The following is a 53,832-nucleotide window of genomic DNA, read 5'->3' on the forward strand; positions in this document are numbered from 1 at the left end:
ACATAATGCAGTTCAGTATTTCCTAAAGTTTGGTCCTTATGGTTGGCTAAAGAAGTCATAGGACAGCTTGAGGGTATCAGGAAAGCAGACTGAAATAAGCTATGAGGACAAGCATGTGGAGAGGAGGGTCTGAAGCCAGAGGTAACACACTCAGCTCCTCATCTGTCATTGCTCACTCACTTTGGCAGCATGCAGTCATAGAAGTAGATGGAAGTGGAGGTGGTGTTCAGGTAGGCAGAAGGAGTCTGCAGGAATTCAGGTGAGAAGTCAGGGGACTGGCTGAGGAAAGAGGGATGGAGGAGATGAGAGGAAAGATGTTGGAGAGATCAACTCAGCAGCCCCTGACTCGTCTGGCTGGGGCAGGGTATGGTAACACTGCCATGCTTTGCCATGCTTTTGTCAGCAATAGAAACCAGCTACATACAAATGCACTAAATGGAAAGAATGACTCATGTAACAGCATAGCCAGTAGGGATGCAGGTAGATTCAGGGACTCCAGGAACTCAGGCTGTGTCCACTCTTCAGCTCTGCTCTCTGAAATGTGAAAATGCATCTTATCTGGCTTTCCTTATGGTGTAAAATGTAGCCATTTAAAGTCAGAGTATGGGAGAGAGAGGAGAGGAGGGGAGGAGAAGAAAGGAGAGGGGAAAAAGAGAAGAGAGGAATATCTCTCTTGTCACAATTTTCTAGATGAGGGGGGCAGCTAACCCTCTTTGGCTCAAACTGTTCTTGGTGTTTTGAGCTAATCCCTGTGTCCAGAGCAAACCTCAGGGATCCTGACCAGTTATTGAGGATGAGATAGTATGACTGATCAAAACAAATCAAGACCTATCCCGAATCCTAGATTAGAATCAATTTCTCATTTAATTAGTCTGGGGAGGGTGTGAGAGACTGGACAATTTGTGTCCATTAGCATAATTTCCAGCTTTTTTTCTGAATCTGCAAGGCCCATTCATTTATCTTGCTAAGAAACACACACACACACACACACACACACACACACACACACACACACACGTATTTGGAAGCTCCAGGGCTAGGCTAACGTAGCAGTCCAATAGCCTTATCAAGCATCAAGGTATTTTTCCCCTTACATCTTCACTAGAGGTATATCAACAAGACTTATAGGCTACCTATCCTTTGATTTGTAAAGTTGTAGCTGGAAAGTTCTACAAGATACGACAGAAGAAAGGGCAGCCTCTTCTAATGTTATGGCTCCTAGAAGCAAGAGAACCTAAGCTGAGTGTAGTAATTCACACCTGTAATCCCTACTACTTAGAAGGCAGAGGCAGGAGAATTCCAAGGCCAGCCCAAGAAATAGCAATGAAAGAGCTGGGGTTATGGCTTAAATGGAAGCCCAGGAAACTGAAAGCTTGAGGTCTGATGTCTAAACCCAGTACTCAAAGGGAGGGATGAACAAGAGATCTCTTCCCAGAAGCCTCTGCCCCAATTCTGAGGCTTTCCTGAGGTAGAATACTCAAGGGAGAAATGGTGAACTCACTCTTGAGTGGACTTGATGATGATGACATGTTCCTGGGCCAGCCAAGAAGAAAGGCCTAGAGGCAGCAGTATCAGGGCTGACCCTACCTTTCTTCTCAAAACCCCTCTTGTTGTGCCCTGACTTCCAGACTGCACACTGCCACTTCTTCATTCCAACTCAGATTGAAGAGCTGGGAGCTCTTCTATGGTCCATGCTCAAGGGTACTACCCCAGGTCTCTGCTGTTTCACTCTACCCCTTTTCTTTAGACCTCATCTTCCCTTTTAGCTTCTGTCCACATCAGTGGCTCAGACAACTTTTTCTTTCAAGTTCCAGGCCTCTTATCTACTTAGCTTCCAAGGAACATAATTTTCTTGATATGGCCAAGAAGGTAATGGCAAAGAAAAGACCCTTCCAGAATATAAAGCTAAGAGCCTTGAAAAATAATGCTGCTTATTTCCAAGCAACTGATGTGGGAGAAAATCAAGAAATGTTTCCTTGCCCAGCAAGATTTTGGAATTCTAAGAATCTTGGATGGTCATGTGCCTCCCACTCTGTCCATTTTTGAATGTATTAAGTCCAGGGTTAACGCTGTCTTTGTTCAGTCATTGCATATTAGGTATAGGTGGGAGGTAGACAATTTGTTTTTAATTTCACAAGACTGTAGATTAATAAAAGCTGTAGGGAGAGACAATGTGGGAGCTATTATGAGATACTAAACTTTGACTCTAATGATATGATTGGTTGAGACTTTGGGATGTCATACTCTGGGGAGTGTTTTTTCTATCAAAGGGGTGGGGGTAAACATTTGCGACTAAGGAATTAGACTTTGAGAGAAGTTATTATTGCTCCCAATTATTTGCTTTTTCTCTGAGGAGGGATGTGTCCTACATGCTTGTGTGTCCCGTAAAGGCTGCACCTGCAGTATCTTCACATTCTACTGCAATCAGAAGTCACAAGACCTGCCAAGCACTGGTGGCTCACGTCTATAATCCTAGCTACTCAGCAGGCTAAGATCTGAGGATCACAGTTCAAAGCCAGCCCGGGCAGGAAAATCCACAAGACTTCTATCTCCAATAAACCACGCAGGAAAACTGGAAGTGGCTCAAGTGGTAGAGCTCTAGCCTTGAACTGTAGAGCTGAGGAACAGCGCCCAGGCCCAGAGTTCAAACCCCATGATCGACCAAAAAAAAAGGTCATAGGACCTTGCTGGTAGAATGCAAATAGAAACAACAGATACCATTTATTGGGCAAAGGCTTGCAAGCTATCATGTGGTTTGCCATTTCTTTTTCCTTCTGCAGCAAGACCAAGATTGGGCATGCTACTTCAACCTGAGTAAGCAAAAGGAAAGAGACACAGGAAAAAGTTATAGCTGGCCCAGAATCACCATCATGGCACTTGAAAAAGAAAGAAATGACCATTCCAATAAGAGATTGTAATTTTGTTTGTTATATTGTGGTGGCGTTTGCTATACCAGTATACGTTAGTAAAAGCTAAACCAGAGGGGCTGGAAAGGTAGCTCAGCGATAGAGTGCATGCCTTGCAAGCATGAGGTCCTGGGTTCGATTCTCAGCACTACATAAACAGAAAAAGCCGGAAGTGGCGCTGTGGCTCCAGTGGTAGAGCGCTAGCCTTGAGCTGAAGAGCTAAGGGACAACGCCCAGACCCAGAGTTCAGGCCACATGACCGGCAAAAAAAAAAAAAAAAGCTAAGCCAGGTTTTGGTGGCTCATACCTAAAATGCTAGCTACTCAGGAGGCTGAGATCTGAGGATTGTAGTTTAAACTAGTCTGGGCAGAAAAGTCCATGAGACTTTTTTTTTTTTTTTTGGTCCAGTCGTGGGGCCTGAACTCTGGGCCTGGGCGCTGTCCCTCAGCTCTTCAGCTCAAGGCTACTGCTCTACCACTTGAGCCACAGCTCCACTTCCAGCTTTTTTCTTTTTGCTTATGTGGTGCTGAGGAATCGAACTCAGGGCCTCAGGCATGCAAGGCAAGCACTCTACCACTGAGCCACCCTCCCAGCCCCCTCCATGAGACACTTATCTCCAATTAACAACAACAACAACAAAACCAACCAACCAAAGAAAAAACAACTAACCTTAGTACTAAGTGCCAGACTTGAGTAGAAAAAGTGAGTGAAAGACCAACGCCCTGACTACTGGCACAAAAATTAAATAAGTAATTAATTAGTAAAAGTTGTTGACTAATACAGCTGGCTTCCATTTAGGCCCCCCAGGAAGATAGTGGGAAATGGGGGGGGAGTGAAGAAAGGAAAAATTCTATCTCACTTTCCCTTTCTGCCTCAGAAGAATCCCCACCCCTCACATCTACCCTAGGCCCCTATGCTTCCAGCCCAAGTTCCTTCCTTTGAGTACCACTGTCCATTCAACCATCGTAAACAATCTTTTAGGCTTGGCCTCATATGCATCCATACTGCTATACAACCACAACCGCCACCTATCTCCAGAAAGTTTTCATCTTCCCAAACTGAAATTCCATATCCATCAAACACCACCTTCCCCCTACTATCTCCATTGTTTTCCTTCCTTCTAGGTCCTGACAACCACCATTCTATGTGCCTATAACTTTAACTGTCTCAATTCTTTATGTAAATTAAATTCCTAATGTTTGTCATTGGAGTCTGGCTTGTTCCCTGTCTTCAAGGTTCAACCTGTCCAAATTTTATCCTTCTTTTGGGCTATCAATCTGTACCAACCAAGATGCTCTTGATTACAAACAACCAAAACTTGATTTAACCCAATTTTTTTTGTTGGTGGTGGTGGTTATGGGGCTTGAATTCTGGGCCCAGGCACTGTCCCTCAGCTCTTCAACTCAAGGTGAGTGGCTCTACCTCTTGAGCCATAGCACCACTTCCGGTTTTCTGAGTGGTCTATTGGAGAGAAGAGCCTGACGGGCATTCCTGCCCAGGCAGGCTTTGAACCACGGTCCTCAGATCTCAGCTTCTTGAGTAGCTAGAATTACAGGCATGAGCCACTGGCACCCGGCGATTTAACCCAATTTTACAGTGAAAATTGTAGGGGATTTATTATGCAATATAATAAGGCATCCAGAAACAAAATAGTCTTAAAGTTGGCTAAGTTTGTAGCTTAAAGAGACCTTAGAAATCAGGTCAGTTTCCCTTCTTTCTATGTTGTTGATCTCTGTAGGTCAGCTTGATTCATTTAGAAGTATGCTCCTTAAGCTAAGGAAAAGCTTTTCCAAAATTAACTTTCATGGACTTCTCTTCATCCACCTGGACCACATTGAATGTTTACATGCCTGGAAAAAAAAAAAAAGCAAAAAGCAAAAAACCCAACACTGGTCACCATGATTGTCTTAGTTCATTTAAAATTTCTTTCTTGAAAGTGAAGGACAGGCTGGCTGGCCTGGAGCAAAAGTACATGGAGAACATTCCATAGTGAAATCAGGATTCTGAGGGACGAGGCAATGTGGCCATAGGATAGGCAACTTTCAATGTTTTGGGGTTTTTTTTGGTCAGTCGTGGGGCTTGAATTCTGGGCCTGGATGCTGTCCCTGAGCTTTTCAGCTCAAGGAAAGTGCTCTACCACTTGAGCCACAGCCACTGATTTTCTGGTGGTTAATTGGAAATAAGAGTCTCATGGACTCTCCTGCCCTGGCTGTCTTTGAACTGTGATCCTCAGATCTCAGCCTCCTGAATAGCTAGGATTACAGGCATGAGCCACGGGTGTCTGGCCAACTTTCAGTGTTTTCTATAATATCATTCTCCATCTCAATCAGGCTAGCTCAGTAAATAACACTCAATCTAATCAGTGGTAGCCCAAACCTGGAAATCATATTCAAATTTCCATCTCATGAAGTGGCTCTGTGGCTCAAGCAGTAGAGTGCTCGCCTTAAGCTGAAGAGCACAGGGACAGCACCCAAGCCCAGAGTTCAAGCCCCACGACTGACCAAAAAAAAACAAACAAAACCAAAACCAAAACCAAAACAAATCAAATTTCCATCTCACTCCTCTCCTCTCTGTCCAATCAGTGATCAGCTCTACCAATTCCATCTCGAACCTAGTTCTTGTTGGTTCTTTTGCACCCACCCCCCCCACACCTCCAAGTCCAGGCCACATCCACCATTTTGTTTTTTGGTGGTACTAGGGTTTGATCTCAGAGCTCTGTGTTTGTTAGGCAGGCACTCTAGCACTTGTACCAGGCCTGTAGCCCAGAACCATCATTTTCATCATTAGTCTCTCCACCTCTGGTCTTGCTAAACCTCAATGCAGGCTCTAAGTTGCTCACAGAGCTTCTTTCTAAAGCCATTTGGGTTAAGTAATTTTCGTGTTAAAAATGCTTCTTAGCCAGGTGCTGGTGGCTCATGCCTATAATCCTAGCTACTCAGAAGGCTGAAATCTGAGGATCATGTTTCAAAAACCAACCCAGGTAAGAAAATCTGTGAGACCCTTATCTCCAATTACCCACCAGGAAACCAGAACTGACGCTGTGGCTCAAAGTGGAAGAACATTTGTCTTAAGCAAAAGAGCTCAAGGACAGCATCCAGGCCCCAAGTTCAAGGCCCACAACTGACAAAAAAAACAACAAAACTCTTCTTAGGTTTCTCTTTGTTCTTCAGGAAAAGTTCTGATCCCAGGCCATGTCTTCCCAGGGCCCCTTCATTGGATCTGAACTGCATATCTCGTTTCATCTCTTACTAATTTTTTCTTGACTTTTTTTTCCCATGGAGCTTGAACTCTGGACCTGGGCGTTGTCCCTGAACTGTTCAGCTCAAGGAGAGCGCTCTACCAGTTGAGCTACCTCACCACTTCCAGTTTTCTGGTGGATAACTGGAGATAAGAGTCTCATGGGGCTGGGTAGGTGGCTCAGTGGTAGAGCGCTTGCCTTGTATGCCTGAGGCCCTGGGTTCAATTCCTCAGCACCACATAAGCAAAAAGAAAAAAGCCGGAAGTGGTGCTGTGGCTCAAGTGGTAGAGCAAAAGAAGCTCAGGGACAGTGCCCTGAGTTCAAGCCCCCCAGAATTGGCAAAAAAAAAAAAAAAAAAAAAAAGGAAGAAAGAAAGAGAGAGAGAAAGGAAGAAAGAAAAAGAAATATACAAGCTATGTCAAGTGTCAGTGGCTCATACCTATAATCCTAGCTGCTAAAGAGGCTGAGATCTGAGGATCTCAGTTCAAAGCCAGCCCAGGCAGAAAAGTCTCCGAGAGACTCTTATCTCTAATTAAACACTCAAAACCAGAGTATAGCTGTGGCTCAAAATGATAGAGCATTAGCCTTGAGCTCAGAAACAGTGCCCAGGCCCCATCAGCCTTGAGCTCAGAAACAGTGCCCAGGCCCCAAGTTCAAGCCTCATGACTGACAAAAAGAGAAAAAGAAAAAGAAAAAAGAAACATACAAGCTACTCTAGAGAGAAACAGTGAGCAAGAACTCTCACTTAAGGTGAAGATGATTAAGATGAAGTAAATAAGTTGAAGAGAAGTTAAGGGGGAAAGCAAGAACGAATGGTATGAGAAGTAGAGCAGCATCAGAAGAGAAAGCAGTCACAAGCTCAAAAGAAGACAACAGGAAACTGGAAGTGTTCCAGAGGAACACCCGCAGGAAACGAGAGAATTTAAACTAAAAAGAGCCATTGGATTTTATTATAGAGCAAGAAAGGTAATATTGGAGAATGTTAGATATCTATCCCCCTCCCTCTTTTGCATTAATTCTTCCATCCATTGGTCCAGTAAAGTTTCATTTAACAGTTGGGTGCCAGTGGCTCATGCCTGTAATCCTAGCTACTCAGGAGGCTGAGATCTAAGGATTGTGGTTCAAAGCCAGCCAGGGCAGGAAAGTCCGTGAGACTCTTATCTCCAATAAACCACTCAGAAAACTGGAAGTGGCGCAGTGGCTCAAGTGGTAGAGTGCTACCCTTGAACTGAAGAGCTGAGGGACAGCGTTCAGGCCAGAGTTCAAGCCCCATGACAGACAAAAAAAAAAAAAAATCATTTAACACCTACTCTAGGTCAGGGTCTATGCTAAGCCCTAGAGAGACTACAATAAGGTCCTCTTGGCCTGTGAGGCTCATGACCCTTGCTTGCTAGGGAAAGTTACCATGTACCAGGGCAGGGTGTTTTATTGGAGCTAGTACTGATTGGCTCTCTGAGCACATTTAATGAAACTAGAACTAACGTCCAAGTCTAGAGGTCAACAAGACTTTATTATATTGCTCCAGGCTGGCAGGAAAGCAAAAGGGAAAGTGCACGTAGCCTATTATTATTGCATCATTTCTGTCTGTTCATCAGTCAGAGATGAGATTCTGGGTTTTTCCAAAAAATTGGTTTCATCTGCTCAATGACAGAAAATGACATAGCAATAGTTCAATCAAAGGTACATTCCCTAAAAATATTCCCCAGACTTGGTACTACTTATAATTTACTCAGAAGAGACTTCCTTTCATATCTACATTGTATATTACTAACTAAACTATTGCCCCACTATATTATTTTCTGTCCTTGTGTTCTGGAACAGCATGGTGTGTTCAAAAGGTCAGAGTCACAGCCCTCTGGAAATTAATAGATGTCAGTGGGGTTGGGACTTGGCAAAGGCAGAGACATTAACCAATTAGAAATTTATTTTACCAGGTTTTGATTTAATACCCACTTTATAAATTCCATTTTATTTAACACATATTCTTTTGAAAAAAAGCTCAGTGAGGTAGTGGTGATAATGCAGTACAGGGAGTTCTGAAGTTCAAGACGAGCTGAGAGATCCTTGTCTCATAAAACAAAAAAATTTAAGGCACTTTATGTTTAATGTCCTTGAAAAACAGTATTATTTAAAGAAACTCTGCCCCTCAAATTTCAAAATAAAACTAGCCATTCTTGGGGAGAGGGGTGGGGAGAATTAAATAACTATTTTAAAACACTTCCTACATTATGTATGGGATTTTGAGTGTGCTTTTGTAGGAGTGAAGGCGTAAATGATGCAAACTACCAGCCTAAACAGCTTCAGTCAGGCTTTGGTTCTGGAGGTCTGGCCTGACATGAACAAAAGCAGGAAAACAAGCTCCTAGGAGCCTTGTCTGAGAGAATGTTCTCCAGGGACTCTGAGCTCAGATCTGGATCTCCCCCAGGGTTTCCAGCACAAGTCCTAGAGGACCTGGAGTGGATTAGGCAAGAAGCAAGGCAGAGTAAAATCGTCCACCCAAAATTTGCTTACCCTAAGGTGTAAATAAAAGTACAGTCCCAGATAGTTAAAAGCAAGCACCGTCAGCTAAAAGCCGGTAGAACAATCACTACTATCACCTCCATTTCTCAGATAAGAAACTGAGTCCGAGAGATCAGGAACAATTTACCCCCATGTCAAAAGCTAGAAAGCAGAGACGTTGGAAGCCGTCAGGAGTGTCAGTAACACGCCCTAACTTCACTGTTCAGAATGAACGCTCACCTTTGAGACCAAGCAGGGCCTGTCTAGGAACCTGGCAACTTATCAAGAAGGAACTGCTTTAGGAGAAGGCTGTGTGAGTCGAAGGTGAGTTGATTGTGCGCGAGGTAGAGAGGTCAACGATCTCCTGACAGCGGACCGAAGCTGAGAGTGGGAGTACCTGCCCCTCCCGGGTCAGAGCCCCAAAGTTGGGGATGGCGACTAAGAACAGAGCACGAGCCCAGCGGCAGCCACGTGGCCCAGTATCAGCGCCACTGGGTGGTCAGAGGGGCGGGGCCAGAGATTAGGGCGGCGGAGCCTGGCATTGGGCGGCGCGTTGGACGGAGTGCGCCTGCGCGGATGGGCGGGGCAGGGGCGCGGTGGAAGGCCAGCCCAATGCGTTAAAGGCGGCCCGCAGAGCTCGGGGTCCAGCTCGCGCTGCGCAGGCGCGGACTCTCTCCTTGTCAGTCGGGCGCCTCGTGCCGGCGGAGGCTCAGTAGTAGCAGCGGCGGCGGCGACCCGTCTTCAGCACCATGAGCAGCTTCAGCAGCGAGGAGCGCGCCGCGCCCTTCACCCTGGAGTACCGCGTCTTCCTCAGTGAGTGCCTGCGGCCTGTGGAACCCGGCCGTCTCCCGGTCCGGCCGCCCATTCATTCCCGGCCTGGCCGCCCGCGGGCCGCGCTCCCGGGGAAGTGTGTGCGGGACCGGCTACCCGTCCTCCCTTCACCTCCCCGCGGCGGCTGGACGGCGGCAGGCGCCCTCTACCCTCCGTCCGTCCCGTCCGCCCTTCAGGACTTGAACTCGAACCCGAGGCGGGCTGGGTCTGGGAGCGCAGGGAAGGGAACTGAGTGAGTCACCCTGGGAAGGTGCTGGAGGTAAACCGGCCCCCTAAGCGGATTGCTCCGGGCGGGGCGGGGCGGGGCTGCCAGGCCGGCGATCGGTGGCACCGCTCGGGTTCCGACGGTGGGCGCCGAAAGAAGTCAAACTTCCCCTCCCCCCTCGGCCTCCAGGTGGGGGGAAACTGAGGGTCGAACCTGCGGGATCCACGCCAGCGAGGAGCGCTCGAGCCCCTCGCGCCGGGAGTTTGTTCGTAGCGGGGATGCTGGGAAACTCTCCTTAGGAAACGGGGTGCTGAGTCCCCCCCCCCACCCGCACAGGTGACGTCAAGGGAGGCATTTGCACCGAGAGGGTTGCAGAGAGGGGCGTCCAGGGGTGCAGCCCCCAGTCCCGCCCCGCAGCCAGGGCGACGCGCCCCCTCCCTCGATACTGCTTTTTTCTTTGTAGGTACAGGAAACGCTACCTGGAGCTTACCTTTTTCCCTCTCCCCTGCCCCCACCAGCTATTAAGAAGAGACGACTGGCACCTACAAAAATGTACCTCCCAGGGCCCTCCTGTTTAAACTTCTGTCCAGTTTTATTCGGAAGAGAATGGGAAGGGTAGGATGAGGGGAAGTTGATGCAAGGGCTAGCAATACTGAAATAATGAAGAAAGCCTGTAGTCTTGGTAATGTGGGGAAAAGGAAAGTGAATGTGAAATTTACACATCTAGGGGTGGATTAAACTGCTCAGGGAAAATCCAAGAAGTGTGGATGTGTGTGTGTGTGTGTGTGTGTGTGTGTGTGTGTGTGTGTGTGTGTGTGTGTGTGTGTGTGTGTGTGTGTGTGTGTGTGTGTGTGTGTGTGTGTGTGTGCTGGTCCTGGAACTTGAACTCATGCGGATTAAACTGCTCAGGGAAAATCCAAGAAGTGTGAGAGAGAGAGAGAGAGAGAGAGAGAGAGAGAGAGAGAGAGAGAGAGAGAGAGAGAGAGAGAGAGAGTGTGTGTGTGTGTGTGTGTGTGTGTGTGTCCTGGAAATTGAACTCATGGACTAGGAGCTGTCCTTAACTTTTTCACTCACAGCTAGCTCTCTACCACCTGAGCCACAGCCCCACTTCCTCCTTTCTCCTAGTTATTTCATAAAAAGTTCTGTAAATCGTTAACTGAAGTAAGCCCAATTAAAAACAATTTGATCACATTTTGTATAGCAAGCACTGCTCCACTCAGGGGATACAAGGCATAATATAGGCCAATACCTGTCAGAAGCTTAGAGTGTATGGGCTGAAAATCAGTCTTCAAGAAGGGTCAGGAAAGGTGAAATTTACAACTAGTTTTTAGCTGGGCATGGTGGTTCATGCCTGTAATCCTAGCACTTGGGAAGTAAGAGCCATGAAAATCAGGAGTCCCAGGCCAACCTCAGCTACAGAGTGAGACCCTAAGGGCTGGGAAGGTGGCTCAGTGGTAGAGTGCTTGCCTCACATGCATGTGGCCCTGGGTTCGATTCCTCAGCACCACATAAACAGAAAAAGCCAGAAGTGGTGCTGTGGCTCAAGTAGTAGAGCAGTAGCCTTGAGCTGAAGAGCTGAGGATCAGCGCCCAGGCTGAGTTCAGGGCCCATGACCAAAAAAAAAAACAAAAACAGTAAGACCCTACCTCTGGATGGATGGATATAGGAATAAAATCTTGATATTAAAAAATGTGTGCTTTATGGTTTTTTGGGGGTGGTTGTTGTTGCTTTTCATTTATGGGGCTTGAAATCAGGGCTTGGGTGTTGTCCCTGAACTCTTTTGCTAAAGGCTAGTGCTTTACCACGTTGAGCCACAGCTTCAGTTCTGGTTTTCTAGTGGTCAATTGGAGATAAAAGAGTCTCACAGACTTTCCTGCCCTGGCTGGCTTTGAGCCATGATCCTCAGATCTCAGCCTCTGGAATAGCTAGATTTACAGGCATGAATCACTAGCACCCAGCACTTATATATAATGAATCACAATAATAATTATTTTCTATTTATCTTACAGAAAATGAAAAAGGGCAGTATATATCTCCATTTCATGATATTCCAATTTATGCAGATAAGGTAAGGAATCTTGTTCTCCTGAGCATACTCTCTTTACTAAGGTTAGCTGCTTGTGTATGTGACTTTTCTTACATGCTTCTTACTGAGTATTTAAAATGCTTCATTGTGCTGTGAGTTAAAGGTTTGTTGCTTCAATAAGAAGTCAGTTTAAAACCAGAACATTTGGTTAAAGAAACAGTTGTAAATTAGAGAAGGAATAAAGGAATAAAACCAAAGGTTTTTAACCTGCCTTGTTTAGAAAAAAAATGGTTTGTCTTTTCTGTATATATACTTGGAACTAATATTCATTAGTGGTTTTAAAATAAGCCAGGTATCCAGCACAGAATTTTGACTGTGGGATGTTTATTAAACAGTAGAACTAAATTAGATATTCAATGAATACAAGAAAAGTCAGTATTTTAGTGAGCTTGAGAGAGATTTGCAAATAGTGTTAGTACACAGACCTCTAAAAAGAAATGTGTGTTTCTATATTCACTAGTGGGTTGCGGAAATTCAACTTTAGCACAGATTGACAGATTTATTAAAAATCAGTCAAAATCTTTACTATGTATATGTATATATTGCTCTGACTCAGAATTTTTTTTTTGGGGGGGGGGTCTGGTCGTGGGGCCTAAACTCTGGGCCTGGGCGCTGTCCCTCAGCTCTTCAGCTCAAGGCTAGCACTCTACCACTTGAGCCATAGTGCCACTTCCAGCTTTTTTCTTTTTGCTTATGTGGTGCTGGGGAATCGAACCCAGGGCCTCATGCATGCAAGGTGAGCGCTCTACCACTGAGCCACCTTCCCAGTCCCTGACTCAGAATTTTTTATTTGCTAGGAAAAAAGTGTGCAACTATATATTTTAAGAAATGTTTTATGATCCCTGGGTAGTGGAAGAATAACCACTGACTAGTTTTTCCTTGTCCTTTTTTTTAAACTTCTTTAAAATAATTTTTTCAGTGTTGGAAATCAGATACCCAGTGTTTTATGAATACTAGGCAAACACTATTATCCAGCCCATATTTTTACAACTTAAAGTAATTATTTTAAGAAGCACAACATATTAAGCTTCTTTCCCACGGGGAGAAGTTTGAACTGTATTTAGGAACTTGACACAGGACAGATATCTGATTTTTTTTAAATCTTCTCTTTTTTTTTTTACCCCCTTATTAAGGAAGCATGGTTTACATTGAACACAATGCTTTTTGAGTTGTACAAGCTGTTTAGGGTATTGACTCAGTGTTGGATGTAATACATCCCAGGACATGTGTAGAAGAGTATAAAGGTGAAATTTGGCTCTTTTGTGGGCTCTTACTGTTTTCTGGACTTAACTCTCAGAAACAAGTTTATATGCTGTACTTTTACCAGGAAGTTTGCCACAGGTATATGGACACCTGGGCCTTGGTAGGAAATCCAGTTGATATGTTACTTCTGAGGAGCCTGCCAGAGCTGGGCTCCAATTAGAGACTGTGGAGCAAATGGCTTGAGGCAGTTATGTTCCACACTTAAGGAGAGATCTCTAATTGGCATGTATTACCCTTCAAGAATGTCAAAACTGTAGATTCAGGAACTCCAGTTTGTTCCTGGGAGCTGATAGGAACTATAGATTTTTCTATACCTCTTGCATTCCCATTATTTGATTGGCTTGAATTATCTGCTTACATCTCAGAGCCAGTTGCTGATGGTTCATGCCTATAATCCTAGATACTTAGGAGGCTAAGATCTGAGGATTATGGTTTGAAGCCAGTCCTGACAGGAAAGTTTGTGAGACTCTTCTTTCCAGTTAACCACCAAAAAGCTGGAGTGGAGCTATGGCTCAAATGGTACAGCAGTATTAGCCTTGAGCAAAAAAGCTCAGGAACAGCACACAAGTCTTGAATTCAAGTCCCAGGATCAGCACCAAACAAAACAAAAGAAATAAAATAAAAATAAATGAAATGACATCTCAGACCACTTTGAGTAATGAAGAGATATGAAAGTATGATTAGACACAGACTATGTTGATGGCACCCTCACATACAGACGGTGTTTTGAAAAGTAAAACATCATCTTGACACATAGCTGATTTTTGGAACTCATGGCTGATTTTGGTGATTTGAAGAGCAGTTTAGCTGAGGAACAGAATGAATTGATAACCGGTCTTATTGCTGCCTCAAAGTATTCCACAATAGGAAACATGTTGACATTTTGGTTTGATGTAAACCTTTTCATTCAAGTTACCCTGCACTATTGAAGTCTTGTACCAAGCTGGTTGTATCTATGATATGGTTGCTCAGTTTCTGCCCTGGTACTGTCCTGTGCAGGCTCTGAAGCATGAGCTCTTCAAACTGGTTTTCACCAGTGACCCAAACAAACCCTAAGCCCTTCAAGCCCTTCTGATTCCTGCCAGAGAAGCCGGAAGGAACAGTTTGTGTTTTGTTCTTAAGGAAGTTATTTACTTAAAACACAAATAAGGGTGTGGATGACAAGTTATTTTGGATTGTAGCCTTAAAAAAAAAACCAAACCAGATTAATCACTTTTTTTTACAGACAAAGGATTTTTAAAAAATAAGACATCCAATGTGATTAAGTTTACATGAATGTTCTTATATATATACAGTTCTAAACTTTATCCCCAATATAGGCAGTCATTTGAGGAGTGGTAATAAGGGAATGTTATTAATGTCCAAAGGCTATTGTTTTCTACTCCAAGTCAGGATCTTTCAATGTGGGCAACAGGCAGTTTGCTTATACCATTAGGTAATAAAGTCAACCAGTTCTGGAAACTCTTGTAATTCAGATATCCTGCTTTTTTTTTTTTATTTAATTGTATTTAATTACATTAAAAAAAAATTTTTTTTTGGGTCCAGTCGTGGGGCCTGAACTCTGGGCCTGGGTGCTGTCCCTCAGCTCTTCAGCTCAAGGCTACCGCTTTACCACTTGAGCCACAGCGCCACTTCCGGCTTTTTTCTTTTTGCTTATGTGGTGCTGAGGAATCGAACCCAGGGCCTCCTGCATGCAAGGAAAGTGCTCTACCACTGAGCCACCTTCCCAGCCCATATTAAAAATTTTAATTTCTTGTTTTGTTGGTTGGTTGTGGGGCTTGAACTCAAGACCTGGGCATTATCCCTGAGCTCTTTTGCTCAATGCTATTGCTCTACCACTTTTAGCCACAACTCCACTTCCAGTTTTCTGGTTGTTAATTGGAGATCAGAGTCTCACAGGCTTTTCTGCATAGGCTGGCTTTGAACCTTGATCCTCAGATCTCAGCCTCATGAGTAGCTAGGATTACAGGAGTGATCTACCAGTACCCACCCATTGATTTCTTGGTTGTTGTTTTTTGTTTTTTTTTTTTTTGTCCTTAGTCTATTTTGGAATCAGAGATGAAAGTATTTGTCACTCAGTATCATAAGATGAAGAACCCAGGACTCAGTATAAACAGTATGAAACATTGGGCAGATAAAGATCTTGGGTTTTGTTGGTAATTGTTTTTGTTTTGTTTTGCCTTTTTTGTTTGTTTTTGAGATGGAAACTCAATATATAGCCCAGGTTGGTCTTGAACTTGAAATCCTTCTGACTCAGTCTCAGCCTCCCTAGTACTGGGGTTACTGTAAAGTGCCACTACACTCAGTTTGATAATGGTACTCTTGGATGTATCAGATTTCATTATTTCATTTATCAAGTGACAATGGCTTTTAACCTTTACTTTGGTTTTAAGAGCCGTTACATGGTATAGACTACTAATAAACAGGGCTGGAAAGGTGGCTCAGTGGTAGTGTTTGCCTCACATACATAAGGCCCTGGGTTCGATTCCTCAGCACCACATAAGCAGAAAAAGCCAGAAGTGGCTCTGTGGCTCAAGTGGTAGAGTGCTAGCCTTGAGCTGAAGAGCTGAGGGACAGTGCCCAGGCCCAGGGTTCAAGCCCCATGACCAAAAATAAATAAATAAATAAGAAGAAAAACTAAATGCTATAGACTACTAACAGAGTTGAATTTGTGTGTGTGTGTGTGTGTGTGTGTGTGTGTGTGTGTGTGTTACTGGGGTTTGAACTCAGGGCCTTGCACTCTTGCTTAGCTGTTTTGACTCTTGGATTCTTTGATAGACAAGTAACAAAGTCTGTTTGAGTAGCTAACAGAAAGAAATATAATGACCAAACTTTGTCCTTTATTCACTTACAATTGCAGCTTAGAAAGAGAAAACATGACTTACACCAACCAAGGAAGCATTTGTTCAATATCATAGGGAGAGAGTTGCCTTCTAGTGGCTCACACTTGCAATCCTAGCTACTCAGGAGGCTGTGACCTGAGACTCAAAGTTTAGGGCTAGCTTGGGCGGACAAATTTACAAGACTTGTGTAGCCAGTAAAAATCTAGAAATGGAGTTGTAACTCAAGTGGAAGAGTACCACAGCAAAAGCTGAGCAAGAGCACAAGGCCTAAAGTTGAAGCTCTAGTACCATCACTTCTGAAAGGCAAGAAAATAATTCCATATTTATATATGCTCCTATATTCTCCCAACTAGAGCCTGGAAAACAACAAAAGCTACATAGTTAGAACTAGTATTTGACATGCGAGTTAAGAAGAGAAAGAGAAACACCAAACTTCTAAAATTGAAGTACCAAGACTTGATATCTGAGTACTTTAATGCCAGGCCCTAGTTACACCTATAGTACCAGCTATTCAGAAGACTGAGATCTGAGGATCACAGTGCAAAAAGCCAGACTAGGCAGAAAAGTCTTTGAGATTCCAATTAACCAGCGGAAAGCTATAAGTAAATCTGTGGCTCAAGTGGCAGAGCACTAGCCTTGAGTGAAAAGCTAAGGGGCAGTGTCCAGGCCCTGATTTAAGCCCCAGTACCTAAAAGCAGAAAAGAAAAGAAAAGATTTAGGTTTTGGTTGAGTGTAGTATATATACCCCATGTCCTGGTTCATGGAAGGCTGAGACAGGAGGATCTCATTCCAACCTGAATTTATTTTATTTTATTTTTTTTTTGGGGGGGGGGTCCAGTCATGGGGCCTGAACTCTGGGCCTGGGTGCTGTCCCTCAGCTCTTCAGATCAAGGCTAGCGCTCTACCACTTGAGCCACAGCACCACTTCCGGCTTTTTTTTTCTGCCTATGTGGTGCTGAGGGATCAAACCCAGGGCCTCATGCATGCAATACAAGCCCTCTACCACTGAGCTACCTTCCCAGCCCCCAACCTGAATTTATTATGAGATTCTATCTTCAAAGAAAAAGAGAAAGTGGGGGGGGAAAAAAGCACCATTATGGGTTTAGAACATTTCCTTGTTAACTTTGTGGACTTTTCTAATACAGATTTTATACTCCAGATGATTTCTTTTGAGGGGGGGTCCAGTTCTGGTCCTGGGCTCTGTCCCTCAGCTCTTCAGCTCAAGGCTAGCACTCTACCACTTGAGCCACAGTGCTACTTCCAACTTTTTTTTTTTCTGCTTATGTAGTACTGAGGAATCGAACCCAGGGCCTCATGCATGCAAGGCAAGCGCTTTACCACTGAGCCACTTTCCCAGCCCTCCAGTTGATTTTTTTAAAAGGAGTTATACTTGTTTGGTATTTCTTCTTTTCACTACCGCTGGTTTTCTCTAAATTTAACTGCAAAACAGTAACTTAAAAACAGGATAATCCTAGGTACTTAGAAGGCTGAATTCGAGGATCACAGTTCAAAGCCAGCCTGGGCAGAAAAGTCTGTGAGACTTTTATCTCCAATAAACTACTCAGCAAAAACCAGAAATGGCGCTGTGGCTCAAGTTGTAGAATGCTAGCTTTGAACACAAAGAGGCTCAGGAACAGCTCCCAGGCATCTAGGCATTGAGTTCAATCCCCAGGACTGCCAAAAAAGAAAGCCAGACTAGTGAGATCAGAGAATAATTTTTTTTTTCTTTATTTCTTTCCAAGCCTGGAAAGAGGACCTCTCTTTCTCTTTCCCTTACTCTCCCTTTTGTGAGATGTTTCTGTTATACTGAAGACACATTTTACTACTTCCATTCTGAAATGGGAAATAATAGTCTGTTACTTGTGTATGTACTTAGTTATGTAGTAATAATAGCCAACATAGGGCTGGGAAGGTGGCTCAGTGGTAGAGTGCTTGTCTTGCATGCATGAGGCCCTGGATTCGATTCCTCAGCACCACATAAGCAAAAAGAAAAAAGCCGGAAGTGGCACTGTGGCTCAAGTGGTAGAGTGCTAGCCTTGAGCTGAAGAGCTGAGGGACAGCGCCCAGGCCCAGAGTTCAGACCCCAAGACTGGACCCCCCCCCAAAAAAAAAATAATAGCCTACACATCACATTAGTAAACAGCTGGTCAGATTTGCACAAGACTTGCACAAGAACACTAACCACCTTGGTGAGGAGACCTATCCTCAGTTGTACTAGTTACGACAGCCTCATTTAGTTGATGAAAGTTTAAGCCTAAGTATATGGTGTTTTACAATTTATAATTGTTAAGTTTCCAAATTCCTTAAAGCCTAAACATCCTTAACCTTTTTGATAACTTGAGGAAATAGTTACAGATGTGAAGTGAGGTGAACTTCTATGCTTCTGGCCCTCTGGAATGTCAGAGCTCATTTGTGGTTTGGCTTTACCTGCTCTGTCTGCAGGTTTATTAAGCTTCCCCCTCTAAGTCAGGTGCCAGTGGCTCATGCCTGTAATCCTAGCTAACTCAAGAGGCTGAGATCTGAAAATCATGGTTCAAAGCCAGGCCAGGTAGGAAAGTCCCTGTGACTTTTACCTCCAGTAAACTACTCAGAAAAGGCTGGATGTGGTGCTGTGGCTCAAGTGGTAGAGCTCTAGCCTTGAGCTGAAGAAGCTCAGGGACAGCTCCCAGATCCTGATTTCAAGCCCCAGGACTGGCCAAAAACAACAACAACAAAACCCCTCCTGTCTAGGGACATGAATCTTTCTTTCTTTCTTTCTTTTTTTTTTTTTTTTATCAGAGCAGCCATACAGAATCCAAAGCATGGTGAAAGATGAAAAGAACAGTCTTGGGTAGCTAAATGGGGATTACCAATGGAATGACCAAACAGTGGTATTAAGATGGCACTAAATCTAGGATTGAGAACTGGGAATGGAGCTCAGTGGTTGAGTAATAGCTTAGCATTCATGAGATCCAGGATAGTAGGAAAAATAAAACCCAAGAGTGAACTTAACATTTGAAACCAGGTTGATTAAAGGAGACCTGAAAAAGCCTGGCATGGTGGCTAGAACAACAACACTCAAGAGGTCAAGACAGGAAGATCAGCCTGAGCTACATAGTTAATTCAAAGCATACTGAGCTATGTTATGACCTGATCCCCAAAGAACCAAACCCAAAGAAAAACTCCTTGGTTTCCTATTGATCTACTCTACAGTTAATTTTTCAAGTTCAAACAGCTCCTAATCTTTCATGTTATAACAGCTCCACCTTGTGAATCTTGAGAGTATTGCTGAAAACTTCACTCCTATACAGATCTTTCATTTTTATATCTAAGAAGTACTAGCTAAATGTAATTCTTGAAAACTTACAGTGGGTAAAATAAACTTTAATAAGATTGGTCCTAAAGTTTCTCACTTATGAAAAATTACTGTTAAATTTTTCTAAAAACATTTAGTTATTTTATAGGAATATACAGTTATTTAGTCCTAGAGTTAAGTAATAGCTTTATTTTTATGCTACCTTCTTCTTGTTTCTCCAGGATGTGTTCCACATGGTTGTTGAAGTTCCACGTTGGTCCAATGCAAAAATGGAGGTAATGTTTCATCTATCTCAAGGAAATTTAGCACATTAGTTTTGATCTATTTTTCAATCATACTCCCACTGTCTGCCAGTCTCCCTGCATACCTTGGACTTCACTTCCCCATACCTTGGTACTAATGTTCCCTAAGCCTTTTCTCTTTTTTTTTTTTTTTTTTGGTCAGTTATGGGGCTTGAACTTGGTACTGTTCGCTGAGCTCTTTTGGTCAGGGCTAGTACTCTACCAATTTGAACCACAGTACTACTTCCCTTTTGTTTTTTTGTTTTTTTTTCTTTGAGTGGTTAATCAGAGATAAGAGTCTCACAGACTTGCCTGCCCCGGCTAGGTTCGAACCATGAGCCTCAGATCTCAGCCTCCTAAGTAGCTAGGATTACAGGTGTGAACCACCGGTACCCTGCTTCTTTTCTCATCTTAAGACGAGAAATTTTATTGAATTGAGGGCTGTAGTGATCTCATTGAAACTTTTGTCTCATTGTTCAGCTTTTTTCCTGATGATACCTGACATAGTTGCCTTTTTGTTAATCACTATTTCACATTTTATATCATTTGAACTTTGTTTTATACATTTTCATATTTGCATACAGTAGACTTGGGTATTTGGATAATTTTAAATGCTTTATAGAAAAACTGAAATTAGATGTTTGTTTTGTTTAATAGAAATTTTGATGTGGGCTGGGAAGTAGCTCAGTGGTAGAGTGCTTGCCTTGCATGCCTAAGGCCCTGGGTTCAATTCCTCAGCACCACATAAGCAAAAAGAAAAAAGCCGGAAGTGGCGCTGTGGCTCAAGTGGTTGAGCGCTAGCCTTGAGCTGAAGAGCAGGACAGTGCCCCAGGCCCAGAGTTCAGGCCCCACGACCAGACCAAAAAAAAAAAAAAGAGAGAGAAACCTTGATGTTTTTATTTCTCCAGTACTAGAATTTATTCCAGCTAATTGTAGTTGTCACTTTCTGCAGTACATAAATGTTAATAAATGCTCTTCTGCCCTTCCTGAGTAGTTGGTATACCTCCTCAAGTAAGCTTTTAGCCATACCAAAGTATATTCCATTTCATATGCAGCTGTGTAACCATTTGAAATAACATTTCAGATTGCTACCAAGGACCCTTTAAATCCAATTAAGCAAGATGTAAAAAAAGGAAAACTTCGTTACGTTGCAAATCTGTTCCCATATAAAGGATATATCTGGAATTATGGTGCCATCCCTCAGGTATGTCTTTATACACTTGTTGAAAATGTACTATCGCCTGCTAAAAATGAACTCAGCTGATGATCAAAAGATTTAAATACCTGCAGATAATGTTTGCTGTAGATTTGTGTGTGTGTGCTCATGTGTGCTTGTTCGTACACATGTGTGCACACACTGCTCCTCGAGCTTGAATTCAACCTGGGCACTGTCCCTGAGCTTTTGTGCTTAAGGCTAGTGCTCTACCACTTGAACTACAGCCTCACTTGTGGCTTTTTAGTAGTTAATTGGAGGTAAGAGTCTTACAGACTTTCCTACCTAGGCTGGCTTTGAACCCCATTCTTCAGATCTCAGCTTCCTGAGTAGCTAGGATTACAGTTATGAACCACTGGCTCCCAGCTTGCTATAGATTTTTAAAACATAGGAAGGGGTAATTAGCTCTGGTTAATGAATTTTTTAATAACTAGAAAGGCTAGATTAAAACTGTTTAAGCTCAGATTTGGAGGTTTCTTTTCTGAAATGTTTCTCTTTCTGTGGACTCATTGTAAGATATACATATATATACATATATATAGAGAGAGAGGGAGAGAGAGAGATTATTTACAGATCCAGTGCCAAATTTTATTTTATTTTATTTTTTATTGTGAAAATACTGTACAGAGGAGTTACAATTACATGGGCAAGATAATGAGTACATTTCTTTTGTTTTTTTGTTGTTTTTTGGGTCCCGTCATGGGGCCTGAACTCTGGGCCTGGGCGCTGTCCCTCAGCTCTTCAGCTCAAGGCTAGCGCTCTACCACTTGAGCCATAGCACCACTTCCGGCTTTTTTCTTTTTGCTTATGTGGTGCTGAGGAATTGAACCCAGGGCCTCTGGCATGCAAGGCATGCACTCTACCACTGAGCCACCTTCCCAGCCCCAATGAGTACATTTCTTATCAAGCATTGTAGCCTCCTTTGTTTCCCCTTCTCATCCCTTCCCATCTTCCCCTCGCCCCCCCAACCAACCCTTCCCTCCCCCCACCAAAGTACTAAAGTTCATTTTTCCACATAACAACTTATACATCGCATTGTTGCAATGGGTCCACCTGTATCCCTATTTAAACGATTTGTTTTTTCACTTCCCCTCCACAAATTATACCAACCTCAAATACAGTGAAAACAGGGGTTATACTGTGGGGGAGGGACATACAAAGCAACAAAGAAATAATCTTACAAATGTGTTAGAAACAAGCACCTGAAAGAAAAAAAAAAAAAAACATTTGAATGCATATCTTATGGTTCATTTCCCTAACATCAACTTATCTGACTTTTTCTGCTTGACTCAGATATATACTAGTTATTGCAAATAAGGGAAACCATGGGACCTAAGTTTCTTTGGGCCTGGCTTACTTCACTTAATATAATTTTTTCCAAGTCTTTCCATTTCCTAACAAATGGGGCAATGTCATTCTTTCTGATGGAGGCATAGAATTCCATTGTGTATATATACCATATTTTCTTTTCCATTCATCTACTGAGGGGCATCTGGGTTGGTTCCATATCTTCGCTATGGTAAATAAGGCTGCAATAAACAATCGTGCTGGTAGCTTTAGTGTGGCCTTGTTTGTGATCATTTGGGTAAATGCCCAAAAGTGGGATTGCTGGGTCATAGGGGAGCTCTATGTGGAGTCTTTTGAGGAACCTCCATACTGCTTTCCAAAGTGGTTGAACAAGTTTACACTCCCACCAACAATGCAGTAAGGTCCCCTTCTGTCCACATCCCCTCCAGCATCTGTTGTTATTAGAGTTCTTGACTACAGCCATTCTAACTGGGGTGAGGTGGTATCTCACAGTGCTGAATTTTATTAAGAGAGTGTATGGTAGTGTTTGAAAGAACTGATTCGGGAGCTGGGAAAATAGCTCAGTAGTAGAGTGCTTGTGTCACATGCATGAGGCCCTGGGTTCCATTCCTCAGAACCACAGAAGCAGAAGAAGCTGGAAGTGGCATTGTGACTCAAGTGGTAGACCGCTTGCCTTGAGCTGAAGAGCTCAAGGACAATGCTCAGGCCCAGAGTTCAAAAGAAAAAGAACTGATTTGTAGCTAGATGTGATACATGTTTTTTTTTTTTTTTTTTTTTTTTTGTCGGTCATGGGGCTTGAACTCTGGGCCTGGGCGCTGTCCCTCAGCTCTTCAGCTCAAGGCGAGCGCTCTACCACTTGAGCTACAGCGCCACTTCCGGTTTTCTGGTGATTTATTGGAGATAGGAGTCTCACAGTCTTTCCTGCCCGGGCTGGCTTTGAACCGCGATCCTCAGATCTCAGCCTCCTGAGTAGCTAGGATTACAGGCGTGAGCCACCAGCGCCCGGCTGTGATACATGTTTTTAATCCCAGCATTTGACAGATTGAGGCAAGAAGACTTTGAGGCCATCCTGAATTACATTGTAAGTTTCAGGGGAGCCTAGGCTTACAGAGTGAGCTTCTGTCTTGTAAATAAAAAAACTAAAACAACACAAAAACCTGGTGTTTGGAGCCAGATGTACATGCCTCTTTCTATTTTCAAAGATTTTTTTAAATTAATATATTATTTGAACAGGGTGGAGAGTTCATTGTAGCATTTCCATACACATACACAATGTGCCCTGATCAAACTCACTTCTTCCCTTTCTTTCTCTCATCCTCCCTCCCCCTGTGTGTCCTTTTTCCTTTTTGAGATATAAATTAATAGTGAGTTTGTATAGTTATTATAGAATAAAGCACCTAGTTTCTGCATTTCACATAGTAATTGATTTCTTCCTGTTGAAGTAGAGCTCTTTGTGGCAAAAGTGTTGGTGAAACCTGGAGTTGGAAGGAGAGCTGAATTGCTTACCATTTTATCTCAAGTACAATGATCAGTTGTCATAGCAGGTTCTTATTTCATGTTTTAGTGAAGATTCTTCTAGAATCACACCTGTTTAATTGTTTTGGTTAGGCTAATGCTGTAGTACCTAAACTACATGCAATTTAGTTTTTTCTGGTTTCTAAGTGCTTTGTTTATTCTCCATTAAGTGAAATTGTTAAGTAGAATTTTCTTGTGGAACAGCTATTAGAATATAGGTCAAATTGATCTAAGCTTGTGAGTAATCACAAAGTCATTTTTCTGCCTAATTACAGCACTTAGCCTTGTACTTCTGATTTAGTATTTTGCTTTGAAGTATGCCCCTACGGGAAAACATCACTGAAATGTTTACCCTTCTATAGCTTGTTCTGTCTTACTGTTTGTTGGCTTTGTGAGTCCTCCTTTATCCTTCTTCACTTTTATCTTTCTTCCTTCACTCCTGATGAATCAAAGAAACTCAAGTCATAAGAATATTCTGACTGGGGAGAAAATCTGAACAATAGCGGCATTTTAAACCTAGCTTCCTGGCAAACACAGCCTCAGTTCTTTTGTAAGATGTTTTGGGAGGATTCTGCTTTGCAATTTAGCAAGGAAGGAAAACCAGTCATTTAAGCTTCAGAAAAACCTGGTTAAACTTTCCAATCTTGGCTCCTGGCCAGCTTTTAATATCAATGCTTTTAACATCAGAACATATTTCCATTTTAGTATCACAGCTTCTAGTCTGTGTTTTAGAAATTGGCCATAAAGAAAAGCTAATTAGTAGAAAATAGTAAGTGCCTGGAAGAGTTCAAAGGTTTTCCTTTTGGTTGGGAGATTGGAATCCTGGGCCTTGTGCATTTAAGAATACTTTACATAACCAGTCCTTAGTTGTTTGCAGATCTTGGTCCTGGTGCTTGAACTAAGGGCCTGAGCACCATCTCTGAGCCTCTTTGTGCTCTATCACTTTAGCCACAGCTCTCCTTCCAGTCCTTAGTTTTTGTTGTTGTTGTTGTTGTTTTGGTCATGGGGCTTGAACTTAGGGCCTGGGCACTGTCCCTGAGTTTTGTTGCTCAAGGCTAACACATTACTACTTTGAGCCATAGCTCCATATCGTTTCCTTGTGGCTATTTGGAAATAAGGGTCTCATTGCCTTTCCTGCTGACTGACTTTGATCCTCAGATCTCAGGCTCTTGAGTAGTTAGCATTACAGGTGTGAACCACCAGTGCCCCAGCCTTGTTTTTTTTGTTTTGTTTTGTTTTTTTGAGACATTCTTGTTAGGCCAACTGCATGCTCCCCTCTACTGACCCTATAGTGGGATTATAGGCATGAGCCACTGAGCAGTTTTCTTTTGCTATTTTATTATTGTTATTTTGGTTGAATTGGGTTTTGAATTCAGAGCCTCATGCTGGCTAAGCATATGTTCTGCTGCTGAACCACACCATCAGTCCTTTTTGCACTGATTTATTTTGAGACAGATTCTTACTTTTTGTCCTATGGACTGTGATCTGCCTATTGTATACTTCCCATTTGTAGCACTGGTGACAAGCATGTGCCACCGTGCCCAACTTACTTTATTGACATAGATTCTTGAGATCCTTTCCTTTCCTTTCCTAGCCCCTTAAGTAGCTAGGATTACAAGTTTGAACAACTGGCATTTTTTTTTTTTTGGGGTCCCATCGTGGCGCCTGAACTCTGGGCCTGGGCGCTGTCCCTCAGCTCTTCAGCTCAAGGCTAGCGCTCTACCACTTGAGCCACAGCGCCACTTCCGGCTTTTTTCTTTTTGCTTATGTGGTGCTGAGGAATCGAACCCAGGGCCTTAGGCATGCAAGGCAAGCACTCTACCACTGAGCCACCATCCCAGCCCACAACTGGCATTCTTTATTTATTTGTTTATTGATTGTGTGTGTGTGTGTGTGTGTGTGTGTGAGAGAGAGAGAGAGAGAGAGAGAGAGAGAGAGAGGGTGTGTATATGATAGGATCCTGTTATTTAGTCTAAACTGGCCTGGTACTCAGATACTCCTTCCTCAGCCTACTGAGTGCTGGAATTATAGGCTTATGCACCCACACCCAAAGTAGTTTGGGTTTTATTGTTGTTGTTCTAAAAATAAGATCATTGTTCTCAAGCTTAAATTTAGTTAAGCTATAGCATTTAATTGAAATAATTATATATAATTAAGATTCTTAAACATAATGAACTTGGGGGCAGGGAAGGTAGCTCAGCAGTAGAGTGCATGCCTTGCAAGCATGAGGCCCTGGGTTCGATTCCTTAGCACCACATAAACAGAAAAAGCCAGAAGTGGCACTGTGGCTCCAGTGGTAGAGCGCTAGCCTTGAGTTGAAGAACTGAGGGACAGCGCCCAGACCCAGAGTTCAGACCCCATGACCGGCAAAAAAAAAAAAACCATAATGAACTTAAAAATGAGAAAAAATAGGTGAATTTATAGTTTTGTAGAAAGATTGACTGGATTTTGTCCATCACCAAGATCCCCTTTGTCACCAAAATATATAGGAATGATGTAACCCTTGTATTTTTTGTTTTTTTGTTTTTAGACATGGGAAGACCCAGGACACAATGACAAACATACTGGGTGCTGTGGTGACAATGACCCAATTGATGTTTGTGAAATTGGAAGCAAGGTAATGAAATCTGACATCTTTTCTGTAGTGTAAGAATACTGTGAATAAAACCTATGAATATTACAGAAATAATGATGGTTCTGGGTGATTTCATTCTAAGCATTCATAATTGTCATTTTCAAGCCTAGTCTGGGAAAATGTGCGTGTATATATAGGGTTGAACAGGGAGATATGCGCTGTACTACTTCAGAAGACAGATGAATAGTCCATAGGTAAAAGTACCTGGAAGCACATTTCAAATTGGCATGAGATAACCCTTGCAGAAGGGTTTGTTTGGTATGACCTGTGAACTGACTCAAGCCAAATAACCTCTTTGCTTGGAGATTTATGGTAGGGATTCTTCTATGAAGTAAGGCTACTATGAGATTCTGATTCATTATATCTTTATATCTCTCTTAGGGTCAGGAAAAAACAATTAAAACCAAAGTTGTCATTATTTTTTTTAACTCTCAAGTTTTTTTATTTCATTTTGTTATGTTTTGTTGGGAGTTAGGCTAATGGTCAAACCCATGGCCTAATGCATGCTAGGCAAGTTCTCTTTCACTGAGCCACAGTCCTAGTCCTTAAGTCAAAGTTGGTTTTTTTTTTTTTTGCATTTGTCATTTTTATTTGACAGAAAAAGTTTCTCTTGCAGTACAGATTCTTAAAAAACCAAAATGCCTTTAAGAAACATGAAGAAGCCGGGCGCCGGTGGCTCACGCCTGTAATCCTAGCTACTCAGGAGGCTGAGATCTGAGGATCGTGGTTCAAAGCCAGCCCGGGCAGGAGAGACTGTGAGACACCTATCTCCAATAAACCACCAGAAAACCGGAAGTGGCGCTGTAGCTCAAGTGGTAGAGCGCTCGCCTTGAGCTGAAGAGCTGAGGGACAAGTGCCTAGGCCCAGAGTTCAAGCCCCACAACCGCCAAAAAAAAAAAGAAACATGAAGAAATTTTTGGAGGGGCCTGCAACTTCATAAGGGCCAACAGGGGCTCACTGAATTCAAATCCTGCCCCTTCCCAGATATCAACCAACCTCCCATGACCCAAACCATCAATTACCCCCTTAATAACTATGCTAGGGATTTGTTGATTTTTTGTTTTGGTTTGGGGGTTGTTTTTTTTTTGGTTGGTTGTGGGGCCTAGGTGCTGTCCCTGAGCTTTTTTTCCTCAAGGCTAGTGCTCTACTACTTTGAGCCACAGCGCCACTTCCAAGTCAAAGTTTTTAAGACAGACTAGGCATTATGGCTGGCCTGACTCAGGGTCTTCTATAAGATAAATGGTAAACAGTTCACATTAGGAATGTGGAACCAGCTGGTGGCTCTTCCCTGTAATCCTAGATACTCAGGACTCTGAGACCTGGAAGATTGAGATTCAGAGCCAGCCTGGGCAGAGTATTTGAGACTCCTTTTTTTTTTTTTAACTTTTCAAGTTTATTTTTTTATTTTTTTTTTCGGGTCCGATTGTGAGGCCTGAACTCTGGGCCTGGGCCTGTCCCTTAGCTCTTCAGCTCAAGGCTAGCGCTCTACCACTTGAGCCATAGCGCCACTTCCGGCTTTTTTCTTTTTGCTTATGTGGTGCTGAGGAATCGAACCCAGGGCCTCCTGCATTGCAAGGCAAGCGCTCTACCACTGAGCCACCTTCCCAGCCCTCCTTTTTTTTTTTAAATGTTAATTTTATTGTCAAGATGATGTAAGAGTGGTTACAGTTACGTAAGTAAGATAGTGATTACATTTCTTGTCTAGCTTGTTAGTCCCTCCCTCATTTTTCTCCCTCTTTCCCTCCCCCCAATCCTCTTGCCAATCTTCCATCTTAATAGTACTAATGAAGCATATGCTTGTCTAGCTTTTGAAAATGTGCTTCAAGAACTATCTTTAAATGTATAGAAATTTGACAGTTTTATTTCCTACTATCACCAAATAAAATTTTCATCCCCAAATTTCATTCTGAGGCATTTCCTTAACTGTGTTTGTTGAATCTTAGGTATGTGCAAGAGGTGAGATAATCAGAGTGAAAGTTTTGGGCATATTGGCTATGATCGATGAAGGAGAAACGGACTGGAAAGTTATTGCCATTAATATGGATGATCCTGATGCAGCCAATTACAATGGTAAGAATATCAGAAGACTGGAATCTGTTTTGTGTTGTTCTGGTGGTACTGGGATTTTAACTTAGGGTTTACCTCTGAGTTCTCCTGCCTGAGCCACACCTATAGGCTAGAAGTCCTTTTAGGCTTATCCTATAATGATAGAATCGTAAGTCCTGCTAGGTAATATTGCCAGGAACTGGTGGCTTATGCCTATAATCCTAGCTGCTCAAGAGGCTGCGATCTGAGGATCGTGGTTCAAAGCCAGCCCGGACAGGAAAGTCCATGAGACTCTTTTTTTTTGGGTCCAGTTGAGGGCCTGAACTCTGGGCCTGGACGCTGTCCCTCAGCTCTTCAGCTCAAGGCTAGCGCTCTACCACTTGAGCCACAGCACCACTTCCGGCTTTTTTCTTTTTGCCTATGTGGTGCTGAGGAATTGAACCCAGGGCCTCAGGCATGCAAGGCAAGTGCTCTACCACTGAGCCAACTTCCCAGCCCCTCCATGAGACTCTTATCTCCAATAAACCACTCAGAAAACCAGAAATGACTCTGTGGCTCAAGTGGTAGAGCACTCGCTCACCTTGAGCTAAAGAGCTGAGGGATAGTGCTCAGGCCCAGAGTTCAAGCCCCACAACAAAAAAAGAAAAACGAATTGCAAGTCCCTACCTTAAAGTGGAGAAGCAAAGTAGCTAACAAAACACTGTTATTTCCAAGACTGATCTTGAGGTTATTAACTAAATAACTCGTTGTTCCAGGAGAAAAAAAAAAAGTTGGTAGTTTGAGTTTATTGTTTTTACCCCTTCTCCATGTTAGCTTTCACTTACCATGTTTTGGTTTTTTGCTTTTTTTTTTTTTTTTTTTTTTTTTGGTTGGGTGTGGGGCTCAGGGCCTGGGTGTTATCCCTGATCCGCTTTTTGCTCAAGGCTAGCACTCTACCACTTGAGCCACACTGCCACTTCCAGTTTTCTGAGTGGTTAACTGGAGCTAAGAGTCTCAGTGACTTTCCTACCCAGGCTGGCTTTGAACCGAGATCCTCAGATCTCAGCCTCCTGAGTAGCTAGGATTACATGTGTGAACCAACAGTGCCCAGCTCCCTTGTATTTAATGACAAAATTCACATAACATTAAAATTCACCATTCACTGTTTTAAAGTATACGGTTCATTTGTGGTACTTTCCAAAATGTGCACCCTTCTAGTTCATAGCACTACCTATCCCTTCTCCGAGACCCTGGCCATCACTAGTCTGCTTTATATCTCTTTGGATTTGCCTGTTTTAGATACTTCCTGTCTATGGTCTTGTATAATATGTGGTCTTTTGTGTCTGGCCACTTTCAAAGTTCATCTGTGTTACAGAGTATATCGGTGTTGCTTTTTCAGGCCAGATATGGATAATGACACATATTATTTTTTCTGTTTATCAGCAATACACATCTTGGTTGTTTGAGCTACTATGAAAAATGCTATTGTGATTCTTCCTATACATGTTTTTGAGTGGACATGTTTTAATTCTCTTGGGCATATATACCTAAGAGTAGAGTTTTGGAGTCAATGGAAAGGCTTTAAATTTTGGAGCTGCCAGACTATTTTCCAAAGCAGTTATACCATTTTACCTTTTTGTCAGCAGTGCATGTGGATTCCAATTTCCCCACAGCCTTACTGGCCCTTGTAAATTATCTTTGATTATAGCCTTCCCAATGGGAGTTTTTCACGAAGTATAGTTGTATCTATTTTTTTCTTTTGTTTATAGTGTTTGTTGGTATAACTAAGAAATGATTGCCTAATCCAAGGTCATGAATATTTAAACTTAAGTTTTCTTCCAAGACTTTTATTTAACTTTGGCAGTGAAGTCTTTGATCAATTTTTTTTTTTATGTTGTTTTGTTTTCTTACAGTGCTGGGGTTGTAATCTATGGCCTTGCACATGCTAGGCAAATCCTTTACCACAAGCTACATCCTCAGTCCTCTTTGATCTTTTTTTAGTTAATTTTTCTGAGTGTGGGGCTGGGAAGGTGGCTCAGTGGTAGAGTGCTTGCCTCGCATGCATGAGGCCCTGGGTTTGATTCCACCGTACCACATAAGCAGAAAAAAGCTGGAAGTGGCACCGTGGCTCAAGTGGTAGGGCGCTGCCCTTCTGCTGAAGAGCTGAGAGACAGCTCCCAGGCCCAAGAGTTCAGCCCCCATGACCAACAACAACAACAAAAAATTGTTCTAAGTGGCATGAAATAGGAATATACCTCTTTCTTTTGAAGATGGATATCCAGTTGTCACAGGAGCATATATTGGAAAGACTTTCCCCTTTTGAATTATCTTTGTATCCTTGTTGAAAATTAATTACCATAAATGTATGGTCTATAATTTGATTATTTACATTTTATGACATTTGTCTTGATTCTTTTCATTTTAATCAATTAGTTACTTAATTACTTTTGTGTTTTGGATTAAACTCCCACCTCAAGCTTGCTAAGCACACACATTACCATTGAACTACACCCCTAGCTCTATCAAGATTCTTGTATTTGGTTGCTTCTAATTAATGTTCTACTCCATCTAAGTATTATATTAGTCTTCTAAAATCAGTATCAGTAGAGTTATCTCCAGAGTCTCTGGGGTAGGGGAATGCATTTTCTTGCCTCTTTTAGCATCTATTGCTTGTCCCCTTTGCATTCTTTCCATTAGCTGTTCAGTTGTGTCATTTGTGATAAACCAGTATACTGTTTCCTCAGTTCTGTGAGCTGTTCTAGAGATTATGAACCAGAGAATGATGGAGTTGGGAACTTGAAGTTATAGCTACAGAGTCAGAAATACATCATCCTGTATTTCTGAATTTATTTATTCAGTCCCTGGCCTTCTGAGACTAAGGCCTTTAGTTTGTGGAATCTGATGCTAACTTTAGGTAGCTAGGGAAAGAATTATTTTTTTTTTTGGGGGGGGGGTCCGGTCGTGGGGCCTGAACTCTGGGCCTGGGCGCTGTCCCTCAGCTCTTCAGCTCAAGGCTAGCGCTCTACCACTTGAGCCACAGCACCACTTCCACGTTTTTTTCTTTTTGCTTATGTGGTGCTGAGGAATCGAACCCAGGGCCTTGAGCATGCAAGGCCAACGCTCTACCACTGAGCCACCTTCCCAGCCCCAGAATTATTAAACGTCCAGTTGGTATCTAAGTTCTTTGAAATGTACCAGTGTTGAAAAATATGCTAATTCACTCTTAAGTTTTCAATACTTTAGCAATACTATAATAGAAAGCATATCATTTAACTACATAGATCACAAATTGGACCAAAGCCAAATTTGTTTTTTTGTTGTTTTTTTTTTGGGGGGGGATCCGGTTGTGGGGCCTGAACTCTGGGCGTGGGCGCTGTCCCTCAGCTCTTCAGCTCAAGGCTAGTGCTCTACCACTTGAGCCACAGCACCACTTCCGGCTTTTTTCTTTTTGCTTATGTGGTGCTGAGGAATTGAACCCAGGGCCTCATGCATGCAAGGCAAGCACTCTACCACTGAGCCACCTTCCCAGCCCCGGTGGCTCAAGTTCTAAGGCACTAGCCTTGATAGAAAGAAAAGAAAAGAAAAGAAAGAAAGGAAGGAAGGAAGGAAGGAAGGAAGGAAGGAAGGAAGGAAGGAAGGAAGGAAGGAAGGAAGGAAGGAAGGAAGGGAGAAAGAGAGGAAAGAGAAAGAAAGAAAGAAAGGAAGAAAGAAAGAAAGAAAGAAAGAAAGAAAGGGAGAAAGGGAGAAAGAAAAGGGAGAAAGAAAGTCGGTCTTACTTTATAGTCTAGAGTGACTGGAATTTAAGATCCTCCTAGCTTATCCTCCTGAGTGTTGGGATTACAAATGTATACCACATGCCAGACTATTCCAAGTTGTACAAATATAAATTAACTCCTGCTGTGAATGTATTTCCCTTTCATGATTGACTTTTTAGTGCTGTGTCTTTTATTTGTTTACATCCAACAGTAGTTTGGCTTTTCTGTTGGCCCAAACTAACTCATTGGAATTGAGAAATACCTAAATTACCAAGTTTAAAATGTTACCCATTAACATTAAACCTGAATCTCTGAAACTACTGCAGGACAGAGTAGGAGAACTAATAGGCACAGGAAGGAACTTCCTGAACAGAGTCCCAGGGTCACAACAAATTGGAGAGAGACTCAACAAATGAGACTACCTTAAAATAAAAAGCTTCTGCACAGCTAAATCTATCCCAACCAAGCTAGAAAGACAACCAGCTAACTGGGAAAAAAGTATTTACCAGCAATATATCAGACAAGGGGTTAACATCCTGTATATACAGGGAACTCAATAAACTAATCCCTCCCAAACCTAACAAACCAATTACTTAAATGGGCAAGGGAACTAAAGAGGGACTTCTCAGATGAAGAAATAAAAATGGCAATGAAACACATGAGGAAATGTTCATCATCCCTGGTGGTGAAGGAAATGCAAATAAAGACAACCCTGAGATACCACCTTACCCCAGTCAGAATGGCCCACATCCTCAAATCAGCCAACGACAAATGCTGGAAGGGATGCAGAGAAAGAGGAACCCTATTACACTGCTGGTGGGAATGTACACTTATACAACCACTTTGGAAAGCAGTCTAGAGGATCCTTAGAAAACTAAAGATTGACCTCCCTTACAACCCAGTCATACCACTTCTAGGCATCTACCCTGAACAACAGGAACCAATGTACAAGGACACATGTACCTCCATGTTTATTGCAGCACTGTTCACAATAGCTAGGTTATGGAAACAACCCAAATGCCCCACCACAGATGAATGGATCCAAAAATTGTGGTATCTATACACAGTGGAATATTATGCAGTCATTAGAAATGACAAAATAATGGCATTTGCAGGGAAATGGATGGAGCTAGAAGGAATCATGTTGAGCGAGGTAAGCCAAGAGCAAGGAGACAAACGGTACATGGTCTCCCTGATAAGTGGATGCTAAATCCAAAATGTTAGGTGATACGACAAAATTAACAGGACTTAAGAAACAAAGAACTCCCACTCATCTGGTCGAACCACTACTAAATATTCCCATGCTGCTGATAAACATGTATGGTGTATAGTGTACACTGTTATATGTTATAGACTGTGATAGACAATTTGCTCCAGGAAAGTTAGAATGAACTTGTGACTTTAAATGAGCATCATTATTCCACAATACTGTGAAATTCTGGAAATTATGTAATCACTTAACCACAATTAAAAGAAAAAAAAAGAACCTCAGGGAAGGTAGGGAAGGAAGGGATGGTAGGGGGAAAACAATGGAGAGGGTAACAATGCTCAATAGGAAGTGTACTCATTACCTTGCTCATGTAACTGTAACCCTCTGTATAGTATCCTTACAATAAAAAACTTAAAAAAAAATAAATAAAATGTTACCGATTGACTGAGGATGTAGCTCAGTGGTAAAGTGCTTCAATAGCATGGACAAGACCCTCCATTTTATCCCCAGGACAATAAAAATAAAATAAAACTTGAAGCCAACGGGTATTGCCTCATATATCTTTTTCCCTTTGTACTAATACTATGGCTTGAATTCACTTACACTCTCACTTGGTTTGCTTGCTCAAGCCTTGTATTCCTAACATTTGAACCATACCTCCAGCATAACTTTTTGCTAGTTAATTGGAGATGGACTCTCATAAACTTTTCTGCCTTTTCTGGCTACAAACTTCAGTCCTCAGATCTCAGCCTTCTAGTAGTTAGAATTGTAAGGATGAAGACTGGCACCCAGCTAGTATGTTTTTCTGTCCATTAGTATGTAATTGGCATGTGGCTCTCTGAAATAGTTTCTACTTGGCTTCATTAGTATTTTATACTCTTCTTATAGGAATTATCCACGCTTACTAAACTAATTTCATTATTTCACCTCAGTTATTTCATTTCTCCTTACAGTTACCCTAATAGCAGTTACTGTCATACTAATCTGCTCCTCTCATATTTAATGTCAGAACTAGTCTGACACACTAGATGATTTCTTTTTCTTACATGGGATTCTCTTTTCAACAATCAGGTCAGCTCCAATATTATCTTGAACTTTTTGATGATCCAATGTATAGCTTTCTCGATGCATAAATAATTACTTACATATCAGGTAATGTGTTTGTTCTTTCCTTAGATATTAGTGATGTTGAACGGCTGAAACCTGGATATCTAGAAGCGACTGTGGACTGGTTTAGAAGGTACAAGGTTCCAGATGGAAAACCAGAAAATGAGTTTGCTTTCAATGCAGAATTTAAAGATAAGGTAATATGTCATATAGAACTATGTGTTAATACTTAAAATTTGACCATATTCCCATCAAAGTTCATAAAATTCTATAGATGCTTATTTATTTAAATGTCCTTACTGTGTTTGATATATACTACTGTAATCCCAATATTTGGGAACCAAAGGCAGGAGGATCAGAAGTTTGAAGATAGCCTGGGCTACATAGTGAAATACTTGTCTTTAAAAAAATGTTCTCATAGCCGGGTGCCCGTGGCTCATGCCTATAATCCTAGCTACTCAAACTGCTGAGATCTGAGGATTACCATTCAAAGCCAGTCCAGGCAGGAAAGTCTGTGAGACTCTTATCTCCAATAAACCACTCAGAAATCCAGAAGTGATACTGTGGTTCAAGTGGTAGAGAGCTTGCCTTGAGCTGAAGAGCTCAGGGACAGCATCCAACCCCGGAGTTCAAGCCCCATGACCAACGCACCAAAAAAAAAAAAAAAAAAAAAGAAGTTCTCAGGCTGGGAATGTAGCTTAGTGGTAGAGTGCTTGCCTTGCATGCATGAGGCCTTGGGTTTGATTCCTCAGCACCACATAAGCAGAAAAACCAGAAGTGGCGCTGTGACTCAAGTGGTAGAGTGCTAGCCTTGAGCTTGAAGGGCTGAGGCCCCAGAGTTCAGGCTCTACAACCGACCAAAAAAATAAATAAATCAAGGATTGATGCTGTAGCTAAAGTGGTAGAGTGCTAGCCTTGAACTCAGGCCCTGAGTTCAAGCCCCAGAGTGGCAAAAAGAAAAAAGGAAAAAAAAATGTTCTCTCCTATTTTTAAGGAAGTGATTGAAAAGAGACAAAGTATCAGACTTTATGGAAATATTGATAGTAAAAAAACATCACTTATCTATCATTGTAATGCCTCTCTCTTCAAATTATAGGCCTTTGCAGTTGATATTATTAAAAGCACTCATGACTATTGGAAAGCATTAGTGACTAAGAAAACAGATGGAAAAGGAATCAGTTGGTAAGTTGTAATGTTTCTCTGTGTTTAACACATAAAACAGATCTGTTTGCATCAAAGGTTTTAGCAACCACAAAATGCTATATACTATTACTCTTGCTTAGAAAAGAACTGGTTTGTCAGCTAGTGCTCAAGTAAATGGGAAGGGAAATACATAAACAACTTAAAAATGCCTGTAAGACACTGAATAAGTACAGACCAAAGCCATCAAGTGAGTGAGAGCTATGTGAGAATAATTGGGAAAGGCTCTGAGCTTCAGGATGCTATTCTTGATATAAATAATTTAATAGCTATGGGCTGGGAATGTGGCTTATTGGTAGAGTGCTTGCCTAGCATGTATGAAGACCTGGGTTTTATTCCTCAGTACCACATAAACAGAAAAAGTTCGAAGTGGCACTGTGGCTCAAGTGGTAGAGCACTAGCTTTGAGGAAAAGAAGCTCAGGGACAGTGCCCTGGCCCTGAGTTCAAGCCCCAGGACTGGCAAAATAATAATAATAATAATAATAACTAAGTTCCAGGTGTTTGTAGTCCTGCCTATATATAATCCTAGTTTCTCAGGTAGTTGAATCTGAGGATTTTAAGACTCTTATCTCCAATTAACCAGCAAAAAGCTGAAAGTGGAGGTTTGGCTCAAATTGTAGAGTACTTGCCTAGCAAGTGTAAGGTCCAAGTTCAAATACAAAGGGAGTTAGGACCTGGGATAAACTCAGTGATACAGGATTTGTCTGTCATGTGCAAAGCCCCTAAGACCTTTTTTTTCTGTTTATGTGGTACTGAGGAACCGAACCCAGGGCTTCATGCATGCTAGGCAAGCACTCTACCACTAAGCTACATTCTCAGCTCCTACCTCTTTTTAGGATTATATTATGCACAATTTATGTTTTTTTAATTTAACATTGTATTATAAGCATCTCTCCATAATACTGTTACATAGCATTCCATTCTGTGTATGACTTGATTCATGAATTTTTGTTGTTGTTCCATTTTGTTTTTGAGTACTAGAGATTGAACCTGGGGCCTGTGCATTGCTTGGCAGGTACTCTACCACATAAGCCACACTCCCAGCCCTAGATAAAGTATTTTTAATCATTCCTTCTTGTTGGATATTTTAGTTATGTCTAATTTCTGGGGCTTTGTGCATTGCTGGGCAATTAGTCTAACACATTAGCTACACTCCCAGCCCTAGATAAAGTGTTTTAATTATTCCTCTTGTTAGACATTTTAATTATGTCTAATTTCTTTTGTCTTCTCTTCCAAGATTCTTTTTTTTTTTTTTTTAATTTTAAGTAGTTGTACAAGAGGATTTCGGTTCAACAAATCAGATTATGAGTACAATGCATCTTGATTAATGTTACACTTTCCATCATTCTTGCCCATTTTTTCAGTCCCATCCATATCCTCAAATTATTTTAATTATGTATATTGATTATAATGAATTATGTCCAGTTTTTGAAATAGGCATATGGTGAATATTTTCATAGATGTTGCTTCAATCTTGGGGTCTTAGAGGCAGAATTTTCCTATCAAAGCCTATGAAGTTTTTAAAGATTTTTGCATATATTTTGCTGAGTTATTTTTCAGAAATGCCAAACAGTTTATAGTTACAACCAGTTACAGCCAGAAATACATATTTCAAATCTTTGATCAGCACTAATAGAGACAGGATTTGTTATGGTGGTTGCTTTGATTTTTTTTTTTTTCCCACTAGGAAAGATGTGTTTCTTACTTTAATTTGCTTTCCCAGCTCTTTCAATGAGAACTACAGAGAGATCTCAGATTTTTAAATCTGAACTTGCTAACTAACTGTTGAATAGCTGAGTCATAAAAATATATGTACTAGGCTAGGAAGGTGGTTTAGTGGTAGAGTGCTTGCCTAGCATGCATGAAGCCCTGGGTTTGATTCCTCAGTACCACATAAACAGAAAAGGCTGGAAGTGATGCTGTGGCTCAAGTGGTAGAATGCTAGCCTTGAGCAAAATTGCTCAGGGACAGTGCCCAGGTCCTGAGTTCAAGCCTCAGAACTGGCAAAAAAAAAAAAAAAAGAATATATGTACCTTGCTAAAATCAATTTGAACGTTTAATATAGGTGAACAAGCTTTCAATTCATCCCAACTTAAAGATCACGTGTTCCACCATTTTCTCTTTAAAAAGAGAAAAGCATTTTTGCCAGACACTGGTGGCTTATGTTGGTAATTCTGAGGATCACAGTTAGTGCCAGCTCAGGCAGGAAAGTCCATGAGACTATCTCCTGTTAACCACCAAAAAAAAAAACTGAAGTGAAAAAGCTAAGAGAGAGAACCCAGTCCCTGAATTCAAATACCAATACTAGCTAGCACACACAGAAAAAGAGAGACTTGTCGTCGTTGTTGTTGTTGTTTTGTCATGACCACTCACTTTGGGATTTTTTCCATAGTATGAATACAACAGTGTCTGAGAGCCCCTTCAAGTGTGATCCTGATGCTGCCAAGGCCATTGTGGATGCTGTATGTATTCATTTCCTTTAATGAGAGAATGGGATGGCTAAAAGATACACGCTAGATGGGAGAAGAAGTACTTTCAACAAATATTTGAGTACCTCCTATGTACATATTTCTTTTTTTTTTTTTTTTTTTTTTTTGGGTCCGGTCGTGGGGCCTGAACTCTGGGCCTGGGCGCTGTCCCTCAGCTCTTCAGCTCAAGGTAGTGCTCTACCACTTGAGCCACAGCGCCACTTCCGGCTTTTTTCTTTTTGCTTATGTGGTGCTGGGAATCGAACCCAGGGCCTCAGGCATGCAAGGCAAGCGCTCTACCACTGAGCCAACTTCCCAGCCCCTATGTACATATTTCTGTATGAAGGATTGAAATTAGGACACGTAGTACATAAGCACATATAAGTAGGCACTAGACTGAGGAGAGGAACTGCTGAGTGGCCCTGATCAATCAGTCATAAACAAAGTCGTATAATTTGTAAAAGTCAAAAGTCAACTTGATTTTAGAATATACTGAGTGACCCAAATGTCTATCCACTTTGAGGGGTTTTCAACAAGGGAACCCATTGGAATGTACTTGAATCAGCTGAGGAAATTACCAACTTCAGGGTACCATTGCAGTAATGGTTTATAACACTAGAAAAGACTTTGATATGAAATAGTAAAATGTCTATAAGAGCAACAGTTTTGTCTGTGTACAATTATCTGATTTGGGCTTAACCAAAAGATATAATTAGATCATCTGAAAATTATTTTCATGGGCTAGGAAGGTGGCTCAGTGGTAGAGTGCTTGCCTTGCATGCCTTAGGCCCTGGGTTTGATTCCTCAGCACCACATAAGCAAAAAGAAAAAAGCCGGAAGTGGTGCTGTGGCTCAAGTGGTAGAGCGCTAGCCTTAGCTGAAGAGCTGAGGGACAGCGCCCAGGCCCAGACCCCACGACCGGACCCCAAAAAAATTAAAAAAAAAAAAAAAAGAAAATTATTTTCATGAAAGCATTAAAAACAGAAGTCAGAGACAGTGGCTTATGCCTGTAACCCTAGCCACTTGGGAAACTAGATTAAGAGATCATGATTTGAGTCCAGCCTGAGCAGAAAAGTTCCCTAAGCCTCTCTCAATCAATAGCTGGGTATTGTGCTATATACATGGCATCTTAGCTACATTGGAGGCTGAGATTGGGAAGATTGAAGTTCTAGATGAGACCAGGCAGAAAAGCCCAAGAGACTACATCTGAGTGTGTTGGGTGTGTGTGTGTGTGTGTGTCTGTGTGTCTGTGTGTGTGTGTGTCTGTGTGTCTGTGTGTGTGTGTGTGTGTGTGTGTGTCTGTGTGTGTGTCTGTGTGTGTGTCTGTGTGTGTGTGTCTGTGTGTGTGTGTGTCTGTGTGTGTGTGTGTGTGTGTGTGTCTGTGTGTGTGTGTGTGTGTGTGTGTGTGTGTGTGCCCAGCTTTGGCAGGAAGCTAAGAACATGATCTTGGTCTAATAGGAAAAGACAACTTTATTGGTGAACCTTGTACATTCAGATTCATCATTGTTTACATATGTGTCCTGACAAAGTTGAGATGAGTAAGAAAAACTGAAAGGGAAAAACTAGTGTTAATTATCATAGTTTTTCAATGAGAACACTGTCTGCATTTGTGTATATATTGTATATATGGAATCATTATATATAAATTTTTATATTTTATTTCAAAAAATTGTATTAATTTTATAGGTCCTTAAAAGTAAAAAACTTTTAAGTTGTTAATATCTTTGAGCAGTGGAGCACACCCTCCTTGTTCCTATATGTTGTAAGTTATTTTTAGAGCCTAAAAAGTCAGATAGTCTTCTTTGTTTTGAGAGAGCATCTTGCTGTGATGTTGAGGCTGGCCTCAAATTCTCTATTCTTCTGTTGTAGCCTTTTGAATTCTAGGGTTATAGGAGTGTACTACAATGCTAGACTCTTTTTTTTGCCAGTACACTTTTAGCTTTTTTGCCCTAGGACTAATGAATATATTTTAACATTTTAGTTACCACCGCCATGTGAATCTGCCTGCACAGTACCAACAGATGGTAAGTCCAGAGTCTAGTAAAATTACATTAGAAATGACTTGTATGGAAACTTAAATGTGCATATCAATTTTTTTTAACTGAAGCTGGGTGCTAGTGGCTCATGCCTGTAATCCTAGCTATTCAGGAGGCTGAGATCTGAGGACTGCAGTTCAAAGCCAGCCTGGGCAGGAAAGTCCGTGAGATTCTTTATCTCCAGTAAGCCACCAGAAAACCACAAGTGGTGTTGTGGCTCAAGTGGTAGAGTGCTAGCCTTGAGCTGAAGAGCTCAGGGACAGTGCGCAGGCCCAGAGTTCAAATCCCATGACAAAAAAATTTTTTTAACTGAAAAATAATGATATATTTATGGAGTACAATGTGATGCTTTCACAAATGTTCAATATGTAAAATGATTAAATCTGGCTAATCTGTTACTTCACATTTTTTTATGTGTAGTGAACTTTAAAAATCTAATGTGTTAGCCATTTTGAAATATGCAGTGGAGCTGAGCTACATATGTAGCTTGTGCTTATTGTATTTGGGTCCTGAGCTTAATCCCCTGCATCAAAGAAATAGACAAAATATGAGACTCTCACACACTGGGCCCTGAGTTCAGTTCAAAGTACTAACAAAAGAAATGGACAATGTATTGCTATTTAATATAGTCAGCATCCTGTGTACTAAAAATCCATAAGGCTTATTCCTCCTGTCTCATTGCAGCTTTGAACCCTTTGATCAGCATCTCCCTTTTGTGGTCTACCTGTCCCTACTCCCTAGACCCTTAAGAGCACCTTTCCATTGTCTATTCTTATATGTCTAAGTGTTCCACATATAATAAGTGTAGGTGTCTTTTTGTACCTGAATTATGTCACTTGATATAATATGCTCCATGCTTATATATGTGTGTTTATTTTGATACACCATGTAATATATAGAGAGAGAAAAGGAAGGAACAGAAACATTCCAGATTGATTGTATTCAGTGCCACTTCCTATCACTCTTGAGATCCAAGCAGTAACCACAATGTTTGAAGTCTGGGTAGATACCTCTATAAAGCAGCTTTCTCCCCCTTTAGATCTTAAGAATCTGTTTTGTTTTTTGTTTTTCTGATAAGAAAGGAGTCTGTCACTTAATTTTTTTAAATTGCATTATAGTTAATGTAAGAAAGATGAGCCCTGCATCAGCAGCTTGCACCTATAATCCTAGCTACTCAGGAGGCTGCGATCTGAACATTGAGGAGTTTTTGTGTTTTGTTTTTTTTTTATCTTTAAGTAGTTATACAAAGAAGTTCCCATTCTAGCTGGGCACTGGTGGCTCACACCTATAATCCTAGCTACTCAGGAGGTTGAGATCTGAGGATCACGTTTCAAAGCCAGCCCGGGCAGGAAAGTCCATGAGACTCTATCAACAATAAACCACTAGGAAACCGGAAGTGGTGTTGTAGCTCAAGCGGTAGAGTGCTCACCTTGAGCTGAAAAGCAGGGACAGCTCCCAAGCCCAGGGTTCAAGCCCTGCGACGGAAGAAAACAAAACAAAGAAGTTCCCATTCTACAAAACAGTATATGAGTACAAAGTGTCTGACAACATTGTCATCCATCTCTCTTAACCCATCCCTTCTCTCACTTTTTTTCTTTAATTGAGATTAGGTGATTACACAAACACATTTTTAATTTTCACAAGGCAAATTTGAACATTGAGGTGTGAAGACAGTTTAGGCAGACACAGACACATCCTCAAGACTCTTATCTTCAATTAACCAGAAGAAAAGCTGGAACTGGAGGCATGGCTCAAGTTGTAGAGCACTAATTGTGAGAGAAAAAGCTGCTCAAGAGCTTGAGGCCACAGTACTGACAAAAAAGAAAAGTGAAGTCCAGATAAAAACATTGTGGCCCAGACAAAAACTGTTTTGCTAGGGTGCAGCTTTACATTTAAGTTTAAGTTTGCTTTAAGTTCTCTGTAGTAGAGTCCACTAAAATGAATGCACTTATATGTTGACAATTTTGGTTCGTAATGGGGATTCTAATTTGTTTTTCTGTTGTTTGGTTACAGTGGATAAATGGTTCCATCACCAGAAAAACTGATACAATTTCTCTGGAGTACAAGCTGGTTTTCTGCATCCTATTTATCTGGAAGTATTAGAAGTAAAAGTAGTAGCTTCTCAAAGCTTTAAATTTATAGACTCATCTGACTAATGCAAATTCTGCTGTGACCCAATCCAATCTATTCAGAATGTTCTGTCTAGAGGCATTTTACGTATGCCAACTAAGGTAACTTTTAGCACATCTTAGCTGTGGGGGCAGCGGTGGTTTGGAAGTCATTTGTGAACAGATGTGCAATTGGAGCACAGGTGGGTGTACGTGTGTACCATGTGTTAGGAAATAAAGTTATTTTGCTGAAACTTGGTTTAAGATTTTTTTTCTTATTCCGAAACTAATATTACTAATCAGATGTGGGTAATTTGGGGTTTTCTATTAGTGATCTTACTCAATTTCATATTTAGCTTAAAAACTACTTGTTTGTAAGAATCTTAGAATGAAACCCTTATAGTAGTAGTCTTGGTTCCTTTGCCTAGTCCCTGGCTTCCCAAGCTAAAGCAAAAGTTTCTTTATTGCCTTCATTTTAGCAGAAAGAATGACAGTTGTCATCTCAAGATAGTTCTGTGATAAGTCCATGGCCTTTGAAGCTGTACAGACCTGCATTTGAATCCCAGCCTACTTTCTCATTAGCTCTGTAATCTTAGACAAGTAACCTCAAGCTCAGTTCTCTCTATAAAAACAAATGCTGGGGCTGGGAAGGTGGCTCAGTGGTAGAGTGCTTGCCTTGCATGCCTGAGGCTCTGGGTTCTGTTCCTCAGCATCACATAAGCAAAAAGAAAAAAGCCGGAAGTGGCGCTGTGGCTCAAGTGGTAGAGCGCTAGCCTTGAGCTGAAGAGCTGAGGGACAGCACCCAGGCCCAGAGTTCAGGCCCCATGACTGGACCACCCCCCCTCAAAAAAAAAAAACACTGCCATGTTATGGCTTATCATAAATATTAGATTTTTCTAAATCAAATCATGACTAGAATCAGTAGTTATTAGATATAAAACATTCCTTGAATACCTTGATCAGTTTCCTCAAAAGTTAATGTTTTGTAAGGGTACAGCATAGTATTGCAACCAGGACTAAATGCTGGCGCTCTACCACTTGAGCCACAGCACTTCCAACTTTTTCTGCTTATGTGGTGCTGAGGAATCCAATCCAGGGCCTCAAGCATGCAAGGCAAGCACTCTACCACTAAGCCACCTTCCCACCCTTTATTTTGTTTTCTTCCAGCGTTTTACCCATTTTCCACGCAGCACATGATTGTATTTTTCCTTATAGCCTTGGGAGACAAAGAGGCCTGACAGTGGTATCTGGTCAAGTTGCATTTAGTAGATATGATATTTTTCTTATTTTTCTCTTATTTTTCTTTTTCTTTCTTTCTTTCTTTCTTTTTTTTTTCTTTTTGTCGGTGATGGGGCCTGAACTCTGGGCCTGGGTTCTGTCCCTCAGCTCTTCAGCTCAAGGCTAGCACTCTACCACTTGTGCCACAGCACCACTTCCATTTTTTGTATTTTGTTTTTGCTTAAGTGGTGAATCAAACCCAGGGTTTCATGCATGCAAGGCAAGCACTCTACCACTGAGCCACCTTCCCAACCCCCACTGATGTTTCTCAAAGTTTAATCACCTAGGGTCTTACCAGACACTGACTACTTCCAATGGTACATGGGTCCTTTTTATGGCCCCTGGTTAATCAAACTCCTACCTGTTGTGTCTTCCTTATGCCCCATCCTTGGCCTCTGGCAACTAATAAATCTGTCCTTTGTTTTTCTAGAAACTTGTCATTTCAAAAATTTTCTTGAAAAAAAAATCAGGGCTGAGAAAGTGGCCTAGTGGTAGAGTGCTTGCCTCGCATACGTGAAGCCCGGGGTTTGATTCCTCAGTACCACATACACAAAAAAAAGCAGGAAGTGGCACTATGGCTCAAGTGGTAGAGTGCTAGCCTTGAGCTGGAGAGCTCAGGGACAGGTCTCAGGTCCTGAGTTCAAGCCCCACAATCAACCAAAAAAAAAAAAAGGATGATTTCATTGTGACATTTCCTCTCATGTTTTTCATGTATTCCAGTCTCCCTCTACCATTCTCCCTCCATCCCATCTCTTATTTTTAACTCATAAGCTATTGTATGTATCATTAGTATATTCATTTTATTCGGTTTTAGAAACAGGGTCTCACTATGTAGCCCAGACTAGCCTAGATCCTAGCTCAGTCTCCCACATGCTGAGATTACAGGTATGTATCACTATGCCAGTTTAGTCATTCATTTTTGTTGCTGAGTATTATTCCATGGTATGTACCATTTCCTGTGGAAGGAGATCTAGGCTGATTCAGTTTGGGTGGGGCTATTATAAATGAAGTTGCTATAAACATTTGTCTATGTGCCTTTGTGTCAATATAACTCTCAGATCTCTGGAAGTGTAATAATTGCTGGGCATATGGCAGCTGGATGTTTTATTTTGGAAGAAGCTATGAAATTGTTTTTCTGGGGTTACTATACCATTTTATATCAGCAAAAGTAGTGTATGAGTGTAGTCATGTATGATTTGGTTTCTCCACTGACTCACTTAGCTTAGCTATTCTGTTAGGTGTGCCAGGGATGTCTCATTAAAGGTCAGTCATAGGGCTTGAACTTAGGGCCTGAGCACTGTCTCTGAGCTCTTTTGCTCAAGGTTAGCACTCTACCACTTTGAACCACAGCTCCACTTTCAGTTTTTGAGTAGTTAATGGGAGATAAGAGTATCACGGAGACTTTTCTGCTCAGGCTGGCTTTGGCCCAGCTTCAACGTTTTAATCTGCATTTTTATAAGGCTAGTGATGTGAAACATGTATCATGTGTTTATCACCTGTATATCTTCTTTGTGTTTTTTGGTCTGGTCGTGGGGCCTGAACTCTGGGCCTGGGCACTGTCCCTCAGCTCTACCACTTGAGCCACAGCGCCACTTCCAGCTTTTTTCTTTTTGCTTAAGTGGTGCTGAGGAATGGAACCCAGGGCCTCATGCATGCAAGGCAAGCACTCTACCACTGAGCCACCTTCCCAGCCCCGAAATAGTTTTTGTTTTTGTTTTTGTCGGTTGTGGGCCTTGAACTCTCAAGGCCAGCGCTCTACCACTTGAGCTACAGTGCCACTTCCGGCTTTCTGGTGGCTTATTGGAGATAAGAGTTTCACAGACTTTCCTGCCCGGGCTAGCTTTGAACCACAATCCACTATCTTGGCCTTACCTTAGTGAGAATTAGATGGCTTTCTGATCTATGGTTCCCCTTTCTATTCCTGTAAGGTTGTGATGCCAAATATATACAGTCCCATCCTTATTTCCTCATTCTTTTATCCTTCCTCATTCTTTTGTAGCCCCCCGCCCCCATTTTATTGTCTGGCAAGTTTTGGTTTATCATCTTACCTGCAAGCTGTCCCTGATTGGCTACTTTTCTACTAATTCTTAACAGACAAGCACCCAACTATTTTATTTTGTTTTCTTTTTTTCTTTTTTTGTTGGTTGTGGACTTGAACTCTGGGCCTGGGCTCTATCCCTCAGCTCTTCAGCTCAAGGCTAGCGCTCTACCACATGAGCCACAGCACTTCCAACTTTTTCTGCTTATGTGGTGCTGAGGAATCCAATCCAGGGCCTCATGCATGCAAGGCAAGCACTCTACCACTAAGCCACCTTCCCACCCTTTATTTTGTTTTCTTCCAGCGTTTTACCCATTTTCAGTGCAGCACATGATTGTATTTTTCCTTATAGCCTTGGGAGACAAAGAGGCCTGACAGTGGTAGCTGGTCAAGTTGCTTAGCCCTTGAACTCTGTCTTTCCCAGTGCCCAGAGGTGATGCCACCACCACAGGGCTGGAGGAGAAGAACAAGAAGGACTTCGCTCACTGCCAAGGTCCTAGTTTGTAAGCATTATGCCTACCTTTGGTCCTCAGCTCCATCCAGACTTGAGCTCCTCCCTGCCCTACAATTTAGCCATACAACTGGCCCCTACCTCTCTCTGCCCAGACCCGCCTGCGCTCCTATCTACTATGCTACCTAGATAGTGGAGGTCGCCATGTGTTCTCTCTCCAGGAGAAATATGGCTCCTCTAATGAACCTTATAATAATCTTTCTCCTGTGCCTGCCTGCCTCTGCTTGGTATCCTTTCACTAGTGTCAGTGCTCAATAAGTGCTAGCTGTTCACAGTTGTAATCATAGCAGCACAGTATATTTCAGTCAGAGCAACTTGAAGCATTGACCCCTTTGGGTAAGGAATGTGAGTGGAAACTTGGAAATTCAAACTTCATTTCCTCCCTGAGCCTAGACTATGAGAGCAGCAACTCAAATAGCATAGAAGCACCTGGGCCCTGCAAGGCCCTAAATCACACATTCTCATATAACATGTTTATGATTACAGAAACCTGCCTCCTGTTGCTTTCTGGGAGTCTCTGAGCAAAAGGGAATGTGTTTTTACATTGACAAGAAGGCAGTGCAAATTGCTTCATAGGAGAAAATACAAGAAAAGTTTTAGTGAGCCGGGCGGTGGTGGCTCACGCCTGTAATCCTAGCTACTCAGGAGGCTGAGATCTGAGGATCGTGGTTCAAAGCCAGCCCGGGCAGAAGAGACCGTGAGACTCCTATCCCAATAAACCACCAGAAAACCAGAAGTGGCGCTGTAGCTCAAGTGGTAGAGCGCTCGCCTTGAGCTGAAGAGCTGAGGGACAGCGCCCAGGCCCAGAGTTCAAGCCCCACGACTGACAAAAAAAAAAAAAAAAAAAAAAGAAAAGTTTTAGTTGCCAATGGTTCATTGCTGTCTCTCTCTGTTGGTCTTTAGGATCTCTCTCTTAGTTGTTTCAGATAGTTTAAACAGAGAATGCTCACCAGGAACATGACCTATACAGGACTCTAGGCATACACACACACACACACACACACACACACACACACACACACACGCACGCACGCACGCACGCACGCACGCACGCACGCACGCACGCACTAAGGGAGGATACCCTTAGGGGAAGAACCCAAAGGTACAACTTCTCAGAACATTTATCCAGGAAATGGAACAGTGGGTTTTTTTTAATTGTTATTGATGTTGGTGTTTGTTTGTTTTTACTTTGGTCTTTTTTTTTTTTTGCTTTTAGAGGGATTTAGGGGTGGGGCAGAAAGGAGTGAGGAAGGGTGAACAAATGCACTCATGCAGTTTAGTATACATTATGTGGGAAATGCCCTATGTAATTTGTGGGCAGGGATGAGGAAACTGGAGGAAAGCAAAGGAAGGGGTGACATTGTCCAAAAAGAGAAATGTACTCATTGCCTGACTTATGAAATGGTAACCCCTCTCTACAACACCTTAAAAACAACAAACTTATATTCAAAGAAAAGAAAAGGAAGTTGGGTGCTGGTGGCTCATACCTGTATTCTTGCACTGTGACTCAAGTGGTAAAGTGTAGAGCACATGGGCAGCAAAGATGGCACTGAGAGGGAGTTGAGTGGGCAGAGCCTGATTTGCTTTACATTCAGTGTGTAACCAGCCCATGGAAGCTCAGGTGCATGATAGGGTGTGACCTTTACAGTGACTGGTTCCTTTTCCTCCCCTGTCATGCCACCCGCTCTTTTTTTGCTTTAAAAAGGGCTTGCTCTGTGTTAATAAACAAGTTTTCCTGCTTGACTTGACTCCCCGGCTAAGGGAGGCTGGAGAACTGGCAGCCGCACTTACCTTTCCTCAGAGCCCATCCGTCTTTCATGGGACAGACAAGATCCTACAGTAGAGTGCTAGCCTCGAAATATACTCAGGATGCTGAGATCTGAGGATTGTAGTTCAAAGCCAGCCTGGGCAAGAAAGTCTGTGAGTCTTACTTCTAATTAATCACCAGAAAACTGGAAATGGTGCTATGGCTCAAAGTGGCAGCACAAGCCTGGAGCAAAAAGGGCTCAGGGACAGACAGTACCCAGGCCCTGAGTTCAAACCTCAATGTTGCCCCCAAAAAAAAGAAAGAAAGAAAGAAAGAAACAAAAACACAACAAAAGAAGAATGAGATTAAGCAATGAGAATCACAAGGTTATATGTGGCGATCTGATTTTTTTTTTAAGTCTGAGCAATTTAGCACCATCTATCAAAATTTTGTGTTTGTATTTGCCCATTGACTCAGCAGTTCTAAGAATCACTACTACACAGTTTATGTGTAGTGTCTTCATTGTTGATTATAGTATAGAGGTTTGAACTCAGGACTTTGCAGTTGAGGTGCAGATGTTCCACCACTTACCACTTGAACCATTCAGCCAGGCTACAGCTTTGTTTAATGGCAAGGCTGGAGTGGAGTAGTTACCTACTTATAGGAAAATGACTGGATATCTAGTCCCTACCATGTAGCAGTTAGACTGAATTCACTGCGTGGGCTGACTGGGAAAAGATCCAATTTCTGCAAGTGGAGAGAGAGAGAGAGAGAGAGAGAGAGAGAGAGAGAGAGAGAGAGAGAGAGAGAGAGAGAGAGAGAGAGAGAGAGAGAGAGAGAGAGAGAGAGAGAGAGAGAGAGAGAGGAGAGAGAGAGAGAGAGAGAGAGAGAGAGAGAGAGAGAGAGAGAGAGAGAGAGAGAAAGTGCTATAGTAGTCAAATAGTAGTGAACTATTCCCTAAGGCCAAATCTAGCCTGCTGCATGTTTAGTAAAAGCTTTTGGAACCACAGCCATTCATTTTGAAATCATCTTCAGCTGTCTCCTGGGGACTATGAAAAACATAGAAGTTAATCTTGGAGGGAAGTGAGAAAGGGGGAAAACTTGGAGAAAATGAGGGAGGGGGGTGACACTGTTCAAAAAGATGTGTACTCATTACCTGACTTAATGTAACTGTAACCCCTCTGCATATCACCTTTACAATAAAAATTTTTTTTTTTTTTGGTCCGGTTGTGGGGCCTGAACTCTGGGCCTGAGCACTGTCCCTCAGCTCTTCAGCTCAAGGCTAGTGCTCTACCACTTGAGCCACAGCACCACTTCCGGCTTTTTTCTTTTTGCTTATGTGGTGCTGAGGAATCGAACCCAGGGCCTCAGGCATGCAAGGCAAGCGCTCTACCACTGAGCCAACTTCCCAGCCCCTACAATAAAATTTTAAGATAAGAAATTGGAGCAGAAATCATTGGGTCCCAAAACCTAAAAACATTTTACTATGTGGCACTTTATAGAAAGAATTTGCCAATCCTTGCTCTTATAATCCTGTTTGAGTTTCTGTTTTGTTTTTGCAAAAGAAAAACCATCTTTTTCAGGGGGGTTTTGTTTATAAGCATAGACAGTTTTTCAGGAAAACCCCAAACCATGGTTTCCAACACTTACCTCAGGCATGGGATGTAGAGTTTAGCATAGAAGAAATGGGCCCAGGGGGTTCCTTCTGCTTTCAAAGTTTTGTGTTCTTTCAAATGTTTTCACAATAGCATATGTACTTTATTTAATTAAAAATAAATTACAGGTTGGGCTCCAGTGGCTCATAATCCTCACTACTTAGAAGGTGAGATATGAGGATCGTGGTTCAAAGCCAGCCCAGGCAGAAAAGTCCCCATGAGACTCTTCAATTAACTACTCAAAGAAACTGGAGGACTGGGAATGTGGCTTAGTGGTAGAGTGCTTGCCTAGCATGCATGAAGCCCTAGATTGGATTCCTTAGTACAAGATAGAAATGACACTGTGGCTCAAGTGGTAGAGTGCTAGCCTTGATCAGAAGAAGCTCAGAGACAGTGCCCAGGCCCTGAGTTCAAGCCCCAGGACTGGCAACAACAACAACAACAAAAGCCAAAAACAAAATACCTGGAAGTACTGCTGTGGCTCAAAGTGGTATAGTGCTAGCCTGAGCAAAAGAGCTCAGAGATAGCACCCAGACCCTGAGTTCAAAGACCCTCAGACCAACAATAAATAAATAACCAAACCAAATGAACTTGGAGAACATCAGTAAACAGCATCCAGCCCAGCCAGTGACTGACGGGCTTTCAGTCCATGGTCTCTGTCTCTTGCTCTCTTTCTCACTCCCTTTGGTGTTCCCTGGATCACCTGGGAAATATGTTTAGAAACCAAAAATGAGATCTGATTAGAACTGGAGCAGTTGGGCCCTAAATTCTACTTTTCAATCAGTTTCCTGAATTCCACTGTACCCTGCTGTTTGAGGGTACTATGTTGGTCACAAACCAGAAATGGCAAATGATTAGCATAAGAAGATGGAGATAAATCAACAAAGATATGCTAGCAGCAATATCCATAAGGATAGCCCCCATTTTGGAGCACTTCCTGAAAGTCAGGCTCTGTGCTATAGGCCTGTGCTTCACTAGACTAGTTGATCTAATTCATATAGCAATCCTAAGCCACAGGCTGTGTGAGGAATGTAGACTCCTGGACGTGCCCTGCTGAGATCTCATAGCACCTAGTTTGGACCAGGTGCTGAGCTAGGAGCTGGAAATGCAGGTGGAACAATACTGACCATGGTCATAAATTAGTCTCCATGGTCACAAACTAGTCTGTCACCTGGCAAGCCATGAGCTAATGGCTTAACTTTGTGGTTTCATTTGAGTAGACTTACTTGCTGCTGGGTCACCTTTGCACATGATTTCCACACCTACAAAATTGGCTTGACCTAGGTACTCTGAAAGGCATTATCCAGCTTCCACATCCTGGTATCAAGAACCTCATCACTCCTTTCATAGTGTGGACATTCCAGCAGGACATGGGGCTCCTTGCTGCTGGGCCTGTACACCCAAAGCCATCCTCCTGTAGCCTGTCTTCCTGTCCTCAGGTCCATTTCCCATCATTTCTGTCTCTCCTTGCAGCTCATAGAGATGAATGGTGACCATGAAACTTGGATCCCTATTCATCCAGGCCTTCAGGTACAGTGATCTTGTCATAGTCACCTCTGGGCCTAGAATCCAGCACAGAGTCAATATTAGGCATTCAGTTAATGTCTTCTGATTGCTTCTTGAAGGGCTGGCTTTCAAACAGGACTTCTCTGCTGTGTTCTTTTATTTTTTAATTTTATTTTATTGTAAAGCTGCTGTACAGAGGGGTTACAGTTATGCTGTGTTTTTCAAGATGGCAGAGCCAGGAGCCTGGGTCTGCCTGATTTCACCAAGGGCTTCTTCACAGGGTATCATCAACATGGAGTTAAGTATGGTTTTCTATACTGGGGCTCCTATATCCCACAGGGACACAGCTTGTGTCAGTGGGTCCTACGGCCATGGATTGGACACAGGCAACACTTCCATTTCACTGACGTGTGAGCAATTACTTTGTTTTGTTTTTGTGCTGGCACTGGGATATGAACTTGGGACCTGAGTGCTCTCCCTTTGTTTTTTTGCTTCAGGCTATCACTTGAGCCAAAGTTCTGCTTCCAGATTTTTCTGGTTAATTGGAGATAAAAGTCTTGCCCATCTGGCTTTGTTATGGGGAAAAGAGTCTACCACTCAGAGACAGCCTCATGTAAAAAGATGACTTTATTGGGGAAGTGGATAGCTGACTGGCCAGGGACACAGCACAGACTCTGGACTGGAAACTGTGACCCCAAACAGCCCACAAGCTAGGGTTTTTAAAGGCAAAATCATGTGGTCCAGCCTGGCCACGGGCAGGTGGCCAATGGGGTTGTAACACACACACAAAGATTGCATATTTAAGTCAGTGGTTAATGGAGTTACAGTCCGTCTCATAGTAATTGTTTGAACTAACCTATCATTTTGGTTTGAACTGGTGTGCGAATTTGGGGTCCTCACACATAGCAGGGGATATTCTTACTCATGGGTGCTGTACATTCCAGAAACATAATGTCATATACCCCTGCATCCTTGAAGCTGGGGGTGTTATAAAGATAGCTACAGGAGGATACACAATGTGCACACCCAGGCATCTACTCCCTTGAAGCAGGAGGTTATCAATCATGGAGTGGGATGCACAACGTTGCATGGCTGAAACCATTCTAATTGGGCAGGGTATGAGATAGGGCTCAAGTCTGTGTGAAATATGTTTTAAAGTCTCCCTTTATAGCCTCTCATTGTTTTTAGTAAAGGGTCATTTTCTCGGCTTAGTTTTTCTCACACAGTCTGGGACCTTAATAGTCTAGGAGACCCTTTCCCCCTACAGTTTCAAACCTGTATCCTCAGATTTCAGCCTAGCTAGGATTATAGGTATTAGCCATTGGCACCCAGCTAAGGATATGTTATGGTTTTGAATGGCAATTTTCATGATTTTTTTTTTTTTTTGGCTGGTCCTGAGCCTTAAACTCTGGGCCTGGGTGCTGCTTCCAAGCTCATATTTGGTCAAGGCTAGCACTCTCTCACTTGAACCACAGCACTACTTCTGGCTTTTTCTGTGATTAATTGGAGATAAGAGTCTCGTGGACTTTCCTGCCCTGGCTGGCTTTGAACCATGATCATCAGATCTCAGCCTACTGGGTAGCTAGGATTACAGGTGTGAGCCACTTGGTGGCTGGCTTTCATGAATTATGATGGGAAAAAATGTGAAGTTTCATGGCAAGCTGTTGTTTGTGGTGCCATTTCAGGGCTGTGCCACCATACCCCTGAAGTCAAGATTGACAGCACTATGAGGAAGCATTCTCCGCTAGAAGTCCTGAAACCTTCCTACTGACTCTAGCCCCTTGTGACACTGGGCAGGTTTTTTCACCTCTCTGGGCCTCAGTTTCCCCATTCTGTTACCACAAGTTAGTGAGTTCCTACCTTAACCATCCATTTTTTATGGGGGGGGGGGTAAAATGGGAAGAAAATCCTCTCTAAGACTGAAGAAGGCAGGTGGGTAAGACTAAAGTTCAACACACATTTAGATGATTCTTGTATTTTGAACCACAAAGATTGCCTATAGTTTTTGCTGGGTCAGCATCTATCTGTGCACTGTCCCTCCCTTCCAGCGGAAGTGTTCTGTTAAGGTAGGGACAGAGGTGCAACTTGAATAAGACAGTATGCTGTAGTCCACTTTGGCTTTGCTTCCTCACTTCGTGCTTGGGAATAGTTTGCAGTGACAGGAACGTTGTGATTGGAAGTTACAGGAAGTGCAGCAAGCCCTCAGGACAAAGGAGCACACCTCAGGGTGACAGTCTAGTGCTCAGCTATGTCTTCAATTGTAAGATGAACAGTCTTTTTAAGGAATCTACTGGAAGGACTTGAGTGGGACTTGCATAATCAGATCATTCACTTCCCCTATTTTATTTTGTTACTTCATTTCATTTTATTATTTCTTGTTCTTTTTCTTTTTGTCAGTCATGGGGCTTGAACTTAGAGCATGCATGCTGTTCCTGAGCAAAATTTGCTCAAGGCTATCACTCTATTACTTTGAGCCACAGCACCACTTCCGGTGGTTAATTGGAGATAAGAGTTTTATGGAGTTTCCTGCCTGGGCTGGCTTCAAACCATGATCCTCAGATTCCAGTCTCCTTACTTGGCTTCATTTTATTATTTCTTTTGTGCTGGTTTTAGGGCTTGAACTCAGGGCCTTTTGCTCCTGCTTGGATTTTTTGCCCACTGCTGGCACTCTACCACCTGAACCATACCTCCAGTCCATGTTTTTGAGCAAATTCCCTTTCCTAAGGAACAACAGATAGCAGTGACTTTATAGAAGAGAACTATTACTAATAATAAGAACCATTTGTCTATACACCCACATATACAGTCTGTGAGGATAGCTATAAAACAAAATTGAGAGCTGGGAGCTGGTGGCTCATACCTATAATCCTATTCAGGAGGCTGAGATCTGAGGATTAGTTTGAAGCCAGGCTGGAGAACAAAGTCTGTGTGACTCTTAACTCCAATTAACTACCAAAAAAGCCAGAAGTAGAACTGTACCTCTAGTGGTAAGAGTGCTAGCCTTGAGCAAGAAAAGCTCAGGGACAATGCCCAGGCCCAGAGATCAAGTTCTAGGCCCAGAAAAAAAAA

At 42.2% G+C, this 53,832-nt stretch overlaps 1 protein-coding gene across 1 annotated transcript; it reads left to right on the forward strand.

Annotated features, from left to right (window-relative positions):
* Positions 1 to 9,293: 9,293 nt before the first annotated feature.
* On the forward strand, positions 9,294 to 42,286 carry Ppa1 (inorganic pyrophosphatase 1). Its single transcript, XM_070020925.1, has 11 exons — positions 9,294 to 9,456; positions 11,689 to 11,747; positions 19,388 to 19,441; positions 20,532 to 20,651; positions 26,014 to 26,100; positions 28,062 to 28,188; positions 34,285 to 34,412; positions 35,312 to 35,397; positions 37,809 to 37,878; positions 39,866 to 39,908; positions 41,934 to 42,286. Exons 1-11 carry the CDS (start codon positions 9,393 to 9,395, stop codon positions 41,963 to 41,965), a joined length of 870 nt encoding a protein of 289 aa, XP_069877026.1. The 5' UTR covers positions 9,294 to 9,392; the 3' UTR covers positions 41,966 to 42,286.
* The last annotated feature ends 11,546 nt before the right edge of the window (positions 42,287 to 53,832 follow it).

This window comes from Dipodomys merriami, unplaced genomic scaffold (genome assembly GCF_024711535.1).
Source record: "Dipodomys merriami isolate MVZ:Mamm:240054 unplaced genomic scaffold, mDipMer1.0.p SCAF_14, whole genome shotgun sequence".
NCBI lineage: Eukaryota > Metazoa > Chordata > Mammalia > Rodentia > Heteromyidae > Dipodomys > Dipodomys merriami.

What these genes read in the sequence shown, in the direction of transcription:
- Ppa1 (XM_070020925.1), top strand. Translation starts at nt 9,393, where the DNA reads ATGAGCAGCTTCAGCAGCGAGGAGCGCGCCGCGCCCTTCACCCTGGAG. An exon ending in TTCCAATTTATGCAGATAAG is followed by an intron (nt 11,748 to 19,387) that starts GTAAGGAATCTT and finishes TTGTTTCTCCAG; the next exon opens with GATGTGTTCCACATGGTTGT. An exon ending in ATGCAGAATTTAAAGATAAG is followed by an intron (nt 34,413 to 35,311) that starts GTAATATGTCAT and finishes TTCAAATTATAG; the next exon opens with GCCTTTGCAGTTGATATTAT.